Genomic DNA, 72,089 nt, shown 5'->3' with positions numbered 1-72,089 from the left:
ATAAATTACAATGAAAAATTCGCTTATATTAATCACTGTACTTTTATTAACAAAATGAATAAGAAGGATGATATGCTATACCCACATTATAACAAATAAATAAAAGATTTTTGGATTTTAAAACAAATGCTTAGTTTGTGGTTCATTATTATTTTTAATGAAAAACACAACAACAATAGAACAAAGACAAACTCACGTATATTAAACAAAGAAATGCAACTTATTCACAAAAGTACTTTTGCGCTTTTGACTCCGGCATTGTCCTGTCAGTCATTGCACCTTACTTTAGTCATGTGACTCCTGTGGCTCAACTTACCTCAGTATCTCCAATTTACATTTATTCTTCAGCCCAGTGCAGAGCATCTTCACTCCTGAATCCTGCAGATTATTATTGTTCATGTTCAGCTCTTTCAGATTAGTATCTGATCCAAGAACTGCAGCCAGAGCTGAACAGCTTTTGTCTGTTAAGTTACAATCATCTAACCTACAAGGGAAATAAATCACATCACAGAATTAGATGGAGCACATACAATACATTTTTCTATATACAAGAATTAAATTTATGTTCTATTATTATATATTTTTTTACTTAAAAACAGTGTATACAGCAGAGGCTGGGTTAAAATAACATTCTCTTCAAAAACTACTATTTACTGTACATTAGTGTTTTTTATTTAGTGACAAATTTCCTAGATAAAATGAAGCATGTTTGAAAAAATATTTGTGTTAAGATTTATAGCTTTTTATAGCTTTCTCCCAAGGTTTTTCCCTCTTTCTGTCACCTGATGGAGTTTGGGTTTTTGCCACTGTTGCCTCTGGCTTCCTTAGTTGGAGACACTTAATATTCAACAAGATTATTGACTTGACTGCACCGACACTATTAGATGAGACAACTCACACTTTTATGGCAAGTTAAAGGCCTTTCACTTTAATACTAAAAATGTCTTCATTCACATGTACACGTTTTTTGCTATATAATCTTTAATGATTTAAGTAAAGCTAAGATTACTTAAACCTAAGAACCTAAGAAATTGTATTTGTTATTAATATCTCAAGATTAACTTTTACTGGATTAAAGCAATTTAGTTTTTCATGATTATTCATAGTGGTCAACCGATGGCTGATGCCGATATCTATTGTAAATCTCTCAATGGTCTATGTATTGCATTACAATATTATTACATTAAACTACAGAATTACTTATAAAAATAAGCATTTAAAATATCTAATTACTGGGAGATACAGAGGGACAACTAATATATGATGTGGTAATATATACATGCACTTTATTTAAGTAGCCTGTTTTATAAAAATATCAATGTTTTACAGTGCTATGCATACGTTTAGACACCCATGCTAAAGTTGACTAAAAAGAGGAATAAAAAAATCATCTTTTGGAAATTGAACTTAATGCCTTAATTAAAAAAATCCAACCTTTAAGGACACCAATTTTCTTTGTGAATGAATAATGTATCGTAAATAAATAAATGTTCTTCCTTAAAATACAGGGTGCATAAGTCTGGACACCCCTGTGTTAAATTTGCCAGTCTCTAGGTATGGTGAAGGCTATGTGATGATGTGGGGCTATTTTAATTCCAAAGGCCAAGGGAACTTTATCAGGATGCATAGTATCCTGGATCCATGAAGTAACTGGCCTTTAAAAATAAAAATCTGCCTGCCTCTATGGGAATTTAACATAGGGTTGTCCAGACTTATGCACCATGTATTTTAAGGAAGAACATTTATTTATTTACGATACATTATTCATTCACATAGAAAATTGGTGTCCTTAAAGGTTGGATTTTTCCTATTTTTTTTTAATTAAGGCATTAAGTTCAATTTCCAAAAGATGATTTTTTTATTCCTCTTTTTAGTCAACTTTAGCATGGGTGTCTAAACTTATGCATAGCACTGTATATTATAACCTTTCAGAATTTCATCTTTCATTTTTGCAATACAAATAACATCTGTACCAAATTACATTCTTTCCCCCAGTTTGGGTATATGAATAAAATATGTACTTTTTTCCTCTCAAGTATGAGCTAATATATAATTCTATAACTAATTCTATATAATAAGTCATAACAGTCTGGTGTATCATATGATACAAAACATGCAAACATTTTTACATGGTCTCTTATATTTTTTCTTAAAGTATGATAAACTGTCTCCAAAAAACAAAAAATCAGACTATTATTTCATATGTCAGGCTTTACAGGGATAAGTTCATGTTCATGATGGGGAATCACTAGAGTAATGTAGACATTTTTCAGATGAGAGCAAAACATGACAAAATATATTAAAAGACTTACAGAGCTCTTCTGGAGGTTTTGATGACTGCCGATAATCTAATGAGACACTCGTCTGATTTCTTGAATTTCTGAAGCTCAAACTCCTCCAGCTCCTCCTCAGATGTCAACAACACAAAGGCTAAAGCAGACCACTGGGCAGGTGAAAGGTCACCAGATGAGAGACTTCCTTTGCTAAGGTGGGTCTGAATCTCTTTCACCAGAGTTTGGTCGTTCAGTTCATTCAGACAGTAGAACAGATTGATGGATCTCTCTGCAGGAAGATCATCTTCTAGTTTCTGCTTGATGTACTGAACTATTTCCTTGTTGCTCTGGTCATTGCCGTCTTGCTGTGTCAACAGACCTCGTAAGGGTCGTCGATTGGACTGGAGTGACAGACCGAGGAGGAAGCGAAGGAAAAGGTCCAGGTGTCCATTGTCACTCTCGAGCGCCTTGTCCACTGCAGTCTTGAGTAAATCAATCATGGTCTCATTTCTGTTGTCCTGTTCTGTAGACTCATGATCAAACACACTTGTCTTGTTGATGTCTAGAAACAGATGTGCATAAAGGGCTGCAATAAACTCTTGAATGCTCAAGTGAACAAAGCAGTACATGGTACCAAGAACGATCCCTGTTTCCTCCTTAAAGATCTGGGTACACATGCCTGAGTACACTGATGCCTTATAGACGTCAATACCACAGGCTTCCAGGTCTGTGTCATAGAAGATCAGGTTGTTTCTTTCCAGCTGATGAAATGCCAGTTTCCCCAGTGAAAGGATGGCGTCTTTATCCCAGGAAACATCTGGTGTGTATTCTCCATCATACTTTCGGCGGCTCTGCTGGATCTGAAAGCGGAGAAAGTGTGTGTACATTTGTGTCAGAGTCTTGGGAGTGTCTTCAGTGTTTGATTCCTGCAGTGTTTTAGAGATCTCATCAGCCTGAGTGTTTTTCACATCATTATTTCTTTCCTCCTCCAGAATGTTCTGGAGAACCGTGGCTGAAATCCAGCAGAAGACTGGGATGTGGCACATGATAAAGAGACTCTTTGATTGTTTAATGTGATCTATGATTGTGTTGGCCTTATTCTGACCAGTGAATCTTTTTTTGAAGTACTCTTGCTTTTGTGCGTCACTGAATCCTCGTATCTCTGTCAGCCGGTCGATGCAGTCAGGAGGAATCTTACTGGCAGCTGCTGGTCTGGTGGTGATCCAGATGAGAGCAGAAGTAAGCAGATTTCCCTTCATGAGGTTCGTTAAGAGAACATCCAGAGAGGCTGGTGACGATACATCACTCCACGTCTCGTTACAATCAAACTTCAGAGGAAGGCGACATTCGTCCAGTCCATCAAGGATGAACAGCACTTTGAACTGATTCCTTCTTGTAAGGTTCAGTCCTTTTGTCTCTGGGAAAAATTGAGTTATAAGGTCCATCAAACTTAGTTTTTCTTTCTCCTTTAAGTTCATCTCTCTGAATGGAAGAGGAAATATGAAGCTGATATCTTGATTTTCTTTTCCTTCAGCCCAGTCCAGAACAAACTTTTGCACAGAGACTGATTTCCCGATGCCAGCGACTCCTTTTGTCAGTACAGTTCGGATCTCCTTGTCTTGTTCAGGAGCTTCAAACAAATTTGTGCATTCAACCTGTATCTCTTGTGCTTCATGACGCCTGGAAGCAACTTCAATCTGTCTCACCTCATGTTCAGTATTGACCTGTTCACTGCCACCCTGAGTGATATAGAGATCTGTGTAGATGTTATTCAGAAGTGTGGAGTCACCTTGCTTCGCAATTCCTTCAAACACACATTGATACTTCTTCTTTAGGCCACATTTCAGCTGAGGAATGAGGAACAGCTCATCTAAACACAGGAACAGAAAATAGATAGTTTTAGTCTTCACTTTCTCTCCTACATTTATAAGACACAATCAGACAGATGATCATGAGTCTCTTACCTTCTAGAGCATCAGCAGCTTCATCTTGCTTCATCTCTCTCAGGTAATGTAGTGTGAGATCAAGAGCTGATTCTTTGATACTGGATCTGTTCTCAATGAAGTCCTTCACAAAGTGTTGTGTGTTCTCTTTTTGTAATATTTTCTTAAACTTCTCCAGCTCATTTTTCAGACATGTGATTATTTTGCTCTCAAGATCCTACAAACAAAAGTAAGAAAAAAGACACAATTTAAACCAAATTGTATATCTACATTTGGTCAACACAATTTATTCAATAACTATAATATCTATAAAAAAGAATCCAGTTAAAAGACTAACATTGTTAACCAGCTGATATTTTTAACAAATAGAAAAATAAAAACTATATAAGTGCTTCAAAGGAAAAATTGTGATCTGGAGGAATTACATTAAATGTGTTATATGTTTGCTAACATATTTGTTTGATGTAAATATTAAACATTTATAAAAATGTGTTTTCCTACCTGGAATATCCCTAGAAGATTTTCTTTGAAATTCTCCTGTTTGAATCTCTTCCTGTGAGTCTGAACGTCTGAGTCTAATGTCTCACATTGAAGCCTGTAATCAAATAAATCAAATAAATACTGTTTTTCCGGGCAAAATATCACAGAAAGAGAAAAAAGCATTAGCTGTGAATACTCTTATAAATATTTGATCTGTTTAATGATAAATGTTTGATCTAAAAATGTTTCATGATTGGTATTTACTGATACACCTTTTAAACACAGTCAACTTGTGACAAAAAAATGAGAAACTCACGAAATACCTTTTATTAGATGATGGTGTTTTCTCACTGAAGTTTAGTGGATAATCTTTAGACCGATCACTCTTCAGAGACACAGAGCTGGACACATGTGAGCCTGATCTTACACTGATGACACAAAGAACAGAGAGAGAGAGAAAACACTTTAGTAAAGGAGGATCAACTGTGTGTGAAACACATCTGTGTCTTTATCTAATCCTCCACAGAAATACACACACTCACACAATTTACTTTTTTATAGTTAACTACTATTTTATTTACTGGCTCACATTATTATAACGATTTCTTTAATATACATGTCAAGTTTTTATTTACTGACAGAAATAGAGAGCAGAAATGTCTGTGTGACACAGTTTTGTTAGAATACTTGAATTAAATTAAGTGTATAATTGTTTGCTAAGTGTATAGTTGTTTAATAATGTCTGTCAATAATTTTATGATCTAAAAAACAAAGTCATTTATTTAATATGTAATTCAGCATCTAGAATGTTATTAACAAATTATTAACTGTAATATTGTCTATAAAGGAAACTTTATATTTATTGTTGAAGTTTATGAAGTTAAAAACTGAAGTTGTGTAAAGCATTTGCAAATATAGAACAATGCTTAAAGTTGTGTAATTGACAGGGAAACACAAAGTCCAGTGGAGTTTAAACTGATGAAAACAGACGCAGTCTTACCTGTGTTTCTCTGAGAGACTCATCTGAGAGAGAGAGTCCTTTCCTCTTTCCTCTGACATACTGCAGCTAAACTGACACTGAAAACTGATCAGCACTGCTTTCTGAAAACACTCAATCCCTCAGCATCACCTGGAAATGACACCATTTTACACAGATGAAGAACATCTTATTTAAGACAATAATGAAGAATGCTGAGTTATCATCAACAACAGCAACAGCAAAAACAATCTATAAAATAAAGTGAGTTACAGACAAATATATTGCCATGTAAAATAACCGAATGGTCTTAATCATTTCTGATTGTTTAATGAGTTTAACTGACTCTAAATATTAATTCATTGGAGAGCAGAAATTTTGTTCAAAACTTTGGGTGGGAAAATTTAAGCTGATTTGTAATATTCTCTATTACAGTTTCATTTAACCATATTTACCCAATCTTTATTAATTGTTGAATTGTTTGTCATTTAATCATTACTTCAAGTTTACAATTATGAATTATTTCATTACTTTCAAATGATCCTAAAATAACTGATTGAGTAAAAGTAACCAGAATTATAACGGTCATAGTGTATAACTACTAATCATAATTGCTATATATGAACTGAAATATTCAGTTTAATAACAGCAGATTGTTGTTCATTGCCGTCAGGCTTCATCTGTCTGTCTACTGTAAATGTCTGCTTCAAAAATACTTTCGATTTCACATCACAAAAACAACAGCCTAAAACTGAAGAGGAAATGGGAGAAAACTTTCAGAAACATATTTGTTTTCAATAATCCTTTATCAATAAAACTTTTTTTGTTTTAACTTCAAAAAATTGTAATTTCTGGCAGATTCTTCGTCTGTTCGGAGTAGCAGAAGAACAGCCTTCTGTAACTTCACATTTATCTCGCTTAATATACAATATGAAGTTCCTAATAATTACAAATGACTGTAATGGAGAAAGTATTAAACTTACTTGCAGTCTTGTCCACTAAGGATCAAACACATAAATGGCCGTGAGTGTTATTAGATTTGGTAGGCATTGTGCTAAATTGACATCTGTAGAAATGTTTTCTGGATCATAGAACAGATCAAATCCAGTGAGCAACAGGTTTAAGTGTCAACATGTGATGTTACTTTCGTTTTCCTCTTCTTCGTGTGTTTTACAGGAGGGTTTGGAACAGCTGAACAGTTGCACACCGACACCTACTGCACTGGAGCGGGATATTATACCACATATATCTCTAAATCCTGTTTAAAACCTCTTAAATAGACATTTCAACAGTGCATCTGTTATATTCCCTGTTTCTGGACTATTATCTACGATGCTGGATATTGTAAATGACTGATATCCTGAGGTTTGTATTATACATTCAATCCTTTTGTTTTGTATTAGGACACAAATGATTCATGATTCAGAAATAGAGCTGGATATGGCCAAAAATATCATCATAATTTGTTTGATCACAATTAAACTCCACAGAGTAAGCTACCTTTTAATTTAGGGCCCAACATTTATTTATATTTTTTTCTAAAGTGTGTTTTTTATTATATTTTTCTGGATTCTATGTTTTATGATTTAATACAAATGTATCATCAAATTTGGGGCCCTATTTTAACGATCTGAAACGCAAGTGTCAAAGCGCAAAGCGCAAAGCGCAAGTAACTTTGTGGGCGGGTCTTGGCGCTGTTGTTATTTTCCCGGCGGGATAAATGACTCTTGCGCCTGGCGCAAATCTAAAAGGGGTTGGTCTGAAGTAGCTTCATTATTCATAGGTGTGGTATGGGCGTAACGTGAAATAAACCAATCAGAGCGACATCTCACATTCCCTTTAAGAGCAGGCGCGCTTGTTCTAAAGCGGATTCCTATTATAACGGCGGATTTGCCAGGCGCACGACAGGAGCGGTTCACTGCCGAGGAGACCGACGTTCCCGTCAGGGACGTTGGGGATGGAGAAACACACCCAAATTAATTTCGGTTAAACAGGCGTATGATAATTTGGGTAAATGTGTAAGCTAGATGTATGCTTTTATAATAAACTGTCTATCTATCTATCTATCTATCTATCTATCTATCTATCTGTATATCTATCTATCTATCTATCGTAATAATGTATGATTTGCAAAAATGATAACTGCTGCTTCTGTGTAGATGAGAGAATCAAAGTGTATGCGCGTTGTGCACACGCTACATTGATTATGGCCAAGCATGCGCCCTTAAAATAGCATATGAATAACATGCGCAACGCGCCACTGACTTTAAACTGTTTTTTTTTTCGGTCAGTGGCGCAATTGTTTTCTAAACCTGTAAAATAGCATGAGGGAACGTTTGCGCAGGAACACGCCTCCTCTTTGCGCTGAACCGCCCCCGGGAGCGCAAGTGTATTTCTTAGTTAACCGACGTGCTTCTGTGGAGGGAAAAGTCCGCTTTGCGCGGGTGCAAAATAGGAATGATACATGCGTCCGTGTACAAAGTCAATTGCGCTGGGTGCAAGATAGGGCCCATGGTGTCTTTTGAAATGAATTAAAACGTTTTTTTTTTTAAATGTAATCAGTTTCAGTGTGTGTTTGACAGTAATTTTTCTCAGATGAAACGGGGAAAAGCTTGTGAAGAGACTCTGAAGAGCAGCTCTGGAGATGAAGATCATGTGGAGTGTCCTCATACAGTGAGAATGTGTGTGTGTGTGTGTGTGTAGATGCTGAAAACACAGAGAACCTCATACCTGTTTGAGTTTGTGTAGGAGACAAAACGATGCCCTCATTTACACTGAGACACGCAGAACACACAGATTTATTAGCAACATGCACTGACTGGCTGTTGTCATGTTGATTTATACTGTGTGATAGGCTGATAGATTAATCCATATAGAGTAAACATGACCAGAGCTCAATGTTAGAAAAAATCATGTTTTTGCCACAATGTTTTAATTTAGGGGCCAGTGTCTCCCTACACAGCGTATCGCTAACCCATAACACACATTATAGCTCTGTGAGAAAGATCATGAATGCGGACATAAATGCAATCTAAACAGTAAACGAGTAAAAATCTATTCTTATACCTGTATAACAGAGCCATTAGAAGAAGCATGATGAAAAATGCATTAACAAGTATTTAAGTAAAATTAGTTGCAAAATATAATTGAAATGAGGGACAATTTCTAATAACCTTTTAATGGCTTAGTATTTAACAACCAATTGAATTAATGCTCACTGGTGTTTTAAGCCCCCAACGTAGTCTTCCAGGCAGCACTGCATGGAAGGCACTCCCCGCCCCTGACAGTTTCAGCCAATCACAACACTGGTGCTCAAATTCAACTTCGAGCGCCAACGAGCGATCTTGATTCGACTCAACTTGGTACGGTTGCATAGAGCAATATTCTAAGAAATTTTCATAATTCATAATTCATAATGGAATGCTTTATTATAAAAAAAAATGACTATGCTTTGAAATATAGCCCACACTAGCTGCTAGGGATTTTTCTTTGCTGAACGGACACCTCAGCTAGCTAGCTAACTGTAAACAGATTGCAATGGTAGATTTTAGCTAACTGTTTTAAGCCAAGGTTAGCTCAAATGCAGTCAACCTGTTCAAATAGCTGGAAGTGGTGAACATTCTATTTATTTTGGCAAGTAGCCTACTACTTACTTATCCGTGCAGGACAGCTACTTAGTAATGGGGGCAGCAGTTAGCGCTAGCTATCTTCCAGGCAGCCAATTAATTTTTTGGGGTGGTTGTAAGACCGAGAAGTGCTATGTGTAGTGCTATGTTAGTTAGTTCTATGTCTCCCAGTCTGCTTATACAGCTACAAGACCACATAGTTTTCAGTGAGCTGCCCAAAGGCATGGTTGAGTGGGTGTCTTTCCAAAACTCCTTTAGGCATCCAGTTGTTGCTAGATAAGTTTTAAGACATGCTTAGACATGTGCTCGTAATACTTGGTAGCTCAAAGGCAGCTGTTTGTTGTTAGAAAACTGGAACACATTCAGATAGAGCTAGAAAGAGCCAGACTGACTTCTAAGCAGCTTTGTAATAATGGCTTACTCTGAGGCAGCCTGTTGAAATTTAATTAACTCCAAGGCAGCTGTGGTGATGTTTTAACACTGGGTAACTCAAAGGCAGCGATTTATTCCTAGATAACTGGAAGGCATCAGGGATAGACCCAGATAAAGTCAGACTGACTTCTAAGCAGCTTTGTAATACTGGCTTACTCTGAGGCAGCTGAGGAGATGTTTTAACACTGGGTAACTCAAAGGCAGCGATTTATTCCTAGATAACTGGAAGGCATCCGGGATAGACCTAGATAAAGCCAGTCTGACTTCTAAGTAGCTTTGTAATACTGGCTTACTCTGAGGCAGCTGAGGAGATGTTTTAACACTGGGTAACTCAAAGGCAGCGATTTATTCCTAGATAACTGGAAGGCATCCGGGATAGACCTAGATAAAGCCAGACTGACTTCTAAGTAGCTTTGTAATACTGGCTTACTCTGAGGCAGCCTGTTGAAATTGAGATAACTCCAAGGCAGCTGAGGTGATGTTTTAACACTGGGTAACTCAAAGGCACCGATTTATTCCTAGATAACTGGAAGGCATCCAAAATAGAGCTAGGTACAGACAGACTGAATTCCAACTAGCTTTGCAAGGCTGGTTACCTCTGAGGCAGAGTGTTGAATTGTAGATAACTGGAAGGCAACGCAGACAAGGTCTTTGTAATACTTGGTAGCTCAAAGGCAGTGGTTTGTTGTTAGATAACTGGAAGGCATCCACATAGAGCTAGATAAAGCCAGACTGACTTCTAAGCAGCTTTGTAATACTGACTTACTCTGAGGCAGCCTGTTGAAATTTAGATAACTCCAAGGCAGCTGAGGAGATGATTTAAAACTGGGTAACTCAAAGGCAGCGATTTATTCCTAGATAACTGGAAGGCATCCGGGATAGACCTAGATAAAGCCAGACTGACTTCTAAGCAGCTTTGTAATACTGGCTTACTCTGAGGCAGCCTGTTGAATTGTAGATACCTGCAATGCAGATTGGGTGATGTTGTCACCTGGCAACTGCCTACAAACATCCAGTTGTTGATAGATAAATGGAAGGCACCTCGATGTAGGTAGCTACTATAAGTGGTAGCTCCCAGGCAGCCATTGGTTGTTAGATAACTGGGAGGCACCTAGACGTAAGTAGGTTAAGACCATAGACTGTAAAAAATATGGACAAAGCGTCTGTGACGTCACCCATAGACTTTCTGAAGAACGGGTTTGAAGCCGTTTATGGGGGGTATGGGCGGCGCCATCTTGGAAAATCTTGGGAAATCCTAACCCCGCCCACCTTCTGACACAGCGCGCATCACTCAGCTCGCTCTGCTACTTCAGTTATCTCTGTGTATATTTTAGGCAACAAAATATGTTATTAACACCATACGAACTCTTTTCGTTTTCATTTAAAGAAATCTTAAACATTATAGCCACACAAATGTAGTTCAGGCAATGCATATTGATTATATTCAACTGCACATAACGTTTGCCTATTTATGAAAAAACAAAATATAAAACACAAACCTGCCTCTTTTCATTTTAAATATATTACACATTTTATGGTCCAGGCAATATGTGCATTTGTACTAAACAACAGATTTTGCAGTAAACAACATTACAGATCATCTTCGTTGTATTATAATTTAAAATGACAAAACTCAACCCAGTCTCTTTTTGTTAAATTTCAGTTTTATCAATATTAGCCATTATAAAAGTATACGTAAAAGGTATAAGAAGCTATACAAATAAAGCAAACAATTCAGTCAAACATACAAAGTCAGCGCTCTATAGTCTATACATCGGTAAAGTTATAATAGCTTATAAAGTTATGAAACTTCCCCTCAGCCAAAACAATTGCCCAGGGAAAAAAATTTAGATTCACGAGACCAAAAATCGCCCATTAGATATACACAAGACGATATAGATATACACAATATCTCATGTTTAACCACTAAAGAGACGCCAGAGTCCGTGGCATTGGCGGCAAACCTCATAACGTCAAGCCGATGAAAGACTGCTCCAGGTGGGGTACATGAACGCCGAGCGCCCGGTCATCGCTGGATCAACTGGATACAATTTTCATAAATCTTTAAATAAACCACAGATTTGAGCTTTAAACAACTACATTCTCGCCTGAAAAACTCTTAAAACTACATTTCATGATACGTAAACAGTAGTATTATATGTCAACTGTATTAAAAAATGGCGCTTCTTGTTGTCATTCTCCGTGGCGCTGCCTTGTCAGCTGTCAATCAAGCTGTCACTCAAAGTCAACCACGCCCTTATTGTCATATATTTTATATCTAAATACGATCTAAACTAACAAGTTAGAAAAAAATTCACCCCCCTCACAGTTGTCAGGCACTCGGAAGCTATCGAAAAATACAATAAAAGTCCATGGGACCAACTTGTAAAAACATGAATTTATGCTGTGAAAACGGACATTTTAACATGGGGGCTATGGACATTTGCTCCCTTTTGGGACCTCCCTCTAGCGGATTTTCGATGTATTGCAGTTTTTCGCACTTCCGGGTAGGCTTCATTTTTCAGATCAGAATGTTGCCGCTTGGTTAAGACAGACTAACTTCCAGGCAGCTTTGTAATACTGGCTACCTCTAAGGCAGCCTGTTAAATTGTAGATAACTGGAAGGCAGCTAAGGTGATGTCGTAACACTGGCTAACTTGCAGGCAGCCATTTGTTATTAGATAAATGGAAGGCATCTAGAAAGAGGTAGGTGCAGACATTGACTTCCAGCTAACTTTGTAATACTGACTACCTCAGAGGCAGCCTGTTGAATTGTAGATATTTTCAATGCAGTTTGGGTGATGTTGTCACACTGGGTAACTCACAGACATTGTTGTTGATAGATAAATGGAAGGCATCTAGACATAGGTAGCTCCTTTACTTGGTAACTCCCAGGTAGCCATTGGTTGTGAGATAACTGGAAGGTACCCAGACATAAGTAGTTAAGATGGACTAACTTCCAAGCAGCTTTGTATTCCTGGCTAACTCTGAGGCAGCCTGTTGAATTGGCAGTTCAAGGCAGTTGAGGGGATGTTGTCACACTGAGTTACTCACAGACATACAGTTGTTGCTAGATAGCTGTAAGACACCTTGACATAAGTAGGTTAAGACCGACTGACTTCCACCTAGCTTTGCAACGCTGGCTACTTCTGAGGCAGCCTGTTGAATTTCAGATAACTATGGCACCTTGGGCAAGTTCAAAGTTACTCACACACAGTGTTGCGAAGCAGATAATTTATAATCAGGATAGCACAAGAAAAATATCAAATATACTTGATGGTGCAGTGATTTTTACATCATGTGTGGTCATGGGAACACCTATAAGGGACTGATGAATTACATGAGGAGTTGACTTCTATGTTGCTTTACAATATTGGTTGCTAATAGTTGACAAGATATGGAGGTATGTGTACGTGTGCTATGTATCATCTGTTCTATTTTCCTCCTCTTTAGAGAATGGAGACATATTGGAGAAAGTCCATTGAGGATGGTCTTAGGAAAGAAAGAGATCATAGAATACAGCGTACAATAGAAAATGTTGGGACTATTCCAGATGACCTTTTCATGAGGAACCACCTGGATGGCCTACATGAGAATGGAAAAGGGAGATTCAGCCATATGAAGACCAGGAAAAATGTAATCCAGTGGAGGTGTGAGCGGTCAAACCATCAAACAGGTTCTTCGGCTGGTGAACCTGAGACAACAAGGGCAAATTCCTGTTCGGCATATGTGTCCTTCCATTTCATAACATCTGCCAATATCAGGGGTTGTGTTGTAAGGCAGATGTCTGAGCATAGTGGCCATGACCTAACTAACAGAAAAGAAAATAGAATGAACCGCATAGACGACGACTTGGTAGAATTCATTCATACGTGTATTTCTCAAGGGCTCTCAAATAGCGCCATTCTTTTAAAATGCATTGACTGGTCTCAGAGCCGGGGAAAAACAGACTTTATGGACAGAACATTCTTTGTCTCTCCAGAGGACATAACACAAATTAGAGCCAGCTTCAATAAATACATCAGAATGGACGTAAATGACAGTGTATCTGTTGAAAAACTAATCCAGTCTGAGTTGAAAGACAGTATTTTACTTTTTCAACCACTGAAACATAGTGAGGTTCAGCCCCTGATGATTGTCTACAGTTCCACATGGCAGCTGGAACAGCTTAAAAAATTTGGGGGACAAATGTTGTTTTTGGATGCTACCTACAAAAGTATCACTCAATATGGATTTGCCTTTTATGCAGTCATGGTGAAAAATGAAGAAGGTAAAGGAGTACCTGTGTCATTTTTTATTTTGAGTGAAGAGACGACATCTACTCTAGAAGCATGCCTTAAGACACTAAAAGAGGCAGCAGATGATGTCACACCAAGGTATTTAATGGTTAATGGTTCCAGTTGGTTGGGTTTCAGACTGTACTTTCTTTACCACCTTTTATGATAATTTTATGAACTCAACACTTCAATTTCCAAGTTCAATTTCTATTCCTAGGTGTGTTATGGTTGACAAGGACCAGACAGAAATCAAGGCATTTAAGACTGTCTTCCCGCATGCCTCCGTGTTGCTTTGCTGGTTTCATGTCCTCCAAGTAAGCATAACTTATAGGAGTAATGCAGATGTGTAACCTTGAAAAAATATATTGCTGTTTTCAAGATTTCAAAGATTACTTACTAAATGAATGGTAGGATCTTTTTACAAAAAGATCTAAAGAGTCATCAGTAATTCTGTCATTGTTAATTTTGTTGACATGAAGGCAATCTATCGTTGGCTTGTCAAGAAAGTTGGAGGCCATGTCCACGATCCAGCTGTGAGAAACATCATATTTCAAGGAGTATGTTCACTAAAGCAATGCCGTACAGTTAAGTGTTCTTCCTTCTGAAACTTCAACTTGATAAACGGGATTGTGCTCACATAAAATGTCCTGTCAGCCATTATCCAGTCAAGCCCACTAGGAATTCAGCAGGAATTTGTCAGTGTAACAGTAGGCTGAGTTCATACCCCTCCCTTCTTATGGGCTGTATTTGTGTGCAGAGTAAGAAAATGGAGTAAGAGGGGGTGGGGGATCGTAATAATAAAAATGGTCTAATCATTGTCCTAATTTCACCTACATTTCTAGGAGAAAGAATTTCACCAGACAGCTTCTATGGTCCTTAAAAATATTCACAAAGAGACGGGGTCAGACAGAGTGCTGAACTACCTGAAGGACAATTGGATACAGTGTGGTGCCATGTGGTCCAATTTTGGCCGGATGTTTTTCCACCACCAGAGTGAAACAAATAATGTTGTGGAGAGGTGGGCAAATCTTTCAATGTGCCTAAATACAACAGCAAATTCAAGGGGGAACTGCTCTTGAAAAATTTAATGATTTAAGGATATCCAGAAGTTATTAAATCAGTGTCTACAAGCAATTTGACACTGTATAATCCAAAAGTTAATACAGATATCTCCTTTTAAAGGTTCTTCTTTGGGATTGAAGGATCCAAATTTAAGAATATGTTTAAGATCTGCTGATCCTACATGCTTTATAATATCATAATATAATATCAGTAAGCTCAATGTACAGCTGTGGTTTTATCTCTGTGATCATGTGAAGGTATGGGTGATACCGTCAGACTGATGGGATTAGCACACGAATGATTCACTGAGAATCTCACCTTTTGTTCTGCAAAGGGCTTTCGTACCCAAATGGCTCTTGGAGCCTTATGCTGGCTGAGTGGATCATTTGAATGATAGTGTTATGCTGATTGGTTCTGTCTCTCTTGAGCAAGTCGGATAACCTGCCAAACTGGTTTTGACTTGATTGAATCAAACACCTATGCTTTGTCTTGATTTGTCTCCACCTTCAAAAGCCCCTCCTCTTAAAATGCCTATAAGACACCATGTAAATGTATATACTTTAGACTGATTTGGGAAGAACTGCAGCCGCGTCAACGCAAAGTCCTCAATAAAGAATAACTTTGTTTGAACGTGATCCCCAACGTCTCCTGGTCTCTTGCTTCGACGAAGAAAAAGTTTTCAACAATTTGGTGCCGTGACCCGGATGGAGAAGAAGGAAACTCAAAGAACTGAATCTTAAAACTTCAAGCTTCCTCCAGATTGAAAACTTCAAGCTCAAAGATCTCAATAAAGCTGACTGAGTTCCAGACGAATGTTTTCTGTACAACCAAAGACTCGGTGAGTTTTCACTCCATTCAAAGAACCAATGCAGACCAGTACAAATGTTTTCCTCTGCACCGTTCAGAGAAGTAGTTAACAAACAGCTGTAGAGTTTGGTTAACTAAAGATAAGCCTCTAAAAAGCTTTCTTTTAGAGATGAAATTGATCCTCTGTTGTTGGCAGGGAAGATTAACAGTTACATGTTAATATTGTTTGTACCTTTGTAAGCTAGAGAAGATTTAGCCTCATGTGCTAATAAGATTGTACCCTCTGTTTTGCAAGACAGTAGAGAGAAGTTTTTTTAGTGTTTGTTTGTGGTAACAGAAATTCACAAAATGTTTAGGAAAAGTACTAGACAGATTACACCTTTTTGGACAGATAGTGAATTCAAGTCTTTGTTATCAGAGCACATGGACTCCATCGTGACTGAGCCAGTCAGATTGAATTTAACAAAGAAATTTGGCATTGATCCAGAGATAGTGTGGTCAATTGAAGATTGCAAGAAAGTGTTGAGTGCATGTATCAGGAAGAAAAACCTGAAAGGCATCGTCTGTTGTCACCGAGAATTTAGCTTATCCATTGCACAAGAACAAGCTCGTTGTATTGCTACTTTAAACGATCAGAACAAACAATTGCAGACTCACATGTCCTGTCTCAAGACAAAGGTGGGCCATAACAAAGCCTCAACCAAATGTGATTTAGAAGACCAACAGTCAGATGAAAGCTATCCTGATTTACAGTCTTTTGATAGTATAGAGGACAATGTCAATACAGATGTAAATGCAGTTGAAGTGTGCGTAGCTAGACAAAAGCCTCAGGGAAAAGGTGTTGATACAGTTCCATTTGCAACCCCCATATTGCAGCCACAAGCAATCAAAACATCTTTAGGTCCTAAAGAGATTGAGAGAATTGCTGAAAGTTTGCCATCAGTGCAAAGAAATTTTTCTGAGTTTAGAAGAGCATTGATCAGCAAAATGCGGCTCTATGATATGACTCTAGCTGAAGTCACCCAGCTAATATCACAGATCTTGACTGAGTCAGAATTCAATGATTTTGAAAGTGCTGTAAATAATTCTGAACTGCAACAAGCCAGTAAAGATGAATTGAGAGAGGAAGTTCTGAAAGTGTTAAAGGACATTGTTGGACCGAAAGTGGACTGGTCGAAAATTACCAATTGTGTACAAGAGAAAGAAGAAACTGTTTGTGAATACACAGAACGATTCTGTCAGGTAGCTGTAACGTACAGTGGAATAGTGGATGATTCCGAAAGTGTGTTAGCTGACAAAGGAGCTCTAATCCGAATTTGGGCAGATGGTCTTGTAGCTGAGTACAGAACAGCCTTGCCATTCCTAGATATTACGTGGGCTAAAAGAACTCTCAGAAGTAACCTAGAAAGTTTAGCTATTTGGGAAAGAAATTCTGATGTCAAAGAGAGAGTAAGAATTGCAGCAGCATCCATTAAGGTCAACTCAGAGAAGCCAAAGAAATGCAAAAGTCCTAGAGAAGCCAGTTGTTCTTACTGTGGCAAGCACGGACATTTTGGAAAAGAATGTAGAAAAAACAAAAATAACTTAAGGCAAGTTAACAATGTTATGCAGCTCTTACTACATTTGTTTGCTACTTTGAAGCAACCCCTCCCCTCGTCATTGGACTCGTGGGTAAGCTTTTTGAGGTGTTAACAATTTGGGCTGTGATTGCTTAATCTCCCCAGTAACTTACAACAAAGATGAAAGACTTATTTTTGTTTAATAGAACAAAAGGAAAGTGACTGTCACAGTCTTTGTTTGGGGGACATTCAGAAAACTCACAGCCTTAAAATGTTATACCACAGAATATTGCAGTTAGACAACCATCCTCTGTTAATGATGTTTATTAGGACTGATGTTTCACTGGAGAATGGAAATGTGCCAATTTTTCCTCACACACTGTACAGTGTGCACACAACAGGGACAGAATAGGACACACAGACCAGGGCGGAGCCAATGGAAGAACCGATGTGCAACAGGCCTCGGGGGTCAGCCATGTGGTGAAGATTTCCTCATCCCCCCTCTTATCCCCACCTCACTGGTCCATAGGTGTCAAATCAATTAAGAAATAGGGAAATAATGAAACAACCGCAGCAGACGCTACAACCCTAGTGTTTAAACAAATACTGCTACAACCCTAGTGTTTGGACAAATACTGCTCTGTCGTCTTTTGTTTTCTTTCTTCCTCTGTGCAGATAAACACTTGATGGCTGTTCCAAAAATCCATATGCAACGACGTCTCACCTGCATATGAAGCCACAACCTCAAGAAGACAACTACACCCACTGCGGAACGAGCCAATCACAAAAGAAAAAGAAGAAAAAAAAAATACACAACGCAGAGATAAAGAACCTTCAGTCATCCATCGATATGATCAAGACTACAAGCCTGCACCATTATCTGAGTGCTGCACCTGGTTAATATGACTGAAGATAACTTTTCATGGTTCGGAAACCTGTTAGTATCAAGTGTGTCAACCAACAAATGACTCACGTCCAGCACACCCGTAAGATTTCACGGACCCTAAGTGCATGTTTGTTTCTGTGTCAACATGCAATTACAGATGAACAACACAGAGCAAGTTATATGTGCCTGTAACTTACACCAGTTACAAGAATGAACTTTATGTGTCTAAATTTGTATTTTTGTGAGAGTTTTTAAGAACTCTCAAACGGGGGACTGAAGGATCCAAATTTAAGAATATGTTTAAGATCTGCTGATCCTACATGCTTTATAATATCATAATATAATATCAGTAAGCTCAATGTACAGCTGTGGTTTTATCTCTGTGATCATGTGAAGGTATGGGTGATACCGTCAGACTGATGGGATTAGCACACGAATGATTCACTGAGAATCTCACCTTTTGTTCTGCAAAGGGCTTTCGTACCCAAATGGCTCTTGGAGCCTTATGCTGGCTGAGTGGATCATTTGAATGATAGTGTTATGCTGATTGGTTCTGTCTCTCTTGAGCAAGTCGGATAACCTGCCAAACTGGTTTTGACTTGATTGAATCAAACACCTATGCTTTGTCTTGATTTGTCTCCACCTTCAAAAGCCCCTCCTCTTAAAATGCCTATAAGACACCATGTAAATGTATATACTTTAGACTGATTTGGGAAGAACTGCAGCCGCGTCAACGCAAATTCCTCAATAAAGAATAACTTTGTTTGAACGTGATCCCCAACGTCTCCTGGTCTCTTGCTTCGACGAAGAAAAAGGTTTTCAACAGGATCAAGTACAACTTTCTTGGGGGATATTGCAACAAGAGGTTGGATGACTTATTACTTATCCTTCATAACCATGTTGTGAAATACTACTGGTAGGCTAAGTCTCTATATCCATACCTTTATGTGGGTTCTTGGTTCAAATATTCAGTACTGTAAACAGAATGAATACTATAACTGAAGAACATTAACAAGTTGAAGGTCATTAAAAAGTTCATATTTAGTATAGCCAGAATTTGTGTAGGTGGGTGGTTGTTGGTTAGTCTAAATCTATGAAACACTGGCAACCCATTGATTATAAACCCTTATGTCTTTAGCCATTTGGATGATCTTAAACTTGCTGGCCGAGTCCCATCCCAAGTGTCACATCCCAACGACAGTGCTAAAGCAGCTGAGAGGATGAGGTCTCATGGACTTGATCAAAACGTCAGTCATCTGTCTGGAGGTCTCTTTCGTGTCCCCTCAGAAAATAAACCTGGTATTTTTTATGAGGTTGATTTGCTGCACTGTTTGTGCCAATGTCCAGTCAATGGACAGGGTCAAAAGTGCAAGCACTTAGCATTAGCTCAAGAGGTGGCAAAGGATAAGGTGGACATAGTTGCACTGCGACAACAAAAAGCAGAGACGTTAAGTGCAACCCAGCAATTCTTGTTTGATGGGAACACGATTGTGGTCCACTATAATGACCACGTGGGCATATTCTTTGTTTCTAAACAACAGTGCTCTTGTTTAACCAACAGTTTGGGTGAATTATGTGTGTGTTTGTTGGTGGCAAATAAAGTGTATGAAAGTCAGACAGTCAGAAGTGAAATCAATGATGAGACAGAGCATATTCATTCAGATGATACACTGCCACAATTGGACAGCACAGACATAGCACAGCCACAACACACAGACACAGCACAGCCACAGCACTGTGTTTGGAAAATGTTCAAAGATTTGAGTAGTTGGTGTGACAGCAAAAGTTATAATCCTTCATTGGCCCTATATAACAACATTAAAGCAGCTCACCAGCTTGCCTTTGGTAGGTTCCAAACACAAAGCAAAAAGAGTAAGATAGAAAGGCTACATAAATACAAGAAAGCAATTGAACTCACAAAAAGGAAATTGGCAAGTGCACACAAATGCACAAACAATCCAGAAAAAGAAATCCACACTGTAAATAAGGACAGGACTTTTAAGCCTAAAGGTACTAAAAGAAAAAGGGGTCGCAAGTTGAACTCTGCTCAGAGTGGAGATACATAGGGGGGTTAGGGTTAAGGGTGGGGAATATGTTTGTTTATATTATTGCTGTTATGTTCAAATTTCTTAAAGGTCCCGTTCTATGCGATTCCATGTTTCAAAGTTTAGTTAGTGTGTAATGTTGTTGTTAGGGTATAAATAATATCTGTAAAATTATAACGCTCAAAGTTCAATGCCAAGCGAGATATTTTATTTAACAGAAGTTGCCTTTCAAAGCCTACAACGAACGACTCGTTTGGACTACACCCCTCTACTTCCTGCATTCATGATGTCACCAGAACCGTTTTTGGACTAACCTCCGCCCACAGGAATGCTCCCTCAACTCTACTGGCTACTTGCGCACTTCTTATAACTTAGGCTACTGTGTTTACTCAGCTCTTACGGTGATTTTCTGAAGTAAAACTGACGCTTCATCTTTTGTGTGATGTACAATAAACTTTATTAAACTCATCAGTACATGTTTGATCATCATTCGGACCTGGTCCGAAACAGCAGACTTGTAGGCTGTTAATAAATAATGGATACATACAAGCAGATGACATATACGTTATAATAACCGTAATTAAACTACTAAACCATACCTGTTTCATCTCTATACAGCACTCTGACTCTGTAGGCATTATTGTCCGACTCGAAATGAACGCTGTTACTGAGAGTTTCTGATATTATCATCATTCCGTGAGATGAATTTGTCCTGACAGACTGAGCGCGAGCTCATGAAGCTCCGCCCCCTGGGTCGTCCAGCAGCAGCTCATTTGCATTTAAAGGGCACACACTGAAACAGCTCGTTTTTCTGAGCCCCAAAAAATGTCAATTTAAACATGCTGTAAAACATGATCTGTTGGGTATTTTGAGCTCAAACTTCACATACACACTCTGGGGACATCAGAGACTTATTTTACATCTTGTGAAAAGGGGCATAGAACGGGACCTTTAACAGACACTTTTGTTGCATATTTGTAATATATGTTTTACTTGAGATTAGGGTGACCACCCGTCCCGCGTAGCGTGTGCGCGCACAGCGTTTGAAGCCCAATTCACGCGTCACGCAAATTGAGACCGTCACGCATATCTATGCTTGCTCAAAAAAAAGTTGGTCGCTCTATATACTCGAGCCCCAAGCAGACAAACGAACATTACTTGACATTTCAGCACGCTATTGTTGCCACACAAACCCCTCAGTTGAACTGCTGACTAGGTTGTTGTCAACTTTTTCGTTGTTGTCATGACAGCGCACGCACGCGCATACCAGACACACTGGGAAGGAAGGAACTTTTAGATGCGCGCTTTCCAATTCGAAAAATTCGAGAAAGAGACTGTCTGAGAGGCAACGCCATCATCAATTAAAAAGAGAAGGTGTGAGTACAAGAAACAAGAATGGGGAAATGAATATTTGTGGCTGAAAGGTGTTGAGGGGGATACTGAGACGAGAGGGCTTTTTGTGGCTTTGCAAAACGTCCTTCTCAATCGGACATGGAGGGAGGGGAATACGAGGTCAATCGTATTTTTTTTTAAATACTTTTTTTTAACTGTTCCTGTGGTGTTGAGCAACTACAATTCCTGTTAATCCTATACATTTATATTATAATTTATTAATTTATTTAAAGTAAATAAATTGTAATGAAAAATAAATAAAATTAAATAGTAAATCTTAAGTGGAAGTACATCTGTCAATTCATTGAAGTCTTTATTTAGAAAAAAAATACACATTGGTTGGCCTATTCATGAGCATACATCAAAAATTACACGTTTAGGAGAATAGGGCATTATTAATACTATGCAAGGTGGTATGTGCTAGAAATGGGTAAACCACTATCAGTGAGTCTGCCAGTGGGGCACCGCCGCGCCAGGCAGTGTCCCACATTGTCCCTCAGAAACATACCCCTTGTCCCCCCTTGGGCTTATTAGCAGGTGGTCACCCTACTTCCCAGATAGCATGTATAATCGGCCCGAGCTCGGCTGCCCCGCGGCGCCTGCGGCTTAGACTCGGCATCGGCGTGTGTTAACCGGGCCGATTGTGGCCCGCAGCTCGCTCTGGCACATGCATTTTTGTTACGGCTGTAAAGCACTGGGCCGATTCATGTTCACCGTAACTGGTAACTCGGCTCTAGCTTCTGTATGATCTGGACCACTTCTGGAAATGTCTCGGCTTAGGTTAAATAAAGGATGGTTTTAATGTAGCAATAATTAACATAAAAATTATTTTAAAATTGTATCTTAGGTTGTTATACTCGTCGAGTGTCATTTTGCACAGAGCATTCTTTAATATTTATAACCATAGCAAAAATATTTAGTTGTCATGAAGATTCTTTACGTGTATTTTAAACATGCATGGGCGCTTGACATCACTCGCACAGTCACGGTGATTGCAGTCAGTCGCGCATCGGCTGAGTAGTGGCAACCGCAATAAGGCCAAGTCACTTTGCCACCTGCAGGCAGGCATCTATACATACAACTTTGTTAACTTTTGGCTCGTTTACCAATGGTGGGTAACAGAAACAAAATGCCGGCCAAAATATGTTTCTACCGGCCAACATAATTTTTAAGATGTAAGGTTAACGTTAGCTATCCTGTGTTTACTTGGGTTGATGGGATGGGTAGCCTACATGCACAACGTCTTGTTAGCAACACTGAGTCTCAAATTCATTTTACTTGCTATTTCAAATGTTTACCAGCAGTGACGGTTAAACTCTGGGCGCTCGGCTCAGATGCGTTTACCAGTATGAAGCCGATTTCAACAGTTGCTGCAGCAAGCGTCAGCACGCATGACGTGTCTCACTTTCGGTGAGATAAAACTCAACGCCTGACTTAAAATCATCCCTTTTCGATCCTGCGTCATTACAGTGAACTTGAGGTAAGTCTTGTGTTCAATTTCCTTAAAAAGCATCAACATTTCATGCCGAGCATAGTTTCAATCAAGTTACGTCGACCTACATATTTCGAACTGTTGCTGATTAAATGTTGATTATTATCGATCCGTTTAAACTTTGTTCATGTTCATTTGACAGTGCTTCCCTAGATGAGACGAAAAGAAAGATTAGGACAACAATATCAAATTTTTGTCTGAGTAAAGTAGTGCAAATGGGGGTAATATGCTACTTTTATGGCGCGAACGAAGCTAATGTTGACTAACGTTAGCTGCGGTGTTTTTGCGCTAGCAGATCATATTTTCGTTCTGCTAGTTGGCAAAGAATTAGTCGCTAGGCTAGACACCATTTTTATTGAATGCAATTTACGTGAATGATATTTACGAGCACAGTCTTTGATCTGTGGAAGAAAATAAAGTGGAACAAATGTTAGCTGGCTTAAGGCCAATTCATACCGCACAGAAAACGCCAACAAACACGTTTTGTCCTAAAGTATATGCACATTTTGATCCTGTAAGAAAATATTTATTTTACTTATGTAAATAGAGGAATGATGTGGGACTTTGGTCTGCTGAAAGCTGGGTCATGTCTGTTGCTGAGTGAGATCGGGACTCTTATTATGAAAATGAACTGAGGACTCTTATAACGTTAGAGGAGCAGCTGCGCCGGCGACCTCACAGTTGCTGGGGATTATGATTACGCTGACACGTTCGCTCCTATTTTTACAGGTATGATACAACAACTTAATATGCACACGAGTCCTGTCATTCGTTCATGCTGCAAATATTTTGTGTATTAATGTTCTGGGTTGTGAAGATCTATGTGCAGACCGTCCGCCATTTTGTGAATGCTGTGACATGACGTCGTGAAGTGCATTTAATGGCCTTTGCACAGGGGCCTGTAACAGATGCACTCTCGACATTTAACAATATAAAACGAGAAGAAAGTTGTGTCTGAAAGCTGCAATCTTTTACTTGTATTGGTTAAAATGAATGAATATCTCGTTTTTCCGTGGGTGCTTGAGTTTGTCGGTGTCTGTCTGTTGGGGCAGTGTGAACATGACACTTATTTTTCATAACATTCTGAATACAACGGCCAACTTTTGTTGGTGACTTTTTTTGTTGGTGTTTGCTGGCGTTTGTCTGCGGTGTGAATTGGCCTCTAGTTGTACTTTTATGGCGCAAACTGAAATCGCACTTATAGCTAACATCAACATTACCTTTGGCTAAATGCGGTCTGTACAGACAGGTTTGAAAAGTTTATTAGCTACCCTAGGGCTGGGCAATATGGCTGAAAACTGTATCATGATGTAAGCGTTTCATATCGGTCATATCGATAATATTGATATTTTTTATGACCTATTTAAAATAAGGACCAGGAGAAAAATATATTACATTCAACATTTTTATTTTAAACTTAACCTTCCTCTGATTATAATCCCCTCAGTTATAAAGGCAGAAATGTCAACACAACCATGGAAAACAACACCATGGAAGACCATGGAGTCTCAACACCAAGTCTTCTCAGGAGGCTGTGTCTACAGGTAGGAATTCTACAAAGTGATCTCTCTCGGTTTACTCTGACATATCTACATACAATGTTTTGCTACTAATCTGTTATGCCTGCTTTTTCTTGTGTCTTACAGCAATTGCTAAGGAGATCCTTATCCAGCTTGATTCTATCAGAGAGCAGCAGTTGCTCATCCTGATGCAGCTCCTACAAATCTCCAGCAGTTCCAGACTTCACGCCAGACCCAACACATTTTGGCCTCCCACTTTCAACTATTTAGGAGCTACAATGTTTGGAGGAGACATTAAAGAATCCAGAGGAGAAGAAGAATTTGGTGAGTTAAATTATGCATTAATCAGATCATTCCTAAAAGACAGTGCCCTCTCTCACTCATGCTATATTCCTTAAATAACTAACGAGTTACATGTCTTTGTTTCAGACTGTTCTCCTTGGAATGGTCGGAGGCATGACTCTTAAAGACACTGTGGGCTGGGTCCTGAAAAGAGCAATGAACACTTCACTGGCGAGACTCATTAAAAGTGTGGTTCTGGGTGAGTGTCAGTTCTGGATAACTGCACTGTGGTGACATCCCAGGGCTCTACAGTGCGACTTTTTTTCTTTTTTTTTACTGGGTGTGACAGTGACAAAGTATTTAGGAGCACCAGTGCGACTGACCTGATCAGGTTCTATGGGTGCACCCTCCATTGAAACTAGGGCTGTAACGATTCCTCGATTAAAGTCGAGTACTTGATTTAAAAAAAAACTCAATTGCAATTTACCCGTGTTGAGTAACCGGCAAAATACCGTAAGTGCCGCATTCCACAGACGAGAATCCATGAAAAACATTATTACACCGTTTTCTAAGGCTACGCGATCTATTTAAAACCATTTACAATCATAATATAGCATAGTGCTATCATGAAATCACAAAGGCTGTGATTTAGTTAAGAATATGCGGTAAAAAAAAAAAAAAAAGCCCCTGCAAGTAATTTGATTAAATATCGCCTTTTAATGGGTAGGTTAATTTGTCATTGATCAGAAGGTGCTCCTAAATTTTTGACTGTGCTCCTAAACTTTTAGGGCCCTGCATCCAAATGAAGTTTTGGTGGTTGCTGAGTAACATCACGTGGTCATGCTGCCCTCTTCTATCTTGTGTTTTTCTCAGATGCAGTCCGCCGCAATGCCCTGACCAAAGATTCTACAGAAGAGGAAACAGAGCTGCTCATCACCAGGTGGCTGTGGCTAGCCTCTGATAGGGATGCTGGCCGAAGCCAGAGGGCGAACAGGCAGACAACTCAAAAACGCGGTGGGCCAGAATTAAATGTTTCAAAGTTAAAAATTTTGATATTAGAAAATGGTATTTGAACTCCTTGATTCTACATTAATGCTGTGATATTTCTATTCTATTCTATTCTATTCTATTCTATTCTATTCTATTCTATTCTATTCGTTTCAATTCAAATCTGTTATTAAAAAGTGTGTGCGTAGACAACTCAAACGCAGTGTGACAGAATTAAATGTTTCAAAGTTAAAAATGTTGATATTGGAAAATGGTATTTGAACTCCTTGATTCTACATTAATGCTGTGATATTATTTATATTCTATTCTTTTCAATTCAAATCAAATCTGTTATTAAAAAGTGTGTGTGCATAGACAACTAAACGCAGTGGGCCAGAATTAAATGTTTCAAAGTAAAAAATGTTGATAATGGAAAGTTGTATTTGAACTCCTTGATTCTACATTAATGCTGTGATATTATTTCTATTCTATTCAAATCTGTTATTAAAAAGTGTGTTTATCCTATTTTTGTAGTGTGGTCTAATAAAAAATGCATTAAACATGAAACCTGTCTTCCTTGTGCTGTTTTACTTTGTTTATCTTGCATAAATAACGGCTGCTAAGCAATTTTAGTATTAACCTGATATGAATGGAAATCAAAGTTAAAATAAGCCCAAATAAGGAACGGGATTGGAGGCGAGCTTATGTCCTCTCACTCGGGGTTCCGCAACCGGGCCGCGTTAAAACTGAGCGCTTGGCCGAGTGTCTTTAGCCTTAATCGGGCCGCGTTAAAACCGAGCGCTCGCAGAGCAATCGGACCTAGATTCATGCCGAGGATCGGCCGATTGTTTTAGCCTTAATCGAGCCGCTTTCGGCCCGCACAATTTTTGCTAGCTGGGTTGAGATCCCAAAGACATGAGGGACAAGTTACCTTCATTCAGTTTTCTTTGAAATATGTGCTTGTCTTGTAATGTGCTTGAATCCATAAAGAATAATGATTTTACATTTACATTTTACATTTATTCATTTAGCTGACGCTTTTATCCAAAGCGACTTACAATTGCTATATATGTCAGAGGTCGCACGCCTCTGGAGCAACTAGGGGTTAAGTGTCTTGCTCAGGGACACATTGGTGTCTCACAGTGGATTCGAACCCGGGTCTCTCACACCAAAGGCATGTGTCTTATCCATTGCGCCACCACCCCCCTCAAAATGGAAGGGATTATGACTGCATTTTTTTATGTTGTCATCTATGCATTTTGACAAAATCTCCACCACAACGTCAACCATTCCTGGCCCCAGACCATGGCTCAAGTTGTGGAAGTCCTGGCCATTCCTCTGAACCTCCTGAGCCAAATTTTGCAACTGGTATCTGGAAGGAGACATTGAATGTTCTCAGTATATAGCTTTATCTGTGCATTTATATCAACATAGTGAAGCTTCTAACCTATTGTAATTGACGTTATATTACAAGACTGACAGAGCTTAAAGCAAGAAATCATTCTGTGCCTGAAATTATCTAAATGTCATTATATATGACTATAAACTATCTATCAAATGTTGAATGTACTGGCCCACACTTGAATTCAGGCACAGTAACTTTAAGCCCTGCAAATAAAATTTTTGTATCTCTGTCTGAGCACACAGATGTATAAAGTAAAATATTTCTTTTGCAAATGCTTACTTTAACTCTGCCGCTTTCCCAATAGCCACAATTGGGTCAGTGGTCATCGGCATGGTCACTGCCTCAAAGTTGATGCCCTTGGCTGCAAGGACACCCACCGACTGACAAAGGTCCTTTGCTTCCCCTTTAATAACAAAAGGTAAAACAGAAAATAAATGTGAATAGAATGAACACAGCCTTCGATACACTGTTATGTCAAAGTGCATTTTTTTACAACTACATAGCAACATAACCAACTTTGCAACCAAATTTAATGTAAAACTGTTAATAATTGAACTGTACCCTCTGTCAGTCTGGTGCACAATGATGTCACCTGGGTGACAGGCCCAGGGACCACTCCCACATTCTTCAGCTCCTCCTTCAGGTTCCTTTTTTCATTTTTATTAATTCTGAGGAGTGACGTCAGTGTATTGACAGACATCATCTCTGGAGGAGCAGTCCTCCTCTTCACCTCCTCCACAGATACAGGGTACCTTTGTCAGACATATTTAAAAACAGAGGCCAATGAGTGATGAGTCTAAATCCCAGAAATTAAAACGGTAGAGATGCTTTTGCAAACTTGTGATTGGCAATCATTGTCAGGTTGTTCTATAAAATTACAGACATTCTATTTTTCCTATGAAAGCCCAGAGCGGTATGTGTTGTTTCTATCGAGCTCCATTTGTCTGTACCATAATTAACTTTAATCCTATTAACTTTCCTGTCATCATCATGCCAGCAGATGCTAGATGCTATTTTGTTGTTATGAAACAAAATGTGATAAAAAAAGTTTTTTTCTGCTGCTAAGAAAAATCACATAAGCCTAAATGTTTATCTCTGAAACATAACTCTTGCCTGTGTGCACGGTGACCAGAGCACACCTTTAGAAGGCTTGGCACACACCGAAAAGCCTGGGTGTCCTCGGGGTCCTGGGGGTCTTCAGGGTCTTGTGCGCCCTGGGGATCTAGTTTGGGGTCTTGTGCAACCTGGAGATGTAGTTCGATGTATTGTGCGCCCTGGGGTTCTGGTCCGTGGTCTTGTGCGTCCTGGGGATCTGTTTCGGAGTCTTGTGCGTCCTGGGGATCTGGTTCGGAGTCTTGTGCATCCTGGGGATCTGGTACGAGGTCTTGTGCGCCCTGGGGATCTGGTTCGGGGTCTTGTGCACCCTGGGGATCTGGCTTGGGGTCTTGTGCGTCCTGGGGATCTGGCTTGGGGTCTTGTGCACCCTGGGGATCTGGTTCGGGGTCTTGTGCGCCCTGGTAATCTGTTTCGGGGTCTTGTGCACCCTGGGGATGTAGTTTGAGGTCTTGTGCAACCTGGGGATCTTCAAGGTGGTCTTGGGGCAGGTGAGCAGATGGTCTTGGGGTGTCCTTGGAGACAGGGGGTGGGGGCTGGAGGGCCAGTGGAGTGGTCACCAGAGGTGATCTATGAAATATTTGGATTTTGGACCGTTTCGCTGGCCCTTGAAAGTAAAAAAAAGACAAAAAAGATGAATAGCTGGTAAAAGTATGGATAGATGGATGGACAAAAATGGTAGATGAATTAATTAATTAATTGATGGGTGAGATAATGAATTGAAAAATAGTGAGTTAGATTTACAGGGTTTCCATCAATGAAAAATCAAAAAGTCAAAGAAGACCCTTACCCTGTGAGCGAGCTGTTTGTGTTAATAAGCAGAATTGCTAACTTACTTCCATTTGAATCATGTTGCTTGCTGTTCCTTGCTTTTGCTGGAGGACATTACAAGGTATGGTTTAGTACATTTCTGTCATTATATGTAAGGGATAATGAATAGATATTTATGGTATGCAAATACTGAAGAATAATGTATAATGAAAGAATGGATGTACATTTTCTCCCTATAAACACAATGAGACTTTAAAAATGGTAAATTGATATTGTAATTTAGAATAACCCTAAAATGTATTCAGGTTTACCCTTACTTCGTGTGAGCACAGGCATCTTTTCCAATAAATAGACCTACATGATAAAAAGAGAGGCAAAACAGTAGGGTAAGAAGGGTATACAGTTAAATATCAAATAATTCAAATGATGTGGCTACCTCATAGTTATGTCAATGGAAGACAATTACTTAAAATGCAGTTATCTGAAATTAACAAGTGGATGAAGCTAGTTTTACAAAGCAGCAGAAGTCGGTTTGTATGTGTACATGCCTCAGTTATCTAACAACTGGATTATGGTTACTTAGCAAAATACATATCTACAATTCAACACCCTGCCTCAGAGATAACCAGCCTTAACCAGCCCAGTCAGTCTATCTGTGCCTAGCTCTATCCTGGATGCCTTCCAGTTATCTAGGAATAAATCGCTGCCTTTGAGATACCCCGTGTTAAAACATCACCTCAGCTGCCTTGTATGTATCTAAAACTCAACAGGCTGCCTCAGAGTAAGCCAGTATTACAAAGCTGCTTAGAAGTCAGTCTGGCTTTATCTGGGTCTATCCCGGATGCCTTCCAGTTATCTAAGAATAAATCGCTGCCTTTGAGTTACCCAGTGTTAAAACATCTCTGCAGCTGCCTCAGAGTAAGCCAGTATTACAAAGATGCTTAGAAGTCAGTCTGGCTTTATCTAGCTCTATGTGGATGCCTTCCAGTTATCTAACAACAAACCACTGCCTTTGAGCTACCAAGTATTACAAAGACCTTGTCTGCGTTGCCTTCCAGTTATCTACAATTCAACACTCTGCCTCAGAGGTAACCAGCCTTGCAAAGCTAGTTGGAATTCAGTCTGTCTGTACCTAGCTCTATTTTGGATGCCTTCCAGTTATCTAGGAATAAATCGCTGCCTTTGAGTTACCCAGTGTTAAAACATCACCTCAGCTGCCTTGGAGTTATCTAAAACTCAACAGGCTGCCTCAGAGTAAGCCAGTATTACAAAGCTGCTTAGAAGTCAGTCTGGCTTTATCTAGGTCTATCCCGGATGCCTTCCAGTTATCTAGGAATAAATCGCTACCTTTGAGTTACCCAGTGTTAAAACATCACCACAGCTGCCTTGGAGTTATCTAAAACTCAACAGGCTGCCTCAGAGTAAGCCAGTATTACAAAGCTGCTTAGAAGTCAGACTGGCTTTATCTAGGTCTATCCCGGATGCCTTCCATTTATCTAGGAATAAATCGCTGCCTTTGAGTTACCCAGTGTTTAAACATCACCACAGCTGCCTTGGAGTTATCTAAATTTCAACAGGCTGCCTCAGAGTAAGTCAGTATTACAAAGTTGCTTAGAAGTCAGTCTGGCTTTATCTCGGTCTATCCCAGATGCCTTCCAGTTATCTAGGAATAAATCGCTGCCTTTGAGTTACCCAGTGTTAAAACATCACCACAGCTGCCTTGGAGTTATCTAAAACTCAACAGGCTGCCTCAGAGTAAGCCAGTATTACAAAGCTGCTTAGAAGTCAGTCTGGCTTTATCTGGGTCTATCCCGGATGCCTTCCAGTTATCTAGGAATAAATCGCTGCCTTTGAGTTACCCAGTGTTAAAACATCTCTGCAGCTGCCTCAGAGTAAGCCAGTATTACAAAGATGCTTAGAAGTCAGTCTGGCTTTATCTAGCTCTATGTGGATGCCTTCCAGTTATCTAACAACAAACCACTGCCTTTGAGCTACCAAGTATTACAAAGACCTTGTCTGCGTTGCCTTCCAGTTATCTACAATTCAACACTCTGCCTCAGAGGTAACCAGCCTTGCAAAGCTAGTTGGAATTCAGTCTGTCTGTACCTAGCTCTATTTTGGATGCCTTCCAGTTATCTAGGAATAAATCGCTGCCTTTGAGATACCCAGTGTTAAAACATCACCACAGCTGCCTTGGAGTTATCTAAATTTCAACAGGCTGCCTCAGAGTAAGTCAGTATTACAAAGCTGCTTAGAAGTCAGTCTGGCTTTACCTAGCTCTATTTTGGATGCCTTCCAGTTATCTAGGAATAAATCACTGCCTTTGAGTTACCCAGTGTTAAAACATCACCACAGCTGCCTTGGAGTTATCTAAAACTCAACAGGCTGCCTCAGAGTAAGCCAGTATTACAAAGCTGCTTAGAAGTCAGTCTGGCTTTATCTAGGTCTATCCCGGATGCCTTCCAGTTATCTAGGAATAAATCGCTACCTTTGAGTTACCCAGTGTTAAAACATCACCACAGATGCCTTGGAGTTATCTAAACTTCAACAGGCTGCCTCAGAGTAAGTCAGTATTACAAAGCAGCTTAGAAGTCAATCTGGCTTTATCTAGGTCTATCCCGGATGCCTTCCAGTTATCTAGGAATAAATCGCTGCCTTTGAGTTACCCAGTGTTAAAACATCACCACAGCTGCCTTGGAGTTAATTAAATTTCAACAGGCTGCCTCAGAGTAAGCCAGTATTACAAAGCTGCTTAGAAGTCAGTCTGGCTTTATCTAGGTCTATCCCGGATGCCTTCCAGTTATCTAGGAATAAATCGCTGCCTTTGAGTTACCCAGTGTTAAAACATCACCACAGCTGCCTTGGAGTTAATTAAATTTCAACAGGCTGCCTCAGAGTAAGCCAGTATTACAAAGCTGCTTAGAAGTCAGTCTGGCTCTTTCTAGCTCTATCTGAATGCGTTCCAGTTTTCTAACAACAAACAGCTGCCTTTGAGCTACCAAGTATTACGAGCACATGTCTAAGCATGTCTTAAAACTTAACTAGCAACAACTGGATGCCTAAAGGAGTTTTGGAAAGACACCCACTCAACCATGCCTTTGGGCAGCTCACTGAAAACTATGTGGTCTTGTAGCTGTATAAGCAGACTGGGAGACATAGAACTAACTAACATAGCACTACACATAGCACTTCTCGGTCTTACAACCACCCAAAAAAATTAATTGGCTGCCTGGAAGATAGCTAGCGCTAACTGCTGCCCCCATTACTAAGTAGCTGTCCTGCACGGATAAGTAAGTAGTAGGCTACTTGCCAAAATAAATAGAATGTTCACCACTTCCAGCTATTTGAACAGGTTGACTGCATTTGAGCTAACCTTGGCTTAAAACAGTTAGCTAAAAGCTACCATTGCAATCTGTTTACAGTTAGCTAGCTAGCTGAGGTGTCCGTTCAGCAAAGAAAAATCCCTAGCAGCTAGTGTGGGCTATATTTCAAAGCATAGTCATTTTTTTTTATAATAAAGCATTCCATTATGAATTATGAATTATGAACATTTCTTAGAATATTGCTCTATGCAACTTACCGTATCAAGTTGAGTCGAATCAAGATCGCTCGTTGGCGCTCGAAGTTGAATTTGAGCACCAGTGTTGTGATTGGCTGAAACTGTCAGGGGCGGGGAGTGCCTTCCATGCAGTGCTGCCTGGAAGACTACGTTGGGGGCTTAAAACACCAGTGAGCTGAATTAATAGTGAGTTAACCCTTACGTGTGCGTTCGCTCTATTGTCGTTTAAAATTTAAAAAAGGTAAAAGAAGATTTGAAAAATTTTAAAGAGGTAAAAGTGTTGTTAAATCGGTTCTTATCATGTTTTATCTCAATGTTTACTCGTGAAATCAAGTAAATTGACAGTAATATGCTCTCATTCATGGTATATATATATATTTATTTCGTTTTATTTGTTTTTGTCTTGTTTGCGTCGACACGCTTTGTGTTGCACTCTGTGTATAAAAATGCGCTATATAAATAAACATTTACTTACTTTCTTACTTTTCTCAAGACATAGAAATTTTATGCGAGGTGGTTATCCAGCACCAAAACTGCAATGTTCGGTGCGGCACGTAAGGGTTATGAACCTTGTGAACTTTTTGCAGCTGGTGAGAAAGCCAGTGATTGGTTTAAAGTGTCCATGTCTTGATTTTTCCACTCTGTTCTGTGTCTAGAAGTGGTGAGCATAATAGCAGGATTTATTAAAGCTTGCAACATTTGCCAGACACTACAGCTTTGAGGAGATGGAGCTGCGGGAGGTTAGATGTAGATGGATAAGAATAAAACAAAAAAATGTTGTTGAAGCGAGGTTAATGTCAAACGTCTTATCTTAATGGTGCTCCATGTCTTGTTAGGCTGTTAGCAAACAAATAATACTACTTTGACATTAAGTCAACATCATTGGCGTTCCAACCCCTTTTTTCCCCTCCAGGAGCACAGAGGGTATAGACAAACAACCTCTTCTGGGTGTCTTATAGTGTATAGGTCCCATTGGCAAAGTTTAGTTGGAGGCTATTGGGCAAAAGCATCACCTAAACAATTTAAACAAACAACACTGACATAAGAAAAAGGAAAGCAACTACTACCATCCGTGCATGGAGCACACTTAACTAACTTAAAGGCAGAGATAGTTTACAGAATGAATGTGTTAATGTTAAATGTAACTTTGGTTACACCATGCATTTGCCTACTCTTTAAATGTTTTTTGTGCTTCGACAGAAACTCCTCCCTGAGGACTATGAACACCATATCTGTTTATTTGAGCCTCTTGAGGGCAAGAACTGCAACATTTCTCTAAAAGTAAGACTTCACACTGAGGAGGAGGTTCGCAGATGACTTCAAGTCTTTCAAAAGTCATCACAAACGACATGACGGGTGAACAAAAGCTACCCTGTGGAACGACAATGGCAGAACATGTACAGAGTAAGTGATTCCATAGCAGGTGCATTCATTTATTTTTGCAAGGGTTGAGCCAAAACCTTAATTGAACGTGTTTGAAGGTGGACCTAAGATGCCAACACAACACACGGCATTCTTCCTCGAAAAAACAAATACATCCTGCCCTGCTGTGATGATTTTATCCTCAAGAGGCAAAGCTTTTCGCAGAACAGAAAGTCCAGGTTAGATTTCACATTTACTTGTATAGCGCTTTTCACAATACATATCACTTCAAAGCAGCTTTACAGAAAATGCGTGTCTACATTACAGTTTACAGTGATCTGTTATCAGAGGTGACTGTGTGCCAGTAATGCATTTCAGAAATGTACATATACAAATCACGCAGTTAGCTAACAATATATTCAATTCAATGTATTAATTTAAGGCAGAAACAATGAGCTCATTGAAGTAGGATATATGGAAACATTTTGCATTGGTGCTTTTTTACAGACTCAAAGACTACGACTACAAATTGAAAAAAATAAAACCAAAGTTTTTTTGAGGTAATGTAATCTTGTTAAAACGGATTTCTTAAAATTGGTATTGAAAAAAGTATCGTTCAGGAACCGGTATCGAAGTCAAGGTATCGGTATCAAAAATTTTTAACGATACCCAGCCCTAGATACGGCAGGAGCCAATCAGCTGCGCCCTATAGATAACCATGTGATTATGAACAGGTGAGTAAAAGGACCTACATGTATTAGTGCACCATCTAGAGTTTCACGCCAGAACTTTGCATTTCAGATTGCTTGATTGAGCCTTTGCCACGCCTTCAGGAAAGAAAGAAATACGGTTGATTTAATTGCGCCAATATCTACCCAAGGTAGGTCCTGACTGGCTGCTTGATCGGATCGGCCCTTCCAACCGCCCGTCTAGATGAATTTGGAACCAAAGCAATGTGTTGGTCCTGGAAAAGCCAAAGCTAATCACATTCCTCAAATGCCAGGACTTCTTCCTCCACAGACACGAGTCCCAACAAGTTGCCCCATTTGTCGTCTTTTATGAACAGCAAGGGGGTGCAAGGGACCTATTTTACCCAGGGTCCCCACAGGGGCAGTCATATATAAGAGTCATGTGTCAAGTCTATTCTCAGCTATCTGTGTCGACCTAAAACTTTAGACTTTTCGTAATCTTTTGAAGTATTAAAATCAATCAGTTATCATAAGCCACTGCAATATGCATATCACGATATGTACATTTGCGATATATCGATAATTTCAAGAAGTCCTAAACAGCACCAATACCCGGGTAGCAAAGAATTCTGGCCCAGATTTGGCATGAAGCCGGCACAGCTGGCATTCAGTCGGCACTGGCATGAGGCATGTGAACCGAACATGGCCCGGTTATGGGGGAAATTGAACCGTCTTTAAGGTGGCAAACAAGATATGTGCCAGTGGTTAATTCCTTAAGTGTTCTGTATATGGCAATGTATGCCATCCACTTTCTAAAATGTATTTGTTATATGTTAACTGTTATATGTTGTCATACCTTTTACTAAACATATCACATACAGGAAATCTGCAAAAATATCTGGATTATGTCAGACTATCTGGAATACACAAAATACAAAACGATATTACATTGATAATGTGCAATACCGTCTATCCTAAAAGAAAAAAAGATAAAAAAGGGTATGAAATTTGTTAGTTGGAATGTGCAAGGGATTAACTCACCGATTAAAAGATCCAAAATATTAAATCATTTAAAAAAAAATTAAACACATACATTTGTCTATTGCAAGAAATCCATCTAATAGAATCTGACCATAAGAAACTTCAAACCTCCCAGTTTTCACATATCTTCTTTTCATCTTATAACTCAAAGAAGAGAGGAGTAGCCATTTTAATACAAAAGAACCTAATATTTACCATCAATAAAACAATAACTGACACAGAGGGCAGATATATCATCATAAATTCTACCATTAATAATAACAATATCACTATTGCCAACATTTATGGACCAAACATTGATGATGAAAACTTCTTCCACACTTTCTTCTCAATATTATCAGATTTTTCACAATCAGCGGTAATCATAGGGGGTGACTTCAACACAGTTATTAATCCAATATTAGACTAATCTAATCCTTCAAATCAGATGAAAACCTGGCACTCTACAGAAATTATAAAACAATATATGATAGATTTTTGTATTGGCGATAACTGGAGACAGAAAAACCCTACAATAAGAGAATATACATACTTCTCTCCAGTTCATAAATCTTTTTCCCGCAATGCAAGTAATTCCATTATGTCAGAAATTTCAAACACAACAATTTAACCCATTATCATTTCAGATCATGCACATATTACCCTCACTCTTTACAACAATAGAAACGTAAAAACCTCACACAGATGGCGTATGAACATATCACTACTCCAAGACCAAAAATTCAATGAATATTTTAAAAAAGAGTGACATATCTGACATATCTGCTACAATACTATGGGAGTCAGCCAAAGTAGTAATGAGAGGAAAGATTATATCATACTCTACATTTAAACATAAAAAAGAACAAAAATTGGAAAAAGACCTTGAAGACAAAATAAAAATATTACACCAAACTTACTCACAAAACCCCAATGAACAAATATTAAATGAGATAAATCAAATAGAGAATCAACTTGAAGAAATTATAAATAAAAAATTAGATTTTCAAAAACAACGCCTACATTTTGAATACATTTTGAATATAAGGACACATCAGGAAAATATCTAGCCAACCTGCTTGAACGTAATAAGGAAAAAGCCCATATACCTATAATTAAAAATGAGAACAAAATTATTCATAACCCGTAAGATTATGAGTACACAACTTTTCACACATTTGACAAAAATCTGTACAGTAACAATAAAAAACACATTGATAAAGAGATTGGTCATTTTTTGCATAACATAACGCTCTCCCAACTAAACCTAACCCAGAAAGAGGAATTAGAAAAACCAATAACAGATGACGAATATAAGAAAGCTCTCTTTGCGTTACCAAACAATAAATCACCAGGTTTAGACGGCTTCCCACCAGAATTCTACAAACGTTTTTGGTCAACTATTTCACCACAGTTTTTAGATATGTCAGCAGAAATGAAAAATAGCTAATCTATCCCACAGCATATGAACACAGCATTAATCTCTGTCTTACTCAAACCAAATAAAGACCCGGCATTATGCACAAGTTATAGACCCATATCCCTTATCAATACAGACATGAAAATAATTAGTAAAACCTTAGCCTCACGGTTAGAAACAGTCATTTCAAGTCTTATTCATCCAGATCAAACGGGTTTCATTAAAGGACGTCACTCGTCAGACAACATGCGTCGTTTATTTAACATCATGAATATTAGCAAACCACAAATACACAATTATTGTATCACTAGACGCGGAAAAAGCATTCGATAAAGTCAATTGGAATTTTCTTTTTGCAACATTAGAAAAATTTGGTTTTGGAGAATCATTCATTCATTGGATTAGAACATTGTATAGTACACCCAAGGCCACAGTTATCACTAACGACATCATATCACCATCATTTCAATTGCAACGAGGGACCAGACAAGGATGTCCACTCTTTCCACTCCTATTTGCAATATTCATAGAACCCTAAGCAGCCGCAAATTAGACAAAATGATAATATCACTGGTTTTTCAACAAATAAAAGCACTCATAAAATCTCACTATATGCAGATGATATTTTACTGTACCTACAAAAACCAGAAATGTCACTCATAGAAACTATCAATATCGTCAATATTTTTTCCTGAAATATCAGATTATACAATAAACTGGTCAAAATCTACAATTCTACTAATAAATAAAACATTACAATGTATAGAAAATCAGAATATCCCATTTAATATAGGCAATATCACATATCTGGGAATACACATCTCTCCCAACCTATCAGATTTATTTAATCTTAATTTCATTCCATTACTTAAATGTATAGAAGATGACTTAAAACGTTGGATGAATCTGCCATTATCGCTTATAGGAAGAATCTCAACAATAAAAATGGTCATATTACCAAAAATTAACTACCTATTTACAATGATACCAATCCAACCTTCTAAGAAGTGGTTAGATACATTAAATAGCAAGATAAATAAATTCTACTGGAAAAAAAACAACAACAAAAAAACAAGAATAAGCATTACCACATTACAGAAAAACAAAGATATGGGAGGATTAGGGGCACCCAACTTCCAGTATTATTATCTAGCAGCACAATTACAATATCTCTACAAATGGATAAACGCCAATCATATCCATAGTCCATGGTTAGACTTAGAACAGGCAGACTGTAAAAAAATGTCATTATCAGACCTACCATACATTACTGATGTGATTAAGGCTCATAATTTATACAACAATACGACAATTCGTGCAACATTATTAGCGTGGTGGAAAAGTAATTCTATAACTCATAATTCAATAACCCCACACTCTTTCTCTCCTATATGGCATAACCCAGATTTTACCATTAATAAATCTTCACTTATTAATGAAAAATGGAAAATTGCTTACAATTGACATCATCTGTTCTTGGATAATAAATTCATTCATTTTACAGAATTGATAGAAAAAATATAATTTAGCCAAAGATCAGTATTTTTATTACATACAAATCAACTATGCTACTAAAACTAAGAGTGGCAACCTTCTTCCTAAAACTCCACCTCTTATTGACATTTTTTTTTTAAATCAGCAACAAAAAAATTACTATCCAAATTATACTCTATATTACCAAATACAGATGCAACATGTTCAATACCTATTAAACAATGGGAAAATGACCTTAACATAAAAACAGATGTTAATTTATGGAAACAAGTCTGCTTAAATACATTTATTTTAAGCAGAAATACTAATGTTCAACTAATCCAATTTAAAAAGTTATATACAGAACACATTTAACTCAACATAAACTGTTTAAAATGGGATTATCAGAATCAAATAAATGCGAACACTGCAGTCTCACACAAGATGATTACTTTCATGCCATCTGGTCCTGTCCCCCAGTTGCCAAATTTTGGAAAGAAATTACAGGAAAATTATCCATTTACCTTAAACGTAATATCCCGGCAAACCCGACATTATGTATTCTAGGAGACACATTACAAATAAACCCTCCACTGGAACATACAACACCCTTACTTCTGTCTCTAGCAAGAAAATTATTTTTATCAATTGGAAAACCAAAAATAAAATCAGTATTAGGGTAGTTGACAAATGGCCAAGAAAAAGATATATACACATATTTTTTTCACGTTTTCACTCAACAGTACTGTAAATGTGTCCTATGGTGTGACATTAAAAAAGTACTAAGAAATTATATTAAATAACATTAAAAAAATGCTTGAGACAGAATTGTTCACATTATTAAAACATTATTTTCTTAAAGTGATATTTATTTTACATGAAAGTACTAATTAGAATCATTTTCACCATGAATAGATGAACTTGATAAACTTTTCCCTACGAACGCAGGGAAAAAACTTTTTCGCCAACCTTACAAAACTGTTTGAAATTGTACCTATCTAAGAGGAGATATTATTGTAACTCCCCTAATGCCAAACCTGACTCTTTTTTAAAAGATATTTTAAAATAAGTATATTTTTTCTGTTGTTTCATGTTTGTCATACCATAGGACAAAACGTCACACCAAAGGACAAAGATAGCCATTGCATAAAAAGAGTCAGAATATATAGTGTTTATTGTAACAATTATAAAGGAGGACATTTGTTTTTTTGTTGAAACTTTATCTATTTGTTTTAATAGCTTATTAAGGAGGTCTTGTCCTATTGTGTGACATCTGTGTCCTATGGTGTCACACCAAAGGACATTCCCTGTCACATCAAAGGACATTTGAGCTTTTGGGGCAGTTAATAACCATGCTAATACTAGCTGAACTGTCATTAGCAATTGTCATGATACATTTGCATAATATTACATAGTCTGGCTGTTAAAAATACAAATTTTAATAAAAAAATGAAATTTAGGGGTGTCACACCAAAGGACAAAAAAACTTAACTTCAGTGGTCTGAGAACATAGTTAAATATTTGAACAATTCTGAGAGAAATACTTACCATGTGCACTGCTTATGGGCTTCATGGGGTCTTCAGTCACATGACCTTGAATGGGGTCTTTCAACTAAATGTAGTTGTCCATGATATTGCCCAACTTAATATCAGGTTATTGCATAACACCAAAGGACATTTTTTTTCTGTGACAAACTTTATGAATTTCCTACACTTTTAGAAATGTAGTTATAGGAAAAGTGATGGCCACTTAGTGAAATAGACAATTGCACAATTTGCCAGGAGTGTTCATTAAGATTTTAAACATTATTTTCTTTATTTATAAAAGATAATATTTATGAAATAATTTTGTCTACCGTCACACCATTGAACGATTTTGAGATAAATAATAACTTGGGTATTCAAACAACAAATTCATGTAAAACAAGAAAATGTTTAAACATTTACAGTATTCTAAATTATGCAAATGTGAAATAAATTATTTTTTATCTTCTGTGACGGTGAAAAAGCCATGTCACGTCAACTACCCAACTGCAAATCTACGTTTACACAATATCTAATTATTGCCTATTGCCTCTTCACTCTGGACATGTACAAGTCCTGAAGGTTGGGCAGATGCACACCAATGATCCTTTCAGCCGTCCTAACAGTCCATTACAGTCTTCTTCTGTCTGATTTACTGGCTGACCCAAACCAGACAGTTATAGAAGAGCACAGAACACACTCCATAACAGCTGAGTAAAACTGTGTCATCTGCGCTCGTGGCAGGTTGAACTTTTCCAGTTGATGAAGAAAGCACAACTTCTGCTGGGCCTTTTCTGCAATAGAGCAAATATGTTTGTCCCACTTCAGGTGCTGAGAGATGTAGAGACCAGGACCCTAAATGACTCCACTGTTCATGATGGTGAGTGGGAATAATGCTGGGGTGTTTCTCCTGAAGTCCACAATCATCTCCACTGTTTTGAGCGTGTTAAGCTCCAGGTTGTTGTGATGAACCAGACAGCAGCTGCCCCATACACAAAATAAATATATTTGAAATATATTTTCAAAATATATTTTTGGAATATATGCAAATATTTGATATTGGCCCAATAAATATATTTTAGTTAAATATATGTAAATATATGTTCATATGTTTTAACTTTTGCAAATTGTTTCATTTGAAATATATTTTGAAATTTAAAAAGTTAACATTTTCACAGACAAACAACACATTTTCAGTTTATTTCTTTAGATAGACCACTTCAGCTGTGGATGTGGGTATGGGAGAACAGTGCTCTACCACTTCCCCCGCCCACATTTTTCCTACTGGTCGGGGATCGAACCAGCAACCCTTTGGTTACAAGCCCAAAGCCCTAACCAGTTTACTGACTTTATTGGCCTAAAATGACAATTTTATTTAGAAAATAACACACAGAATGCAGAGTTTTTTCCCTTATTTTTACAGAATTTAATACAGTTATTTAATAGTGTGTGTATGCAGTGTTAGACACTGAGTTCTATCTATTGTTTAAGTGCACTTCACTGTTGGAGTGTCACTGTTATACTTGCATCATAAATATTGTGCATATTTTCAATATTTAAATGACTTCAAGAAAGATGTCAATAAAACAACAATAAATCTAATAATTGCACTTAGTGTTAGGTACGTGCCACCTAATATGGCCTAATAGTCCTAGGAAAGCAACTATCTGTCATTTTACATTGCAGTCATTTAAATGTAAGTACAGTATTTATTATAGCTGTGTGTCATAATACAGTAGTGAAATATGGTAGCATACTGTTGTGTATAGGGGAAAAGGTAGAGGAATTACTATGATCAAAATACATTTTCGACCCTTCTTTGGCAAGCTAAACATTTTATGACCATATATTTTGTCATATATTTTACATTACATGTTATAAATGTAAATATATTTCACAATTAACATCATACATTTTTGTTATATTTCAGAATATATTTCAAAATGATAAATATAAGTGAACAACGTCAATGTATTTGGAATACATGCCACATATATTTTTGACACTTGAAAATATATTTCAATATATTTCTTTTGTGTATGGGGCTCTTTAACCTCCAGTCTGTTAGCAGACTCTTCTCCGTCCTGGATGAGGCCGATGACTGTGGTGTCGTCTGTAAACTTCAGGAGCTGGACAGAGGCTGTTTAGAGGTGCAGTTGTTGGTGTACAGTGAGAAGAGCAGTGGGGAGAGCACACAACACTGAGGAGCACCAGTGCTGATGGTGAAGGTCCTAGATGTGAGTTTCCCAGCCTCACTCGCTGCTGTCTGTCTGAAGCTGGAGATCCACTGACAGATGAAGGTGGTACAGAGAGCTGGGTCAGTTTATTCAGGAGGATATCCGGGATGATGGAGTTGAAAGCGGAGCTGAAGTCCACAAATAAGATCCTTGCGTGAGTCCCAGATCTGTGGAGATGTTGCAAGATATAATACAGTCCCATGATTCGTCCTGTTCCACCTTTAATTAAAACAAGCTGCTCTTTATCCTCCAGACAGGCAGACTCGTGTCCATCCTGGATGAGGCCCATGAGAAAACAATCAGTATTCAGTGGAACAAAATGCAAATTATAATATTTCAATTACTGTTTTTGAGTAAAAAGGAGTTACACTGAATTCCTGTAATCAGATTAATTACTGACTTTACATGATCTTGCATAGATATCTGTGTTTTTAAATATAATAGATGTAAAGCATGAATCATGTTTATATGTGTGTGTGTGTGTGTGTGTGTCGGTGCGACTCCTATCGAGTCTCTGTAAAGGAGAAACTAATGAGTGTACGGCGTATGGAATAAACCACAGGGAGCAAATACAAATGTTATTTTGAGTTCAAACACAAACCTTTAGTTAAAGCCGTTTGTCCTCTAGTTTAAACATGTTTGTAGGCTCTTAGTAAATAACTGAGAGTAAAGTAAGTGTAAAGTAGTGTGACGTGTTGCTTGTCACAGTAAAAACACACTAGAGACAGAGACATTTCTCATGTGAGCTGGACGCTGTGAGCTGAAGCTGGAACTGCACTGATTTTAGCAGGAGTGCAGCGTTTTCCTACAATCTGACCAAGTCTGTTTTCACACTGAAATGATTCACTTCTACTGACACAGTCCATAAAGCAGGTGTTGATGTATAAAGCTGTGACAGTGAGCTTTTCTTCTCTTTCCTCCTTTGTGTTAAACATTTCAATAACTTCACATTCTGTTCTCACACAAACCCTTTGTTGCAATAAAGCTTAATGATAATTTCCTTTCACGAATGTTTGAAAGGTTTGTTCACATATCAGAGGTAAATGAAGATCTCTTTAATATCTCAGTGATGTTTCCTCACCTCAGGACACAGTTTGAGTCTCGTAGCTCGTCTCTGAGCCGCTGCTGTGAGTCTCCGATCTTATTGAAACTCAGATCAAGCTCTTTTAAAAACTGCAGTGCTTTTGAGTTCGTCAAAGACTGAGTTAAAGAAGAAACATCTGTAATGCCACAGTTCTGTAAACTAGAAAGACACAAACAGAGGAAGAGAGGTTATCTTAGAAACAAATCATGAATGTGAATAATGTGATATAATGTGAACTCAGGCTAATTAAGAGATATTGAGTATAAAGTGTTTTAGTTTAAATTGTTGAAGTGATTTTAAGCATTTTGATTCTTGTATGTGAATGTGACTGACCTCAGTCTCTCCAGTTTACAGTGTGAATCCTTCAGTACGGCACATAAGTGCTTCACTCCTGTGTTTTCTAGTTTATTCCAGCTCAGGTTCAGCTCTCTCAGGTGTGACGGGTTTGATTTCAGAGCTGAAGTCAGGATGAGACTCTGTTTCTCTGTAATACTGCAATCATACAGACTGAAGACAGAGAAATAACAATAGTTCACATCTATGATGATCATCTTATTGAAGAGCTACAGCAGCATTTAGTTTCCAATAGTCTGTTTTAAAACCCAGTCACACTAGTTCTGTGTGCTGGAAGACACTGTTTCTTCTCTTTCATTTTTAACTATTTATTTGACGTCTCTCTTCTTTATTCTCTGTTGTATATTCAGATTTCTACAGATTTCTCTCAGATTTCTGCATACACAATCAGTACATTGTATCAAATGCTGGAAATTAAACAATCTACTATATAAATAAAAACACACATACAAATGTGACCAATAGGGAAAACGTCTCTGGTTACTATCATAACCTTGGTTCCCTGAGAGGCGGGAAACAAAACATTGCGTAGCTATGCTGCGGGAACTCCTCCCTTTTCCCTTTTGTTGAAATCTTATGGGCTAACGCCAGCTTGGAACAGCTGGCCAATTGTCGCGAAGTATGCAAATACTGACAGGGTTGCGGGGAGTATAAAATGCATGGGTGCGACAATTGCGTCAGAATCACGACTAAACGCTTGCACAGCTGATCAAACATTTAACACGACGGCTAACGCATTGTCTCGTTCCCACCTCTCAGAGAACCAAGGTTACGATAGTAACCGGAGACATTCCCTTTCGAGAGCGGTAACTCTACATTGTGTTGCAACGCTGCGGGAACTGTATTAAATCCCGCCGTGAGAGTAATGAAGATAAGCCCCGAGAAACGGGGTCAAGCTACACGAGCCACAGAAGAGACAGACAGTCAGCCAATAGCAGCGCCGCTAGGAGTGCTCGCATCCGATAGGCGGAACTAAATCAATGAGACATCAGCTCTGACCCTATCAAAATTTGCATATCCAAACGCAATGAAAACGAAGGCTGCAATGATCCAGGGCAGACACAACACAATGAGCACTCAGCATGAGGGTTAAACGGTGTCAACACCAGTATCGGTGACAAGCTGTATTAACTCTTAGGGGTCGACAAATGCGCTGGCGTGTTGTGCTTTTTGTTTTGCGTTTTGGATTTTCTTCACATAGTAGCACAATAGACTTAAAATACTCCGTCATTTATGGTCATACAGAATCAATTTATATGAAAAAAGAATCTGTAAGATGTCTACTATTTTATGTGTCCTCTTACAATCAAAACAAAACATTGTGCTTTTGTAAAATAAAGAAAATGTGTGCTTTCTGCCCCTCCGTCTCTGTGAACATTTTTTCTGGAGCACGTCTCTAAACTTAACCAAAACTCAGCGAATACTAGTCAACCAGGCATGGGCAATATATCTTTATGAACATTTAAGTGTCTGCTATTAAATTATTTAATGGCAACTCATTATCTGCTAATGTGAACACGCCAACAGAGAGCGCGCGCTATTCAAACGCAAATGATCTGAGGCGATCCATGCAAACCTGTCAACGCCCACAACAACTCGATAAAACACATCAAGTTTAATCAGATTCATGTACTTTACATCGTCTTGCGACACTGTGAGGAATAATAATAGCGTAATAGTAATAATATTCATGGAAAATTTACCTCAGAAGTGTTGGTTTCAGTTTCATTTCGAGGAGCAACGGATCCAGCTGAGGATTGTGAATAGTAAGTTCTTTATTCTTAAGTGCTTTGTTCTAATCGGATATGGAACAGTGTCTGTAAACCGCAAAAAGACTGTTTAAATATGATTCGCGTTTCTCTGTGTGAATAAACGGCACAGATACACACTGTTGTTGCACGCACTTACATTAGGAAATATGTTTCTTTTACATGAACATGAACGCATCTACCCAAACTATATTGCTATACTGAGATGAGTAAAAATTGATTTAAATATGGTGAAATAAAATGTATTTGTACAAGCAACATATTAAACGGCAAATTAACATTTATATGCCGTATATTAATATATCATAAAAACTATGTTACAGATGAAATATTAATGTTTAGACAAGATTTTGTTGATTAGTTTTGGATAGATTATAAATTTTTTACTGTAAAATAGACTACTGCCACATCAAATAAGTTTTTGTTTCGCCAATTTCTATGTTAAATATATAGTATGGGATGTTTTGTCAAAAATAAAGTAGGTATATTGGATTATCAACTAAGATGTTATTATAGTGTTTGTTCCAATGTATATTCAAATTAATGAATCCTTAACTTTGAAATACGTATGATAAAATATATGCTTTTTACAAAGAAAGATTACACTTAAAATATTGTTAAAATTGTAATTGTTGTTGGTTTACGTGTGAAAACTTTTTAATAAAATAGCAAAAAATATATTTAGGTAACACTTTATATTACGACCCGCAAACAACTACGTAAGTAAACCGAAATTACGGTGTACGTTTCTGTAATTATAGTGTACCTCCGTGTAGGTACAAGGGAACAATATGTTACGTTTTGGGTAATAAAGGGGCACAACCAGATATACAAGCAAATTATTTATAATGTAATTATTTTAAAACTAACAGGTACCTATTCTGTTAATATATTCCAGGCAAAAATTGTACGTCTGTTGTATATAAAAGTTTTTATCACATTTCTGGCAAAATATGTTCTTATGCAATGTAGTTACAGGGTAATTTTGACATCTGTGGGTTGTAAATTAAAATTAAGCACAGTATGATAAAAATTGAATCTGAAACAATTTTATAAACAGCTGATTTTGAAAAACATTGGCAATGCTATTTATTGGCTTTTTGTTTTACTAAACTACTTATGTTAAGCCAAGTAAGTATTGCAATGACACTTAAATGTCAGGGCAAATATACTGTGTAATTAAAAGGTTTTTTTTTTTTATTTTTTTTTTTTTATAAGAGTACCTTTCTCTGTAATTACTGTGCAAATAGTGTTGTTTCGTATTGTTACATAGTAAGTAGTGTTTGTTACCCGTTTCAACTGTGTATTTACAGGGTAAGTGTAACTCCTGGGGGCTGTAAATTAAAGTGGCGCATGTTACCCCCTTGTTCTGTGTAGTTACAGGGTAAGTGCAGTAAATATACAATAAAGGATCCCATTTAATTTCTGACTTTTATTTTACAAAAAAAATTCAAAACACTTTTTCATCTTAATAAAGCATTGTCTTTTCTACAGTATACTCAAACAACAAAGTTTACTTTACAACCCACAGGTGTCAAAATTACCCTGTAACTACATTGCACAAGAACATTTTTTGCCAGAAATGTGATAAAAACTTTTATATACAACAGACGTACAATTTTTGCCTGGAATATATTAACAGAATAGGTACCATTTTTAAAATAATTACATTATAAATAATTTTCTTGTATATCTGGTTGTACCCCTTTATCACCCAAAACTTAACATATTGTTCCCTTATACCTACACGGAGGTACACTATAATTACAGAAACGTACACCGTAATTTCGGTTTACTTACGAAGTTCTTTGCAGGTTGTATATCTGCTTGTTACCCCTTTATTACTCAAAACTTAACATATTGTTCCCTTATACCTACACGGAAGTACACAATAATTACAGAAACGTACACCGTAATTTCGGTTTACTTACGCAGTTGTTTGCGGGTCGTAATATAAAGTGTTACCTATATTTACAAGGTAGATGTAAAAAAAATCTCAATAGGTCAACATAAGCCTTCTCATTAAATGATTTATTATTGTGTTTTATTAGTGACAAATTTGGGGAGAGAATTAATATTCAAAAACTTTCTGAGAATTAACTGCACAATTACTAGAAATGTTTACCTTGGATATTATACAATTTGCATGCATACAACATTTGTGAAAAAACAAAAGAAAAAAAAAACAATTCAAGATGTTTCGAACTCTAACTTTGAACCAATTCTGTAGAATGGCCCATATGGCCTATTTGAACAGGATTTGTTTTCAGGTATAACTGTGTACTCAAAATGAGCTTTTGACTTTCATTTATATTTGGATTATATTGTTAACTATATTCTAAATATATTAAAAGCAATATATATATATATATATATATATATATATATATATATATATATACAACTGCTCAAAAAAATTAAAGGAACACTTTGAAAACACATCAGATCTCAATGGGGAAAAATATCATGCTGGATATCTATACTAATATGGACTGGGTAATGTGTTATGAACGAAAGGATGCCACATCGTTTGATGGAAATGAAAATGATCAACCTACAGAGGATTGAATTCAAAGACACCCCGGAAATCTGAGTGAAAAAATGATGCAGCAGGCTTGTCAATTTTGCTGAAATTTCATTGCAGCAACTCAAAATGGTACTCAGTAGTTTGTATGGCCCCCACGTGCTTGTATGCATGCCTGACAACGTCGGGGCATGCTCCTAATGAGACGACGGATGGTGTCCTGGGGTATTTCCTCCCAGATCTGGACCAGCGCATCACTGAGCTCCTGGACAGTCTGAGGTGCAACCAGGTGATGTCAGATGGACCGAAACACAATGTCCCAGAGGTGTTCTATTGGATGTAGGTCAGGTGAGCGTGGTGGCCCTTCAATGGTATCATTCCTTCATCCTCCAGGAACTGCCTGCATGCTCTCACCACATGAGGCCGGGCATTGTTGTGCACCAGGAGGAACCCAGGACCCACTGCACCAGCATAGGGTCTGACAATGGATCCAAGGATTTCATCCCGATACCTAATGGCAGTCAGGGTGCCATTGTCTAGCCTGCAGAGGTCTATGCGTCCCTCCATGGATATGCCTCCCCAGACCCTCACTGACCCACCACCAAACCGGTCATGCTGAACGATGTTACAGGCAGCATAACATTCTCCACGGCTTCTCCAGACCCTTTCCTGTCTGTCACGTGCTCAGGGTGAACCTGCTCTCATTTGTGAAAACCACAGAGCACCAGTGGCGGACCTGCCAATTCTAGTGTTCAATGGGAAATGCCAATCGAGCTCCCTGGTGCTGGGCAATGAGCACACGGCCCACTAGAGGACGTCGGGCCCTCAGGCCACCCTCATGAAGTCTGTTTCTGATTGTTTGGTCAGAGACATTCACACCAGTGGCCTGCTGGAGGTCATTTTGTAGGGCTCTGGCAGTGCTCATCATGTTCCTCCTCGCACGAAGGAGCAGATACCGGTCCTGCTGATGGGTTAAGGACCTTCTACGGCCCTGTCCAGCTCTCCTAGAGTAGCTGTCTGTCTTCCTGGAATCTCCTCCATGCTCTTGAGACTGTGCTGGGAGACACAGCAAACCTTCTGGCAATGGCACGTATTGATGAGCCATCCTGAAGGAGCTGGACTGCCTGCGCAACCTCTGTAGGGTCCAGGTATCGCCTCATGCTACCAGTAGTGACACTGACCCTAGGCAAATGCAAAACTGGTGAAAAACAGTCCGAAAAGATGAGTAGGGAAAAAATGTCAGTGGCCTCCACCTGTAAAACCATTCCTGTTTTGGGGGTTGTCTCACTGTTGCCCATCTAGTGCACCTGCTGTTAATTTCATTAACACTAAAGCAGCTGAAACTGATTACCAACCCCCTCTGTTACTTAACTGACCAGATCAATATCCCAGGAGTTTAACTGACTTGATGCTATTCTCTGATTAAAAAGTGTTCCCTTTATTTTTTTGAGCAGTGTATTTATTGCTGAACAGCATGCTGCGTTCCTCAGTGCTGCAAAGAAAAAGATGTCGCCTCCCAGTGTTCCGACACCCTCTGTGGCTCAGGTATTGGAAAAAGTAAAAAAGTTTACTCAAGACAGCATCAAAGCAAAGGCATTACCCAGAAAATTATGGAATTTATTGCACTGGGCGATCAGCCGTTTTCCGTCGTGGAAGACGTGGGGTTTCGGGGGTTTGTTGAACACCTTGAGTAACATGTTACTCCCTACCTAGTCGGTGATATTTTTCAGACGTGTGCCTGCCAGACATGTACAATGTTGTAGCCGCGCATATACACAAGCTCTTGGCCACTGATATTTCAGCCATCAGTTTTACAACGACATTTGGAGCTCTGATGTAAGCCCTACCTGTATGCTCAGTCTCACTGGGCAATGGATTGATAAAGATTTCAAAATTCAAAAAATATTGTTGCACGCACAAGAATTTACGGGTTCACCGCAGAGGCGATAATATAAAATATACTGACAAACAGTAGGCCACTTTAAGCATTCCCCTCCTGCGTACTCGCGCTTACACAGTGTCCAAATTCAGTTGGGAATGCAACCAAAAATTCTTCAGCAGGACATTTCAACAAGGTGGAACAGTACTTTTTATATGCTGAGAAGCCTCTTGGATCAAAAGCAAGCAATCACGGCTTATAGTGCAGATTATGTTCTGCCTGTGAAAATTACTGCCCATCATTGGTATTTAACTGAGAACACAGTGTCTATTCTTTACCCATTTGAGCAACTAACGAGCGAGATGAGTGCATCTGGAGCATCTGCAGCGGATGTGATTCCATCAATGGAATAAGACTCGTGACATCAGCCTCACTCACAGTGTAGGCTGAGCCGCTCAACAAAAGCACGTAATCCAGATAACGAACGAACGTCCCCGAGATCGCTGCTGCTGGAGCTTGCTGGTGCAGATGATCATCCAACCCGTACCAAAACACAGTCTTTTGGACGTCATCTGGCCAGCTTACCCCGTCCGAGAGCTCCAGGAACTCGGCAACATATTCCTCTAGGTGACGGCCGTCCTGGAAACAGGTCAGAAGACCGTTGGTGGAGTTGGCAGGGGTGATGAGTATGCCCATCTTGTCCCGTTATGTGGTCCGTTCTTCTGTCAGGGTGTGTGCAGGCAGAAGAAGACGAGGAAGGCAGAAGGCTCCAATACAAAGTGTTTACTTACAAATAAAACTTAAGCGATACAAATAGGCAGGATACACACACTGGTAACGACGTTACATAGATGAGAACTGTGAATGAATTTTAATTAATCAACTTTAATTAATCAACTAACATTTGTTTTTCTTGCAGGAACAACATTCATATGCTTTTAATGTTTCCAAACTCTTTGGGGGAAAACTTGTGACTTTGAGTGTATGTCTATGTGTATTAATAACAGAAAGGGGAACTGAAACTAGACATGACTAGTTCGCAAAAACCTTGTGATAAGTAATCAGAGTTTGCTTATGCCAGTGACAGAGGGAAAAGGTTGGGGCTTTTGAACCAATTAAACCAATCATATTGAAGGTGACATGTTAGTCTTATTTGTTTTCTTGATTCTATAAAAACTGTTGTATCTGTGTTTTACGGTGGGATTCTCAATGGAATTTGTCTGAGATCCTCCGGCCTTGCTTCTTGGGAGAGATTCCATGAGAACTGCTCGGGAAGATCTCCTGGCCGTGATTAAAGCATTTAAAGGACATTTGCAGATCTGTTTGTCGATTTATTCCTGCGCAGGAAGCTAGTTTAGGGAAGCAAGTTAGTCAGAAACTCGGCCAGGTGTCGACTGAAGACGCAAGAGCCAGAGAGTTAAGGTATTGGTGTCGAGAGCAAGAGCCAGAGAGTTAAGGTATTGGTGTCGAGAGCAGACGCCAGAGAGTTTAAGGTATTGGTGTCGAGTGAAGACGCCAGAGATATTAAGATCAGTTGGGTGTCGAGTGCAGACGCCCCAGGTAGTTAGGTTTAGGGAAAATATCCACGACATTTTGGCGAGCCAGAAATCCAGGAGTCCTCGGAATCTCCCTCTGTCGGGCGGATGGGAGCGAGGAACCACGTTGTCTTCATTCTGCCAGACTGCAGAACCCTGTTCGACAGAGGGACCATTCCAGTCGGGCTAAAAGGACCTAAAGTATTAAGGTAGGACAAACAGACCTCAGCACTTTTCCTTTGAAATGCTTCTAAATTAATTGAAAGGTTTAATTAAAAAATGGGCTTTTCTGTTAAGAAAAATTTGAAGAAAACTGGTAATCACATCTAAAAGATTTAAGTGATTAAAAAAGATATGTTTTTACCTTGTCTATTAAGGGCAATGAATGATTATGGTTAAATTCAACCAAATTAGTATATGTTGAGTATTTTATTTGTTGTTTTTGAGAGTGCGCACAGAAATCTGTTGATGAAACTTTGTTCTGCAAATAGCAACTTGTCATACTGGAAACCAGATCCAGGAGGGGAAAATACCCTGAGATGCTGCAGTAATGAAACTTGCTTTTTGTTTGAAAAAAGACTTTGATTTTGATTGAATTAAATAAAGGTTAATAAAGAAAGATAAAGATAAAGAAAGATTCCATGTGGAAACAAGATAAATAGAATATTGTTATCCTGAGATTTATGAATTTTTACATTTTGAAATCAATTAAAAAATGAAGAAATTGTTAAAATTATAAATCATAATAATAGGAATATGCATTCTGTGATAATTAGGGAATTTTGAGTAATGAAGAAACTTTTATGAGTTAGACTTTGATTTATTAAAGTAGATGAGATATATAAAACTGAGCAATAGAATTTAAGCAATTCACTGCTTTTGCTCTTAAAGTGATGAAAAAATAGTAAGATATTAAATGCACGTGTCTAAATATTATACTTTCTATATGAAGGGGTCTAGAATTTGTATCCCGTTATCCCTTGTGGGAGACAGTGTGAAAAACTGATCCATTGCAGAGATTCTAAGAGTCAATGGTTTATGTTTAACTGAGATCATTTTTGTGCATTGTGCATAGTATGAGAATGAGATTGGGTGACCAACTTTAAATAGAAATTGTGATTTGAACAAGCACATAACTGACATCTTAGAGTCATTTTATTTTGGTTTCTTGTAAAAAAGAAAAGACAAAGAATTCTTTTAATTTACATTATACACTGTTATAATTAGAGAAGTTTTCCTGCTTTTTCCTGCATCTTTGCAAAGAAGAAGTGCTTGCTTTTTTCCGCAATGAAGGACTAAGCTTTTTAATAAATTGAAGAATTGCTGTGTTGTAAACCAGAAGAGACTTTTGGAAATTAAGCTGTTTAATTTGATTTTTGCGGCTCTCTGAGTGTTCAAGATTTCAGACAGCTGCCTTGAAAAATGGGATGACTGCAGAAAAATAAAAGAGGAAGTGGGGCCTGCAGCCGCCCTCCTGAAAGAGGAAGTTGACACTTCTGAGAGGGGTCAGCATGGGGAGACTGATTCAGCCTGCAAAGGTGACAATTCCCTTGAGACTTTTCCTAAAGACAATTTTGCCATGCATTATGACATTTTGTGGCAGAATGGATCAAAAGCCAGACTGAGGAGAGTGCCATCACAGCCTGATGATCCAATGTATCAGCCTGAAGTTCAACTGAATGACAATCCACACAGAAAGACAATCAGCCGTGTGGGCTAGGTGCTGCATTTTCAATGATCACTACAGAGACCGTTTCAAATGTAGTTATTGTTTAACTTGATTGTTTTTGATTATCCACTGGTTTCAGCAATTCTTCATATTTCTTCATATTCTTCATATTTCTTAAACTAACTCTTTTCATCTGCTTTCAGTAGGTACCAGTCAGTAACAGCCCTTCTGCAGGAAGTTCAATAGCGGAAGTTAACACTCAGTTAAAACTAAGGCTGGATATGGCAGTGAGAGTTATGTAAAAGCATTAATAGGTTATTGACTATGCAGAATTCTATGGAAAAGAAAAATACAATATAGGCCACAAGGCGTCTAAAGAGAAATTATGACTAGAAAAGTAAAAATATTGGTCACTCCATTTCATTTAAAGGTAATTTTCTAAATTCAATAGAAACAATGTTTTCTAATTCTAATCTTTTGAAATCACATGCTGTCATCACCAGGGGTACGAGATGGAAATGTTATTTTCTTTTTGTCCATTGATCTAAGATTGTGTGAAGATTTCCAAATCTTCTTTTAAATAGCTTGTGAGCAACAACAAAAAGTTTGAAAAATTGAAATTGTGCAAAGAATGACAAATTGCATTTGGGAAATTAAAATGGATTCTCTCAACTGCAACTGCAAATCTATACGATTATTATTATTAAAAGTGTTTAATCGATTTGATTTTTGAAAAGCTAGGTTTAAGTCCACTGTGTAAACTCAAACACATGGCGACTGCATCGGACAATTGAAAATTGATATCCTAACGTTCAGACACTGTTGCAAGGGGAATGCCACAGTGTGTCCACGTTCAGTATTTTTCTGTCGTCGGCGAACTTTGTTACCGTTCAGATTTAGTGGTATTCCACTCCTAATAAATATATGTTCCCCATTCAGTTCATAAACTGCTATGGCAGACAAGAATGTATGAATCTCTGGCCAGAGAGGGGTGTGTGAAAGTGTGTGAAAGTGAGTGTGTGAAATATGGTGTTCTGAGAAACACAAAGACAAATAAATTATGTCAATCAAAACAGCTGTATCTAAATGTATAAAATATGACCCACAGGTTAAAATATACCCAACAAAACAACGACCATGGATGATTTTGACTAACTATCCTGGTCTGGGTTTATTGTTATGGCAGAAATAAACAATGCCACACCTGTGCAGTGTATAACTTTGGGAAGGCAGAGAGCAAGCAAGCTTGCCCTGTCCACCCCATATTTTACTTTTTACTTTTTACAGGATGTCATGATGGATCTCATCGAACAGAACTGATTCTGTTCCAAATGAATAGAAATATTGTCTTGTTACTGTTTAACATGAAATTGTACAGGTCTCATCAAAAAAGGACGACCGGCCGGATAAGCAGATGAGTCTGGCGACATGATACATGTTGTCATTAACAAAAATACTTAAGGTCTCCATTCACAGGTTGTTCTTGTGGTTCACTCCACAAACAAGGTCCCATCTGGGTTGCGGTGACACCTCCGTCTAAGCATCTCGACTTAAACTACACCAACCAGTCCTCACCAACCACACGCCAACGACAACGCACAGCGTCAAGTGGGGGATCAAGGACGTGCTAGTTTAACGTACCTCCCTTGCCGACGTGGGAGAGCCCATTGCAACGTTTCGCAAAGAATCACCCTGGTGAAGATGGAATGTCCATGGGGCAACGAGATGATCAACACATCTGGAGGAAGATGTGGACCAACTAATGGTTTAAGCTTAGCATAATAGTTCATTTTGTGTGATGTTTATTGATGTTTTATTTGGTTCGATCAAACTGTACTGTACTGAGTATTTAGATCTCATGATTTGAACAATTACTGATTAATTTGAATATTTCAGGTAGTCTTAAATTGGAAAGAGGAAAATCTCTTAATTCTGTAGAGTATAGGGACTCTAAATAGGTACATTACTGTAAAGATAAAAATAATCTAGGGACTATTTTTGAAGTAACTTTAAGGTTTTAGAACCCTAATTCAGATATCATAGATGCTAAAAATGTAATAGTTGTAATAGTTGTTCTCTAATAAGAGAGGATAAGTTACTTTGCCGGACTAGGTCCGAATAGATAATTGGGTAAACTTCTATAGCGATTAATTAATGACTACATTAAATATTTTTTAGGTGTTTCCATTTGTTAAAATAGCAAAAGAAAAACTTTCAAAAGGAGATTGATTTTGGGAAACATATTTAATTTCTGGATTATTATTAGTTAAAGAAGTTACCAGTGTGATTATTGAAATGTTCCTTTCATGTATTGTCTAATGTCTGTATTTGATATCTGAGAGGTGACTGCGGGTCTAGTCTATCTAGGAATGCAGTAACAGTGCTTGCTTATTTAGCCAGGCTTCCAGAGATGAAATATGGACTTGCTTTGTTGAGAAAGGTCTTCAACGTGTTAAAATATATATGTAGGGGGCACAAAGTTAAAACCTAGACCAAGAACAATGTAACACAAACATGTTAGATTTAAACTGAAATGAATCTAAACAGTTTAGACATTTCAGTGAAATAGAATATTTGCTCATAAAGCAAAATTCTAAAAAAGGCTTTCTTAATTCAGAATGAAGTTACAGATTTAATGATCTGGATCAATTGATCCATTTTGAACTATTCCGCATTGCCAACAAATAGAGGCAGGACATGTTATGTCCATCAGTTAATTCTGGAAAAATATAGGATTTTAGGATAGGTAATTAATGATTAAATGGCACATCAGCAGCTAAGGCTATTCTCATGGCAAGAGTTGGGTTAATTTTAAAATAATGACATTGTTTGAAACAAAACAATACAATTATTGATATTTGTGTTAAGGATAAAAATGAAAAATTCAAGAAGAATTTCTTTTTTGGTTAGATTTTATTACACTGATCCTTAAATAGATCTTACTAAGTAAAACAATCGCCTGCTTGAATTAAAAGCTAACAAGAAAAATGGTTAATCAGCAGTATCAGCCTGTTAAAGGCCTAATAGATCAATGTGATTCAAAATCCAGAAGAAGATGACACTTAAACTTGGCTCAAGGTCTACTAAATTTATAAAGGCAATGTACTATATGTTTAGTTTTTACTGAAAATAGAATTAGATTGTTTAAAGATAGAATGTTGGGAAGAAGATGCAGAAGATGAGAAGATGGTATGTGTATGTGGTAACATTGGAAACAGGTGGTATTTTAATTACAACTTGGAATGCTGATTGAAGGAATATTTGACAGGTATTGTAAAGTAAAAGATGAAACATGGTATGATTAGAGATATCAGGTGGTATTAAAAGTCACTGACTTATAATGGCAAAGGTAAATTAGATTGCAGGTAAATCATGCAGGTATGGAATAATTCATTAGAGTAATTAAAAATCCAGATACATATTTTATTTGGTCGTATGATTACGACCAGAGAGGGGAATGTGAATGAATTTTAATTAATCAACTTTAATTAATCAACTAACATTTGTTTTTCTTGCAGGAACAACATTCATATGCTTTTAATGTTTCCAAACTCTTTGGGGAAAAACTTGTGACTTTGAGTGTATGTCTATGTGTATTAATAACAGAAAGGGGAACTGAAACTAGACATGACTAGTTCGCAAAAACCTTGTGATAAGTAATCAGAGTTTGCTTATGCCAGTGACAGAGGGAAAAGGTTGGGGCTTTTGAACCAACTGAACCAATCATATTGAAGGTGACATGTTAGTCTTATTTGTTTTCTTGATTCTATAAAAACTGTTGTATATGTGTTTTACGGTGGGATTCTCAATGGAATTTGTCTGAGATCCTCCGGCCTTGCTTCTTGGGAGAGATTCCATGAGAACTGCTCGGGAAGATCTCCTGGCCGTGATTAAAGCATTTAAAGGACATTTGCAGATCTGTTTGTCGATTTATTCCTGCGCAGGAAGCTAGTTTAGGGAAGCAAGTTAGTCAGAAACTCGGCCAGTTGTCGACTGAAGACGCAAGAGCCAGAGAGTTAAGGTATTGGTGTCGAGAGCAAGAGCCAGAGAGTTAAGGTATTGGTGTCGAGAGCAGACGCCAGAGAGTTTAAGGTATTGGTGTCGAGTGAAGACGCCAGAGATATTAAGATCAGTTGGGTGTCGAGTGCAGACGCCCCAGGTAGTTAGGTTTAGGGAAAATATCCACGACAGAACGGACAAAGACTGACTGAACAGAGGGAACTAAATACAGACACTGATGAACATAAACCAGGTGACACAGATGAAGGTGATTGACAAGACACAGGTGATGATGATGAACTAATGATGGTAGACATGGCAACGGATAAGTGGCAGGAAAACAAAAGATATGTGACTAATAAGACTAAACAGGAACACAACGGTTACACTACCTTGGCCAGCTGAGGGAAATTATTGAATTGACGCCTGCTCAAATTTTGTTTGTACAGCTCCAGCTTGGCGAGGAAACTGCAGATGGTGGCCTTTGAATGGACCAGTGTCATGGCATCTCCCTGGAGCTTGAGTGACACTTCATTCATCTTCCCGAAAAATCTGCCAGGTAAAAGATGTCACCGCGACAGGACCACAGCGTGTCCCTTAGAGCTGCGTCGGCACCAGCAAGAAACTCCAGGACACTTGTGAACAACTCACACAGCCTAGCCAGACAGTTGCCCTTGGATAGCCAGCGTACCTCGGTGTGGAGCAGCAAGCGCTGAAACGCCTCATCGTTCTCCCCGCACAGCTGCCTGAAGATCCGGTCGTTCAGAGCATGGGCCTTAATTTTGTTTATGGCCCTGACAGCGATGTTCAGAGACTGGTGGAGAGAAGGACTTATATTTTTAGCCACTAAATTCTGACGGTGCAACATGCAGTGCACTGTTAACACCTGAGGCACACGCTCCTTTAACAAAGTTGCGAAGCCACGGTACCGGCCAATCATAGCGGGAGCTCCATCTGTGGCACAGGCGAGGATGTTGGCGATCGGAATACAGTTCTCCAGCAGATAGTCACTCAGAGCCCTGAAGATCGTCTCCCCTCGTGTGTCAGTGGAGAGATATTTGGCAAACAAAACGTCCTCGGCCACATCTCTCTCAGACATATAACGCACATATGCCATCACCAGAATATTATTGTCAATTGTCGTGGTTTCATCCAGCTGGATACTGAATGGATTTTCACGCAGTGTGGCACACAACTGCTGCTCAGAATCCAGCGTCATCTCCTTTATTCTCCGAGCCACACTGTCATTGCTGAGCGGAATGGCCTGCATCACTGGCGTTGGGTCTGTCTCCATTATAGTGGAGATGGCCTCTTTAATCGCTGGGATAACCAGCTTCTCCCCCACTGTAAATGGCAACCCGGACTTCGCTATCAGGAGAGAGATGTTATAGGAGGCCACTAGCCCACTCTCTGTATGGTTTACCTTCCTAGCGAACATCTTGGAGATTGTTTTGAAAGTTGCTCCTTGAGGTCCTGGAAATACGCAGCATCCTTGGATGCCTTATCAGGGAGAATTTTAGTTAGGTGCTCCTTTAGACGGGACGGTTTCATGGCCTCGTTAGAGAAAGCCTGCTGGAAAAGCAGGCACATCGGGAGCTGGATGTTCGTGGTTGAGGGAATAAAGCCATATCTAATGTACTCAACACTATAGTGTCTGCACTTCTTCTTGTTTTCCGCCATGTTTGAATGTGTTTTGATATCAAAATTGTTTTAGCCTACGTAATTGTGCTTGTGTGCATTTTGATTGGACACATTAATCTTAAACCGCGAAGCTTGTGTACATTTTGATTGGACAAATCTATTTAAATCTAATGTAACCGCGCGAAACAGAGTTTGGACGTCACAAGATCGGACGCCCCTCCCACGATTGTTGATTGACAGCAGCGTTTCAACACAGACCCGCCCTCGCTCGTGAGCGAGCTGTCATCATAGTCCGCGCGGTCATTGTTGATGCGCTGGAGCAGAATGGCGTCTAAGCGATTGTGGTGTTCTGTTCTTGGGTGCAATAAGGAACACAGCAGTCATTTTGATGTTCCTAAATCCGAACCGCTGAAGACGCAGTGGCTGAGTTTTGTTTTCGAAGGGAATATTCCCCACGATCAAAGTCAATGCTTTCATGTTTGCGCGAATCATTTCACACACCAGACTGCTTTACAAATGAGGGTCAGTATAAAGCTGGTTTTGCTAAGAAGCTGCTCCTGAAAAAAGGATCGGTACCAACTATTCGTGTTCCTGCTGCACCTCCAGAAGAACTGAAGTGAGTGTAACGTTTTATTAACCATTATATTAATATTTATATTAATCTTTGCAAATCGCTAGCAGGCTTCACGATGAATGCGGCTAAGGTTTACACTCAGGGTACATTACGGCATGTTTTCTATGTACGACGTTCTCAATATAATTCATAATTCCATGTTTATAATGAACAACGCGTTATGGTTATTGTGTTATTATTACAAACGGTGTACGCACAGAACAGAGGGGTGGGGTGAGCAAAGCTCATTATCATTTAAAGACACATGCACTTAAACGGCGTGGTAAAATGAGTGTTCTCTTACGAGAGTTCTCTCGTACTGCGTCTTAGCTAAGACGCTGCGGGAAAAGTCTCTTTTCACGAATATTGAAGCAAAAAATTATCCTTAATTTTAATATTTGTAAAACGCATTTGCAGCAGTATACAGCCATAGGCAAGACGGCTCGCTTGCTCATTGGCTGCTCTACGGCAAATGCATAAGCCTATCGAGCGCAGGCTGATGCAACATCAGACCAATGAGGCCACTTCCCGCCGACGCGGGCGTGGCCTAGCCCTATAAAGGTAGCTCGAAAAGGCTGACTCACTTGATTTTTCATCTCTTCAGCGAAGCTCACACATCGTTGGATCTCGATAGAAGCAAGCGTCGTTTGAGTGAAAGCACCTCAGCGGGACGAGCCATCTGAAGTCGCTGGCCTTCGCCGCCTTCCACTGCCGTACCTGCTGCGCTTTCCGGCGCTCATATCCTCTTCCTGTTCTTGTGTGTGTGTGTGTGTGTTCGCCCCGCGACACACACTCGTAAAAGAGCTCGCGTCTTTTTAAAGATGCCTTCCTGCGGCTCGTGCCGAGCCCCACTCAGCGAGGGAGACCGTCATGTGATCTGTGTCTCCTGTCTGGGTGAAGACCATGCAGCGCTCGCGCTCGCTGACGGCGGCTGCCCTCACTGCGAGCTGATGCCTATGGTGACTCTGAGGACTCGCCTGGCAGTATTCTCCGAGCCTGCACTCCCCGCCGCGTTGCCGCGCCGTAAAAAGCGCCGCTCCCAGTGGATCCCGGAACCCTCTACAACCCGACCGAGCTCGCCGGAGCGCCCGTCCGCTTCGCCGGCCTCGCCTGAATCACTTCCTGATGCTCAGCGCCCGCCGTCTGCCGCCGCTTCATCAGAGGAAGTCGATTTCAAAGCCGCGTCGGGGGATGAGGACACGTGCTCTCTGTTAGCTTCGGGCAGCGGCGATTGGTCGAGCTCTGAGGATCTCGCACTCGCTGCTCGTAAGCCTAACAGACGAGCTAACATCGAGAAGGAGTTGATGCGAGTGCTCACGCTGGCCGCGACGAGTCTCGGTCTCGAGTGGTCTGCACCAGTACCTCCTTCTCGGACCCGGCTGGATGGTAGCTTTCTTCCCGGTGAGCGTACTTCTCCTGAGTCTAAGCCCGCCCCCTTTCTTCCTGAGCTTCATGAAGAAGTGGCAAAGGCCTGGAACGCTCCCTTCTCAGCACGAACACGTTCGTCTGTTTCACCAGCATTCTCCGCTCTGGATGATGCTAAAAACAGAGGCTACCAGTCACTTCCGCCGGTGGAACAGGCGATAGCGACGCACCTTTGCCCGCCCTCTGCTGGACGGCGGACGAAACCAGTGTTGCCATCCAAAGCCTGCCGCATGACGTCATCGCTGCTCGCGCGAATCTTTTCCGCTGCTGGGCAGGCTGCGTCTGCACTACACACCATGGCCACGCTGCAGATTTTCCAGGGAGATCTCCTCCGTAAATTGGACGAGATGGGACCTGATGCAATCTGCCTCGCGGATTTAAGGAGCGCTTCGGATCTCACCCTTCGCGCTACTAAGTCTGCCGCTCAGGCTATGGGATGAGTTATGGCTTCCGCCACTGTGGCTGAAAGACATCTTTGGCTGACGTTTTCAGAAATGGCCGAGTCTGAGCGCACCGCGTTCCTCGACGCCCCGCTGAATCCCGCTGGCCTCTTCGGATCCTCTGTCAATGAGTTCATAGAGAGATTCGCAGAGGACCAGAAAGCGTCGCAAGCCTTTAAGCACTTCCTGCCGAAGCGCTCCAGTTCTGCAGCGAGTCGTGCTAAGCCGGCCCAGCGGAGCTCTCAGCCTCAGCCCCCTCCTCCTGCTGCGTCATCATGACAGCAACGCAGCGCGAGACCCCGCTCTCGCTCTACCAGCTGTCGCCCCGCGCCGCGTGGCCCATGGCAGAGGATTGTGGTGAAACCGGAAGCCCCGAACACATCCTAGCACGCCTAGGAAAGCGCCGGTGTATGAGTCCCGCTGCGGCCGGGCTCCCACCCAAGCGCGCCGCTGTTTCAGTTCCAGGAATTGCGACTGTCTCAGCGTCTTATGCAACGCGCAAGCCTGTACAGTTGCCCGCTTGCCTGCACACAAAAGCCGTTTTTACGGCTACCCAGATATATCCCGAAAAGAGTGTATTTTCTGGTGTCCCGGCCACGGCCGATGGTGCTATAAATGTAATGCTGATGCCCACTATTCAGTGCCCATCCGTACACACAAGCACAGCCCTTCACACAGGGCTCGCGCCCATAAAATCGACTCAGGTTGATCGTGCGCACTACATAGTAAACGTGCCCACTCCTCAGTGCACACAAACACTATGTCACAAACGTCTTGCGGTTTCTGTAAAAACGAAACCCGTGCACGTTCGTTCTGCTCAGACAGACAACGCGCCAAAAGCAGTAAAGGTGCGCACTTCCAGCCCACACTTACTCACAGACGATACGAGTCCCACGGGACTCGCTCAGCCCTCCCTCACTCGGCTAAGCGCCGTAGCGGGGTCGAGGACGAGCGCTCTGCCCGCTGTCATCAGCGCGCCCCACGCCTCGAATGCCACAGACACAACGCCTGTGTTACAGCACACCGAAGCGCTCTCATTGCCCAGTCAACAGAGTGCGCTTCGCATCCAACCCTTAGCCATTCATGCAGATGCATGGGCAGCGCTTCCAGGGGTTTCGGGATGGGTGCTAGGCATTATAAAGAGAGGCTACTCGCTACAGTTTTATCGACGCCCTCCCCGCTTTACGGCGCGTGTCGAAACTACGGTAAATTCGGAAGTAGCACACCTACTCCGAGCCGAAATTTCAAAACTGATGAGCAAAGGGGCTGTAGAGCCTGTATCTCATGCTCAAAGCGAACGGGGGCTGTACAGCAGATACTTTCTGGTTCCCAAGAAAGACGGGGGCTTCAGACCCATACTGGATCTGAGACAGCTGAACAAAGCATTAATGAAACGCAGTTTCAGAATGCTTACGACCAGGAAAATCCTCGCGCATATTCGCAGAGGAGACTGGTTCATGTCAATAGATCTGAAGGACGCGTATTTTCAAATACAGATAGCGTCACGTCACAGGCAATACTTGAGATTCGCCTTCGACGGCCAGACATACCAGTATACAGTCCTGCCATTCGGCCTGTCCCTGGCACCTCGCACATTTACGAAGTGCATGGACGCAGCGCTCGCCCCTCTCAGACTCAGACGCATGCGAGTGCTGAACTATTTGGACGACTGGCTGATTCTGGCTCAATCACGATCAGAGCTCGTGGAACACAGGACCATGTTACTCGATCACCTCGAAAAACTTGGTCTCAGAGTCAACTGGACGAAGAGTTCACTGAACCCCAGTCAAACGATTTCGTTTTTGGGCATAGTTCTGGACTCACAGTCTATGATGGCGCGGCTGTCTTCACAGCGCGCGCTCGGCATTCAGCGCGCAGCGAGATCTCTCCGCTGCGGCGCGTCCTTCCCGCTCAAGGCGTTTCAGAAGATGCTAGGTCTCATGGCCTCAGCATCACCAGTTCTTCAGCTGGGTCTGCTCCGCATGCGCCCCCTGCAGTTCTGGCTGAAAGCGCGGGTACCGCGCAGAGCGTGGACTTCTGGTCGGCTGCGCCTCAAGGTCAACCAGAGCTGTGTTACAGCTCTAGAACCTTGGACAGCGAACGGCTGGTACCAAGCAGGTGCAAGCCTGGGGACTTCCTCGAGAGTGAGAGTGGTGTCGACGGACGCCTCCACCTCGGGATGGGGAGCGCTGCTCGAGGGCAGACCGTTATGTGGCCTGTGGTCAGAACGAGAAAAGCTCCGACATATCAACTGTCTGGAAATGCTGGCAGTGGAAAACGCGCTGATGCGTTTTCGTCCCCATATCAAGGACCACCACGTCTTAGTCCGTTCGGACAACATGTCTGTGGTGTCCTACATAAATCGCCAGGGCGGTCTCAGATCCCGAGATCTGTACAGGTTGGCGGAACGCCTCCTGGTGTGGGCTCAGCACAACTTGCGCTCGCTAAAAGCAGCTCATGTGCCTGGGCTACAGAATCTGGGTCCAGACAGACTGTCCAGGAACAACATTCCCGCGGGCGAATGGTCTCTACACCCACAAACAGTCCAGCTGCTGTGGGAGAGATTTGGCAGAGCGGAAGTGGACCTCTTAGCGTCCAGCGAAAACGCTCACTGCCCCGCGTTCTTTTCCAAGAACGAAAGCGCGCTGTCCCAGAGGTGGCCGCGCTGCCCGCTCTATGCTTTTCCTCCCGTCTCCCTCCTTCCAGAGGTGATAGAACGGGTGAGGGAAACGAAATGCGCAGTGCTGCTTGTAGCACCACTCTGGAGGAACCAACCTTGGTTTCCAGAGCTGATGCAGTTAGCAGACACTGCCCCATGGCCGGTACCATTGAGAAGGGACCTTCTCTCGCAGGCCAGGGGCTCGATTTGGCACCCTCAACCGGAGTTGTGGTCCCTACACGTATGGGCTCTCAACGGTTACCCGCTGATCTTTCAGTAGGAGTGCTAAATACTATCACTCAGGCTAGAGCACCGTCGACTCGACGGCTCTATGCCTCAAAGTGGTCGGTATTCTCCAGCTGGTGTATGGCTCGGGGATGTTCACCCCTCGACTGTGAGGTGACGGAGGTTCTCTCCTTCCTTCAAGAGCTGTTGGATAAGGGCAGAGCCCCCTCCACGCTCAAAGTATATGTGGCGGCTATCGCAGCGTTCGCTGAAACAACGCTCGGTCAGTCGATAGGAAGGAATGATTTGGTCATCCGCTTCCTCAGGGGAGCTAGGAGACTGAACCCTCCCAGACCCCCGTCGGTTCCTGTATGGGACCTCTCTACGGTTCTGGAGGCCATGAAAGGTTCCCCTTTCGAGCCCATCCAGACGATTAGCCTCAGACATCTGTCATTTAAGACAGTGTTCTTGCTGGCTCTTGCTTCAGTGAAGCGCATAGGTGACCTGCACGCGCTCTCAGTGAGCCCGTCGTGTCTGGAGTTTGGGCCTAGTGACTCGAGAGTCATACTCAAACCTAGGCACGGTTATGTGCCAAAATCCCTCAACACACCGTTTCGGGCTCAGGTTATATCCCTGTCCGCCCTGCCGGTGTTAGAAGAGGAAGGAGACTTGAGCTCTCTTTGCCCTGTCAGGGCTTTAAGAGCTATGTGTCTCGCTCTGCTGTCTTCAGACAGACTGAGCAACTGTTTGTCTCATTCAGTGGACGTTCCAAGGGAATGGCTGTTTCGAAACAAAGCCTATCCAGATAGATAGTTGACGCCATAGCGTTAGCATACACCTCCAGGGGTCTTCAGTGCCCACTGGATGTCAGAGCGCACTCCACGAGAGGCGTTGCCTCGTCGTGGGCCTGGTCTAGTGGGATATCCTTACAGGATATATGTATGGCGGCAGGCTGGGCCTCGCCGTCTACATTTATCAGGTTTTATAACCTTGAGGTTCCCGCCTTGCAGGCTAAGCTGTTATCGGTGTGATTGAACACTGAGAATGCAAGCACAGTGCGTTACTACTATCTTACGGGCAGTATTACGTAAGACCCATATTCCCACATTAGTCAAGGTTACCTTGTCTAAGTGATGACATATATTGCGTCTGCGGACGCAGCTATATATCGGAACGGAGAGTTCCTCCTCCTGTTCTAGGACTCTCTGTGAGTCCCTCTGGTGATTGTGCACTGTAAATCCTGGGTTTCGCCTCCAGGTTTATGGTTGTTAATCCCTGCACGCACGGCGTCTTACATTGGGTTCCCGCAGCGTCTTAGCTAAGACGCAGTACGAGAGAACTCTCGTAAGAGAACGTACTCGGTTACTAACGTAACCTCGGTTCTCTCTAGTAGAGGGAACGAGTACTGCGTTTCTTGCCGTGCGTACGATTCACTTTGGTTCGCTTCTTCGATGAAATAAATCAAGTGAGTCAGCCTTTTCGAGCTACCTTTATAGGGCTAGGCCACGCCCGCGTCGGCGGGAAGTGGCCTCATTGGTCTGATGTTGCATCAGCCTGCGCTCGATAGGCTTATGCATTTGCCGTAGAGCAGCCAATGAGCAAGCGAGCCGTCTTGCCTATGGCTGTATACTGCTGCAAATGCGTTTTACAAATATTAAAATTAAGGATAATTTTTTGCTTCAATATTCGTGAAAAGAGACTTTTCCCGCAGCGTCTTAGCTAAGACGCAGTACTCGTTCCCTCTACTAGAGAGAACCGAGGTTACGATAGTAACCGAGTACGTTTTCTTACAATACTAATGAGAATTTTTAATTAAAGTATATTACAAACTTTTAATTTAGACCCTAAAGAATCATATTAGCTTGTACAAAAATGGCATTATATGACCCTTTAAATATTAATTCATTCATTTGCACAGACATAATTTTATTTTACATTCAACTGAACATTGTATATGTTGTCAGAGGCTTAAAAGTTGTGATGAATAACAGTGAGTAACGCTGGGGCTGCATAACTAAAAGCCTTCTTACCAAGCTCTGTATGAACCATAGGTACAGATAACAAGTACAAGTTACCGGAGCGTAAATTATAAGAACTGATATTACGTGACATATAGAAGCAAAGATAAGAGGGAAGCATATCCAGCATAGACTTATAAATAAAAATAAGCCAATGTATATGCCTCCTCATTGATAATGAGGGCCAGTTTGTCATTTTGTACAAGGTACAATGATGTATTGATGCCTTACATCCAGTCTCAAATCTTACTGCATTATGGTAGACAGTATCCAACAAAGACAAACATCGATCAGGCGCATTTCTATAGAGCAAATCACCGCAATCGAGTGCAGTGAGAAAGATTGCAGCAACCAATCTCCTCCTGGTTTTCCAAGAAAAACAGGCTTTGTTTCTAAAATAAAATCCTATTTTTAATTTGAGCTTTTGTACCAGTTTATCAATGTGCAATTTAAAAGAGAGCTGATCGTCAATTAATATACCCAAATATTTGTACAATTTGACTTGTTCGATCTGCTCACCATGTATAGTAAAAATACTTGGAAGAGTGTCCAAAGACTTCTTAGATTTTGAATAAAGCATAATCTTAGATTTCTCAACATTCTAAACTAGTTTAACCCTCTGAGGTCGGCAAACGCGCCGTCTTGCTGGATTTTTTTCACATAGCAGCAACATAAACTTAAAAAAATCTGTCATTTATGGTCATATACAAAATAAATACATGATTATAAACTATAGAGGGTCTTCTTTTTTTTGTGTACACTCACATTAACATCAAAACCTTGTTTTTATTTTTAAATAAATAAAATAAACAGGGTGCGCTTTCAGCTCACTCTGTCTCCGCAAAAATCTTTCTGAAACAAGTCTGGAAAATGAACTGAAACTCAGCTAATACTTATCACACAACCATGAAACATGCATCTAAAGAAAGCTTTAAATTTCTACTTTTAAATAAAACAATTCACATTCAAAACAAATATTCTCCTGCAATGTAATCTGTATGAAACTAAAGAGAAGTACAGTTTCTCCCGTCTCATCTAATTATCTGTAATGAGTTCACACCCACTCGCATGTGCTGAGGTGATCTATGCAAAATAAGGTAAACGCCCCCTGAAATGCCTTCAAACCAGCAAGTTTCATTCATTCACTTTCCTGCGCCGTTGGAAGATGACACGATTCACTGGTGAGGAAGCTAGTCCTGGATAGTGATGAAGAGTTCACTTTTTCCTCAGAAGAAGAGCGGGACTCTGACGACGAACGTTTGTATTTTGAAGAGCGACTTGATCCAGCCGTGGATAATATTTCGGATGAGTAAGTCTTTTTAAATTTACTTGCATTAGTTGACAAGCTATTTTATATAAACGTAGGCTACATATTTTACTGGTTGGACCATTTCCATACTTGTCATTCAGAGTAATTTATATTTAAATGGTCTAGGCTATGCTGTATAAAGTAGGAGAGAGGCTTCATGCAGGCCCGGTCGATGGGGCCCGCACAAATCTGGCAAGTTGAAGCCATCGGATACTTGGAGAAAAAGGTTGCTAGTCCTCCAGGTGCAGCTTCCACGATGGCAGCGTGAAGAAAGAGATTCAGACGCAATTGTCGCGCCCATACATTTTATACTGCCTGCGAGCCTGTCATCAAAATTTGCATACTTCGCTACAGTTGGCCAGCTGTTCCAAGCTGGCGTTAGCCCATAAGATTTCAACATAAGTGGAGAAGGGAGGAGTTCCCACAGCGTTGCTACGCAATGTAGAGTTACCGCTCTCGAAAGGGAACCCAGAAAGTGCACTGCTATAAACAATTAAACATAAGCCCTGCTGTCTTCAAATACATAAACTTCAATAACATTGTAATTGTTGTACAGTATAATGATACTAACTGTAGTTTCTCCAGCTTGAATTGTGGGTTCATCAGTAGATCACTGAGGTTTTTCACTCCAGAGTCTCCTAGTTTATTCCCACTCAGGTTCAGCTCTCTCAGGTGTGACAGGTTTGATTTCAGAGCTGAAGTCACATCAGAACAACCTTCATCTGTCATATCACAGCATCTCAACCTACATTAGCAGAGAGAGAGCAGAAAATAAGACAGAAGAAAATAAAACTCTTTATTCTGTAAAGTCACATCATCTTCATAATCAAATAAAACAGACAGAAGAAGAGAGATCATCTTTATTTCACCAGATCACAAAATACTAAGGTGAAAATGTTTGCACAAATATTATGTGAACTCTGACTCGTTTTGAGATATTGAGTATAAAGTGTTTTAGTTTAAACTGTTGAAGTGATTTTAAGCATTTGATTCTTGTATGTGAATGTGACTGACCTCAATCTCTCCAGTTTACAGTGTGCATCCTTCAGTACGTCACATAATTGCTTCACTCCAGAGTCTCCTAGTTTATTCCAGCTCAGGTTCAGCTCTCTCAGGTGTGACGGGTTTGATTTCAGAGCTGAAGTCAGGATGAGACTCTGTTTCTCTGTAATATTGCAATCACTCAGACTGAAGACAGAGAAATAACAATAGTTCACATTTATGATGATCATCTTATTGAAGAGCTACAGCAACATTTAGTTTCCAATAGTCTGTTTTAAAACCCAGTCACACTAGTTCTGATGCTGGAAGACACTGTTTCTTCTCTTTCATTTTAACTATTTATTTGATATCTCTCTTCTTTATTCTCTGTTGAAAAGGCAGATTTCTGCATGTACACAATCAGTGCATTGTATCAAATGCTGGAAATTAAACAATTACTAACTAGATAAAAACAAATAAAAATGTGAGCAATAGGGAAAACCCAGAAAGTGCACTGCTATAAACAATGAAACATAAGTCCTGCTGTCTTCACTGTAATTGCTGTACAGTATAATGATACTAACTGTAGTTTCTCCAGCTTGAATTGTGGGTTCATCAGTAGATCACTGAGGTTTTTCACTCCAGAGTCTCCTAGTTTATTCACACTCAGGTTCAGCTCTCTCAGGTGTGACGGATTTGATTTCAGTGCTGAAGTCACATCAGAACAACCTTCATCTGTCATATCACAGGAGATTAACCTACATTAGCAGAGAGAGAGCAGAAAATAAGACAGAAGCAAATCTCATCTTCATAAGCAAATAAAACAGACAGAGGAAGAGATATCATAATCTTTATTTGTGACCAGATCACAAAATACTAAGGTGAAAATGTTTACAAAAATATAATGTGAACTCAGACTCGCTGTCAGATATTGAGTATAAAGTGTTTTAGTTTAAACTGTTGAAGTGATTGTTGAAGTGCTGACCTCAATCTCTCCAGTTTACAATGTGAATTTAAAAAGCAAAGTGGAAGTGCCAGCACGGTATCTGAGATAGAAGCATGCTTTTGGAGCGTGTGATTGGCTGAATATGAGGTAGAAGCATGCTTTCGGAGTGTGTGATTGGCTGCCGGGGCTGGAGAGAACGATTCTGTACATCAGCCGGTTCTGAGCGACTCTCTGCATTTATTCATGAGAAAGAGCTTGTTCAATCCAATCACTGCACTGTATTACGCATGAGATCATCGCATCACAGCGGAGAATTCAACAACATGCGGAGTATGAGAGCGGTTTCTGCCGCAACGCGGATCATTTTCAAGTTTTTATGGATATATTTCATATACTCTAGTGCAGGGTTTCACAACCTTTTGCCTACTGCGACCCACTTTTTTTTTAATGCCAGTCATACAACCCACTAAGGTGGGAAATAAATCAATAACTGAAATGCCTCTTTAGATCTAGGCTACACCGTAGGCCTATATGCTTATTATAATTAATTTCACGAAAACACACAAACATTTTCAATAATTAGGCAGGCTATGAGGCAAACAGATTTTTTTACTCAAGTTAATGTTGCATTAAAATGGCAAGAGAAACTTTGTTGCAGGATCTAAGAGTTGTGGATATTCGTATCTGGTTTGAATCCAGAAGGAGCTCAGGTCTATCTTGCGAAAAACAAGCTGCAGGCTGCTGTCAGATGCAAGTTCCACTAACTGTGTTTGCAAATTAATGGGGAGTACAACATCCATATCACTTGGGTCTACTGAAAAAGGATCGCAAATCCACGCATTCCCAACTCTTCGGTCTTTGGGAAAATAATCAGAGAATTTTTGTGTTAATTTGGTCAGGTGGTCCTGGACAATTCTCTGTAGGCTTATGTCGGTGCTGATGTGAAGGAATTCCTGCAGAACATCAGTGAGGTTAGCTAACATGTCAAACATGTTCTCCTGCACTCTCTTCTCCCACAATACCAACTTCCGTTTGAATGCTTCAGTTTTATCAGCCATCAAGAAAACACCATTGTTTTCCCCCTGAAAGGATAGGTTTAGCTGGTCAAAGATATCGGACATGTATGCCAGTTTCCCAAGAAATTCAGCCTCCGTATAATGCTTTGCCAGGGGAGACCGTTTCTCCTCCATAAATGTGTGCACCTGCTTGCACATTTCAAAAAGACGATTAAGAGCTTTTCCTCGTGACAGTCACCAAATTTCACTATGATATAACAACTGGCGGTGGTCTGATTCCAGCTGGTCGCACAAAACTGAAAACAAGCAGGAACTGAGTGCACTGTTCTTCACCAAATTAATTGTCTTGACAGTGTCCATCACCTCATTTAATGGCACTGACATTTCTTTGGCTGCAAGGCTTTCACGGTGTAAAAAGCAGTGAACCCACGTCGCCTCAGGTGCTCTGTCCAAAATTTTCCTCACAACCCCGCCAATCATTGAGGCTGCGCCATCCGTGCAAATGCCTATGCAATTATTCCAATCCAGACCATTCTTTGTGAAATAGCCATCGAGGCAACTGAAACCCTCATCTGCTGTTGTCCGTGTTGAGAGCTCATTGCACATCAGTAGATCCTCATGTGTTGCACCTTCCCAGTTGTATCGTACAAATGCAAGCAATAATGCCATCTTTGAAATATCGGTTGATTCGTCAATTTGAATGGCAAACAAGGGGCTTGCTTGCAATCGATCCAAAAGTTGCGTTTCAATATCATCACTCATGTCTATAATCCGTCTGGAGACAGTGTCGTTGGAGAGTGGGATTTCTTTTATTTTGCTAGCTGCACTTTCCCCTAGTACCTCAAGGCACGTCAACTGCACATGGGATAATAGCACGGGTGATATGGCCAGCTGCCAGATAACTTGCCTTCAGGGTGCTTTTTGAAGCTATTGTGAGCAACACAATACTACTTTGCTGTCTTTTAAGTAGGTCTTGCTTTCGTACAAAGTAATCCACAGGTTTACCCACACATGTTGGATGTTTAGTCTGTAGGTGAAGTTCAAGTTTGGATGGCTTCATGGACTCCTTTGCCAAGACCTCACCACACTCGACACACTGTGGTTTTTTTTGTCCGACACAGTAAATCCATATTTAATATAGTCCGGGTTGTACTTGCGTTGTTTACATTTTGCTGCCTTTGAAGTTGAAGGAGTTTCTGAATCTTCTGCTTTTTTCTTTTAAAAAATGGATGCATTTTGTCAAGCTAACAGGCCGTGGCTGCATACAGTATAATAAGGTCTGGCATAGCAGGTAGGGCTAGTGTGTGTAACATCACGTAAAGAGAGTAGGACCTTGTCCAATAAGAGCCGTTCATGGCAATAATAAATTATTTTGATAGGACAGTTGAAAA

General features: G+C 39.9%; 2 protein-coding genes and 2 long non-coding RNA genes across 4 annotated transcripts in view; 1 reads left to right on the top strand and 3 right to left on the bottom strand.

Annotated features, from left to right (window-relative positions):
* The window catches only part of LOC311292526 (NACHT, LRR and PYD domains-containing protein 3-like), a 12,493-nt gene extending 5,654 nt beyond the window's left edge, over positions 1 to 6,839 (bottom strand). Inside the window, exons 1-7 of the mRNA XM_084412238.1 lie at positions 6,656 to 6,839; positions 5,697 to 5,825; positions 5,020 to 5,124; positions 4,718 to 4,811; positions 4,238 to 4,433; positions 2,313 to 4,143; positions 317 to 484 (exon numbers count right to left, since the gene is read on the bottom strand). Of these exons, the coding sequence (XP_084268364.1) occupies positions 317 to 484; positions 2,313 to 4,143; positions 4,238 to 4,433; positions 4,718 to 4,811; positions 5,020 to 5,124; positions 5,697 to 5,755 (2,453 nt within the window). The 5' untranslated portion in view covers positions 5,756 to 5,825; positions 6,656 to 6,839. The remainder of the gene's footprint in view (positions 1 to 316; positions 485 to 2,312; positions 4,144 to 4,237; positions 4,434 to 4,717; positions 4,812 to 5,019; positions 5,125 to 5,696; positions 5,826 to 6,655) is intronic.
* A 16,128-nt stretch (positions 6,840 to 22,967) lies between these two features.
* LOC311292575 lies at positions 22,968 to 26,606 on the top strand. The gene is made up of 5 exons (XR_014627748.1): positions 22,968 to 23,238; positions 24,698 to 24,794; positions 24,897 to 25,094; positions 25,200 to 25,311; positions 25,926 to 26,606. It is a non-coding gene; the product is annotated as an uncharacterized lncRNA (long non-coding RNA).
* A 2,418-nt stretch (positions 26,607 to 29,024) lies between these two features.
* LOC311292589 lies at positions 29,025 to 29,761 on the bottom strand. Its single transcript, XR_014627764.1, has 3 exons — positions 29,646 to 29,761; positions 29,394 to 29,432; positions 29,025 to 29,164 (listed from the first exon to the last, which is right to left on the bottom strand). It is a non-coding gene; the product is annotated as an uncharacterized lncRNA (long non-coding RNA).
* Positions 29,762 to 42,289: 12,528 nt separating this feature from the next.
* On the bottom strand, positions 42,290 to 44,247 carry LOC311292413 (ribonuclease inhibitor-like; the record flags this gene model as incomplete). The annotated part of the gene is made up of 3 exons (XM_084412081.1): positions 42,290 to 42,886; positions 43,694 to 43,855; positions 44,030 to 44,247. The coding sequence occupies 3 exons, from the start codon at positions 44,245 to 44,247 to the stop codon at positions 42,838 to 42,840; spliced, it is 429 nt and encodes a 142-aa protein (XP_084268207.1). The 3' UTR covers positions 42,290 to 42,837.
* Positions 44,248 to 72,089: the final 27,842 nt, after the last annotated feature.

This window comes from Rutilus rutilus, assembly GCF_951802725.1.
Source record: "Rutilus rutilus genome assembly, chromosome: 6".
NCBI classification, from domain to species: domain Eukaryota; kingdom Metazoa; phylum Chordata; class Actinopteri; order Cypriniformes; family Leuciscidae; genus Rutilus; species Rutilus rutilus.
The sequence above is the reverse complement of the archived record's forward strand: the minus strand, read 5'-3'. Positions and strand labels throughout refer to the sequence as shown.